At 39.3% G+C, this 72089-nt stretch overlaps 4 protein-coding genes across 5 annotated transcripts; all 4 read right to left on the reverse strand.

Annotated features, from left to right (window-relative positions):
• Positions 1–8080: 8080 nt before the first annotated feature.
• On the reverse strand, positions 8081–16280 carry LOC115692861 (probable histone-arginine methyltransferase 1.4). 2 transcript variants are annotated; one of them, XM_056305259.1, is made up of 15 exons: positions 15863–16280; positions 15371–15433; positions 15047–15149; positions 13833–13976; positions 12688–12791; positions 12473–12571; positions 12315–12384; positions 11852–11948; positions 10919–10973; positions 10032–10115; positions 9619–9696; positions 9126–9229; positions 8839–9011; positions 8597–8748; positions 8081–8480 (listed from the first exon to the last, which is right to left on the reverse strand). In XM_056305259.1, the coding sequence occupies exons 1-15, from the start codon at positions 16142–16144 to the stop codon at positions 8397–8399; spliced, it is 1692 nt and encodes a 563-aa protein (XP_056161234.1). In that variant the 5' UTR covers positions 16145–16280; the 3' UTR covers positions 8081–8396. The 2 variants fall into 2 exon arrangements, with proteins under 2 accessions (XP_056161234.1, XP_056161235.1); XM_056305260.1 differs by having other exon boundaries at positions 8081–8504.
• A 4698-nt stretch (positions 16281–20978) lies between these two features.
• On the reverse strand, positions 20979–22785 carry LOC115692859 (xyloglucan 6-xylosyltransferase 2-like). The gene has a single exon (XM_030619821.2). The coding sequence runs from the start codon at positions 22587–22589 to the stop codon at positions 21195–21197; it is 1395 nt and encodes a 464-aa protein (XP_030475681.1). The 5' UTR covers positions 22590–22785; the 3' UTR covers positions 20979–21194.
• An 8733-nt stretch (positions 22786–31518) lies between these two features.
• On the reverse strand, positions 31519–32106 carry LOC115692853 (translocator protein homolog). The gene has a single exon (XM_030619815.2). The coding sequence runs from the start codon at positions 32104–32106 to the stop codon at positions 31519–31521; it is 588 nt and encodes a 195-aa protein (XP_030475675.2).
• Positions 32107–53933: 21827 nt separating this feature from the next.
• Positions 53934–54659, reverse strand: LOC130135645 (rapid alkalinization factor-like). The gene has a single exon (XM_056305257.1). It carries the CDS (start codon positions 54657–54659, stop codon positions 54282–54284), a length of 378 nt encoding a protein of 125 aa, XP_056161232.1. The 3' UTR covers positions 53934–54281.
• Positions 54660–72089: the final 17430 nt, after the last annotated feature.

Raw genomic sequence — 72089 nt, forward strand, 5'->3', positions numbered from 1 at the left:
ATACAAATTGACGATTATTGGGCACGTTTTCAGCGTTATTCAAATGTGTTTCAAGCATGTCGATCAAGGAAGGAATTTTCCTAACAAGCCGATTGAATTGGCCGATCTGGATTTATAAAGACTCACCGCAGCCGAGTACTTGGTCCGAAAGAATTGTAAGAAATGCTCCACGACATTGTAAACATGAGTGAGGCAGCTTGGAGTTATGTTAATCAAGCAATTTGATGATTATACAGGATCAATTCCTAAGTCATAAAATATAGTTATATATCTGTTTCTTAATTCAAGAAAACTTTCATTAATGGATCCCATCTGTGGAAAGATTTGACTTTTATAGTAACATATAGGGAAAATGGCACAAATAGTCCATGAACTTTACCTCAATGTACAATATGGTTCCTGAACTTTAACCGAATGTATAATATGGCCTATGAACTTTAAATTTGTTCAATGTGATCTCTAAACTTTTTATACATACTCAATTTAGTTCCTGGACTAAATAATGTAGGGACTAGATTGAACATTTTCCAAAAATTCAAGGACCACATTGAACAAATTGAAAGTTCATGGACCACATTGCATATTCAGTTAAAGTTCAGGGATCATATTGAACAAATTATAAGTTTAAGGATCACATTTACATATTGAGGTAAAGTTCATGGACTATTTGTATAATTACCCCTAACATATGAAGATTTCTATTTTCTTCTCTTGAGGAATGTCAGAAGAGTAAAATATGTTCCTGATTAATATTAGTGGTTCGCAGCTTGACGGGACTTGATGCAAATGTCCTTGAGAGCACTATGATATAGCACAATTTTTGTAGCAATAGCATCTCCAAAAGACGAAGTTCACCGGCAAAGGAAATGTGGGATTATGCGAAGCCCCGTTCCTCCTAATTTCACATTTTACTTTCAATTCTAGAACCTTGAATTATTCTCTCTTTCTTATTATAACCAAATATACTGAGGGAGCTCCGAATTTTCGGCTTCACTAATTTCTACAATGCATGCAAAATGACTTGTTTACGCGTATCAAGCGAGACAATTCGAGCCAAACTACAATCTCTCTCTCTCTCTCTCTCTCTCTCTCTCTCTCTCTCTCTCTCTCTCTCTCTCTCTCTCTCTCTCTCTCTCTCTCTCTCTCTCTCTCTCTCTCTCTCTCTCTCTCTCATACATAAGAGGGAAAATTGTCCAAAAAGTTCTAAACCTATTGCACTTTTACCAATTCAGTTATCAACCTTTTAATTTTATCAATTAAGTCTAAACCTTTTCACATTTTGCCAATTGAGTCCATCCAATCAATTTTGCCTGGGAAACGCCGATGTAGACACTGATCGTCCTACTTAGACAATTTTAAACAATATTTTAATAAATTTTTTCGTGTTTCTTTATTTATTTTTTCTTTTTTTCTTTTCTTTGTTTTTTTTTTAACAAATTTGGCCCGCGAGGGTGGTTGAGCCCTCGCTAGCCACTAGGCCTAGATTTGGGCGAGGCCATCGCGGCCACGAGTGAGGTAACCTCGCCTAGATATGGGTAAGGCAGCCTCGCCCGTGGCAACAATGGTTTGGGTGAGGGTTGCGACCCTCACCCAATGGCCAGTGAGGACTCGGCGACCCTTGCCGGCCACAATAAAAAAACAAAGAAAATAAATCATAAATAATAAATATATAATTTTAAAATATTAAAATATTATTCAAAATAGTAATTAACGTCGACCGTACCGCGTAGGACGGTCCACATCCACGTCAATGATTTCTGACCAAAATTGACCGGATAAACTCAATTGGGAAAATATGAAAAGATTTAGAATTCAATTGGTAAAATTAAAAAGTTATGACTGAAGCCCCTTAACCTGATACAATAGCTATAGCAACAAAAGGTTAATGAAGTATAATCAGTTGTTAAATGATTTCACTAAAGGAAAGACACAAGGGAGACCATTGTAATTTATAGATTATATAATATTCTAATAATAGTGAGTCCTTTAGATTAACCTATGAGTTTCACAACAGATCTCTCTCCCTGCCTCACTCTCTCATAAAACCGCATGCATCGAAAACTAAACCGGAAAGAATTTAGTTGAAACTGAGAAGATGAGAGCAAGTGTACCACATTATCGAGCTAAGTGTCCTCGAACCTGCCAGCAACTGGCGAGATCGGCCTTGCTAGTGGCTGGGCCTCACCCATCGACAGCGAGGTCAACCTCCCTGGCCCATGCCTTTGGCCACCGGCGACTGGCTAGAGATTGAAGATGAAGGAAAGAAAGAAAAAAGAGAAAGAAAAAAAAAAGAGGGAAGAAGAAAAGAAAAGAAAAGAATTCGAAAAAAATTGTAAAATACCACATCAGCATTGGCCAGATGGCCAGCGTCCACGTCAGCATTGGCCGGACAACCAGCGTCCACGTCAGTGTCGGCTGGCCAAAATTAGCCGAATAGACTGAATTGTCACAAATGCAAAAGGTTTAGGACTGAATTGGCATAAAAAAACAAAAGAGTTAAGACTGAATTGGCATAATTACAATTGGTTCATGACTGTTTTGATAATTTTTCCCCGAAGATTTCCGATCAATGGTGGGGAGCTCGAACTTAGGTCTAGAAGTTGTCTCTAAGGAAAAGAAAAAAAGAGTAAAGAGACCATCATCTTCATCTGCAACTTCATCGTCATTTAAAAACCCTTCATCCTCACTATCAAAGAACAAGGTTATTCCCAATCTTACCCCACCACCTCCAGCTATCCTTCACTCTAATGATAAACTCCATGAAAGATCGACCGAAGAAAAAAGCTTCATGAAGCTGCTGAAGAGTGGTGGGACTTGTCCAAGTGGGTTTGAACCTGAGCAGTTCAATGGCGATTCCGAGATCTGAGAGTCGACCTCGAAGCCGGATGTGAACTCGACCTCTAATATGGGCTTGAGCTCCGCCTCGACTCGCCGCCCAGATTTGTGCTCAAGCTCCGTCACGATGTGCATCAACCGACCCCGGCGGGGAGTGCTGTCACAACCAACCCCGGCGGGGGTCGACAGCACTCGTTGGCAAAGTCGGAACGGTAGTGGCGCACATCCTACCATCTTGGAATTTCTTCCTTTTTCTATTTCTTTTTTTTAATCCTTATTCGGATTTTATTTGGGTCAAAATGCCCCAACTCCGGTGGCTGGAAAAATCAAATACTTGCCGGCCGGCGAATATTTTCCGAACGACAAATTCAGGCCCACACAAAGATACGCGTTTTCATCTACAATCAGCAAGAGTAGCAAGACCAAGGAGTCTCCGCATCGAATTTTCACTAGACAAATGTTTATTTGAAAGAAACGACCTGGAGTTGTGATGTAGAACAGTTAGCCTGTGATTATCTTGAACAATGTGATCGCCGTAATCACCGGAAATCTCGGCAGTTTTTCTGATTTTGGGGAAAACAACCATTCAAGTAGTTTCCTATATTATCATTTAGGCAGTTTCCTATATTACCATTCAGGCAGTTTCTTTAATTATTCGGTTTCCATTAGTATTAGGAGTCCTATCTCTATATATAAGATGTCCGTCTTGTAATCAAGAACACAGTATTATTGAATAAAAGTTTCGAGTTCTTTGGAGTTGTTCCAAATTTACGCTTTCTCTCTGCGTCATTTGGTATCAGAGCAGGTTTCTCCTGTGACGATGGTGAATAACGTGAATGTCAATCTCCCCGCTGCTGAGGGCCTTGAGAACGAGCCTATTACGCGGGCTGAGTTCAATCAGTTCGTGGATCAAACCGATCGGAGGTTTCAAGAGATCCTTGATGCCATCCAGTGTTTGTCCACAAACCATGCGCCTGGCGTTCTTCCAGCCGAGCGAATTCCTGTCGTTCGTGATCCCAAAGATGCTATGGGGCATGGAGGAATTCCCCGACATAGGCGTCAAGACTATGTCGAGGATACGGAAGACGAAGACGATGAATTCCAGGAGATGCAGATTCGTGGTGGTCGCCGATACAGGGGATTCCAGGAGGAGCATGTTCGTGGGAATCGACGTTAGGAAGGATATCGACGAGATCCTGAGCAGTATCAACTAAAGGTAGATCTCCCTACTTTCAATGGGAATTTGGATATTGAAGATTTCCTTGACTGGCTTTGGAGGTCGAGAAATTCTTCGACGCTATGGATATTGACGAGGATCGCCAAGTGAAACTTGTGGCGTACAAGTTGACGAGTGGCGCTTCAGCTTGGTGGGAACAAACTCAATTGACACGACGTCGACAAGGCAAGGCTCTTATTCGATCTTGGGGTCAGATGAAACAGAAGTTGAAGAAGAGGTTCCTCCCAACGGACTATGAGCAACTGTTATTTCAGCAATTCCAAAATTGCCGACAATCGAATAGATCGGTCCAAGCTTATACGGAAGAGTTCCTTCGACTCTCCGCTCGTAATAACCTGGATGAGTCCGAGGCACAACAAACTGCTAGGTACATTAATGGTTTGCGACTTAATATCCAGGATCGGGTTTCTTTGCATCAACTGTTCTCTGTCGAAGACGCCCAGGATATGGCGCGAAAAATTGAGGTGCAATTGGAGAGAACTAGCCCTAGTACTCGTGGTAGTAATTATTCGGGTCGTGGGTCATTCGGGAAAGGAAGACAGCCTGATATTGCAAGTTCTAGTCAACAAACACCTGATTCGAGTCGAGTTCCAGGGGGTACTAGTGGGACACCTAAGGAAGCAGTCGCAACAAACAGTCGCACTCCCAATCAGAATACCCAGAATCCATATGCCAAGCCCCAACCGATCAGGTGCTACAAGTGTAACGAGTTGGGCCATCGTTCCAGCGATTGTCCTCTTCGTAGAATGGCCAATATCGTTGAACATGACGAAGATGTGTATGAGGAAGATTGGGAAAAGGAAGAAGAAGTGGGAGTGGAAGATGAAGTGGGCGAGCAAGTTAATTGTGTTGTGCGTCGTCTATTGCTTGCTCTGCGGACAGAAGATACCCAGCGGAATTAGCTTTTCCGCGCTCGCTGTACTATCAACAACAAAGTATGCGATATCATTATTGACAGCGGAAGTTGCGAGAACATAGTGTCAAAGGCCTTGGTGGATCACTTGCAACTAAAGACGGAGCCGCATCCCGCGCCCTACACGATCGGGTGGATACGCAAGGGAGCAGAACTTAAGGTAAACCAATTATGCCGTTTGCCTATTTCAATCGGAAAATCATATCAAGATACTATTGTCTGTGATGTTGTGGAGATGGATGCGTGTCATGTTTTACTGGGTCGACCATGGCAATATGATGTTGATGCTACACACCGAGCTAGGGAGAATACGTATTCTTTTGTATGGAAAATGACTAAAATTACTTTGAGACCAAAGAGTAATTCAAAGTATAAGGAGGATGCTAACAAACGGTGACGTTCGAAAATTTTTGAGGTAAGCGATGAGGTAATGGTTTTCCTGCGAAAGGAGCGTTTTCCTGTAGGTACCTATAATTAACTGAAGCACAAGAAGATTGGTCCTTGCCGCATCCTGAAGAAGATCAACGACAATGCCTATGTAGTTGAACTTCCGGGTGATCTCAACATTTCCCCTACATTTAATGTGGCAGACTTATTTGAGTATCATGCTTCTGATACACCCCTCTATCCTGATCATAACTCGAGGGCGAGTTTTTCCGAAGAGGGAGGGAATGATGTAGAACATTTAGCCTGTGATTATCTTGAACAATGTGATCGCCGTAATCACCGGAAATCTCGGCAGTTTTTCTAATTTTGGGGAAAGCAATCATTCAAGCAGTTTCCTATATTATCATTTAGGCAGTTTCCTATATTACCAGTAAGGCAGTTTCCTATATTACCATTCAGGCAGTTTCTTTAATTATTCGGTTTCCATTAGTATTAGGAGTCCTATCTCTATATATAAGATGTCCGTCTTGTAATCAAGAACACAGTATTATTGAATAAAAGTTTCGAGTTCTTTGGAGTTGTTCCAAATTTACGCTTTCTCTCTGCGTCAAGTTGTCGCTTAGGTAAAATCTGCCAAATACATGCTCCGAACTTGGAATAAACTCGAACCATCTCGGACCGAACCGAGTTAGTTATCCATTGGCGCGGTGAATCTACATAGCACGGACACACCCGCAGTGGAATGGATTGAACAGAATTTACATGGAATTAGGGTATAATCACATGGATATATAATCCGAGACAAAGAGAATGTGGAACACATTCAAAGTCTATGTAGACATGAACAACTCAATGAAGGAATACACGGGCAAAGTCTGGCACTTGGGGTGAGTATGGTCCGAGTGGGCGGTTTCCATCTTAGAATCGGGAATTCTTCACTAAGTACCAATTCTGAAAAATTGGAATCGGGAACCGTGAACTGCCCATTGGTTCCACGGACCAACCCGGGAACCGAACCGGCAGTCTAATTCTCGGGTGGATCCATGGAACCAGTCCCACTAGCCAACGACGGCAACAGAAAGATGGAGATGGAGACGGAGATTGAGAGTCGGAGACGGTGAGGTGAGCACCGATCGAGAAGAGTGAGTGAGTGAGAGTAAGCGAGTGAGAGTGAGAGTGAGCGTGAGGCGAAAGCGAAAGGAGGAGTTTCTTGACTCAATATGAGACTGTAAACGTCGAGCGAGTTAAGTTTAGTTTAAGAATTTATGATTTTTCTTTTTTTTAAAAATAAAATAAAATAAATATATTATATTTATTAATATATTACCGGTGCAATTCAGGTGGACGGGCGATTCCACACCTGGAACCGAAAATTGGATCGATACCCACCGATTCCCAAAAATTAGAACCGAAAACCAGACCAGTTCCGGTGCAATTCCGAGCGACTCTCGATTCTTTTGTACACACCTAGTTATGAGTCAATTGATTTAACAAGAGTAAAATTTTTAATGCGTAAAATTCTACGAAAAATTGTTCTTTTCCGCGGCAACTTGCGAGGGCCAATCAGTACAGAGATTGCAATTGCACGTTCTTAGAATAATGCAACCAAGCCAATACGACCAGCAGACAAATGGGATTTGTATTAGGTCTTGCAGAATTACGTGCGCACCATGCCGTACGGAAACCGTAACAGGTTCTATCAACGAGAAAATATTGCATACAACTCTGATGCCACGTCATCTTTACAAGAGTCCATTCATTGAGTGACACATGTCACTGTAGCCCATCCATCATGAATGCCCGTCTCTCTTCTTTTTCTCCGTTCAGACCCTCCTGATTTTCTCTCACCACGTACACTACTCTCTCTCCCTCTCAACTATAATCATGGCTTCCACCGCGAGCTCCTCAACCGCCCACCAGCTCACACCTCTCTTCGGCCCCAACACCACCGACACCATGGCCGCTGCCTCTTGCATTTGCGACCATCTCTCCTTCTTCACCGGCCGCCTTTCCGACACCTCCTATGCCGTCGACACCACATACCTCCTCTTCTCCGCCTACCTCGGCTGCGCCATGATCTACGTCTGCTCTGTCCCTGCCAAGAACACCATGCTTACCAACGTCCTCAATGCCGTCGCCGCCAGCCTCTTCTACCACCTCTTCGGCTCGCCCTCCAACAGCCTCATCGGCCTCAAGAAAGTCCCCTCCCCCACCGTCGACTACAGCAACTTCCTCTGCGACAGCGTAGGAGGTGTCAGAGAGGTGGTCGGCGACGGAGGAGAGCTGGTCGCAAATGTAAGAGGCAGTGGCCATGGGTGTTTCAAAAGAAAATACACCAAAGTTTGAACGGGAAAGCGGAGAGAGAATCAGTCTGAACGGGGAAAGAGGAGAGAGAGACGAGCATTTATAACGAATGGGCTACAGTAACATGTGTCACTCAATGAATGAACTTTTGTAAAAATGACGTGGCATCAGAGTTGTATGCAATATGCAATATTCTCTCTCTCGACAGCTAGCGAGACCAAGAACAAAAGCTGACCTGTAACTTGAGGTAAATATATTCTAAAGAAAGAAAGGCAAAATGGACTTGTCGCCAGAGTGAAGCGACAACCTGCAAAATAGCTCAACAGAATATTCTCGACCAGCACAATGTAAACCCGTGCAACATACTCGGAACTTGCAGCAATAAGTTCAAACCATTTCGAGTCGAGCCGAACTGAACCAAGTTTATTATCAATTGGCTTAAGTTAATCACGATCGAAGTTCCGCACGTTTACATAGCACAACCACACGGGCAGCGAAATGAATTGCACAAAATTTACAAGGAATTGGCACATGAGATGGCTGAGTAGGGAATACAGATGAAATGGAAGGAGAAAGGCCGGCAAAGGCAGCCGTAGGGCTATTTGGTAATAATCCAGAGAATCGACGCTCAATGCCCTGCTAGCAAATTTGAAGTTACTGACGGTGCCCAACTTAACCGCGTGATGTGCAATTCATCATCTAAAAAACCAAGTGCTCCTGTTAACCGAAATGAGCGCCCGAATTTTGTGCCGGTTGCTCCAATAGATCGGTTTCTTCTATGTCCTGTGTTTGGACGTTTAATTCCTATTGAAGCAAAACCACGTCATTCTGTTTAACAAACATTTGGAATGCTCGCTTGAAACACTCGATATAGCATCTAAAGAGTACTTAGTATACAATAAGGACTAAAGAGAGAGAACCTGTGATTGAAGCAGTTGATGTGGTTGCTGATCTTGTGCTACTGTGTAAGATTGGGGCTGAGACATTCTGTAGTAAGGTTCCTTTAAATCAAGTTTGCCGGATGATGTTTGAAGTATTCCACCTTGTTCAGCCCCTGGGCCCCACATCTTAGCTGGAAACAGATTTGAAAATGTACGTTAGCAAACACATGTAACAATCATCATTCATCACTACAAATAGAAGAGATTAATGAGGAACTCACTTGACAACGTCAAATATATGGTGTAACTCTGGGATTTGTGTGCGACCAGGTGTAGTCGACCAGTGATCTCTTGTCCAGCCATGACATAGAGGGGTTGAGAAAGAACACAACGCAGTTGGTACCAATGAGTTGTTGGAGATCCGGGAGCAGTTGTCAACCACCTTGGCACAGTACTGTGTATCGAGACAGTTAACTAGTTATGACAATAAGCAAAATTGAGATGAAATTTAGAATACAAGTCATATGATGCACTAAAAAGCTTGGGGGGAAGAAAGACGGAGATTTACCTCCCATTGAATAGCACATCAAACCAGCAGGCCAACCCATGCACTCTGGTACCAACGTTTGCTGTAAATCTCAACGGAACATCAATCTCATACAAATCTTCCTCCTATAAAACACAACCATTATGAAGCCACAATAAGAAACAAATTCGTTTTTCAATGAAGTTACAAGCCATTGGCTGGGAAATATCTCGATCAAAGAAGCACTACCCTGCCTGAATGCTTTAGGTAGGAGTCAAGGTTGGAATTTGAAATAACATTTCCAGTGTAGTGACGTAATATTACTATTAGCAGCCTTAAACACTTATAAAGTACATGTTATCATCAGGTATGGGAATACAGAAGGCAATAAGAGCAAACTACTGATAAACTATAGATAGACATGATGAATCAATAGAATGTATGGTTTTGCTGTGGCAAGAGTTGTGTTTCAAATTGCATGCGCCAGAAAAGTAACAAAAGCTTGTCTTGATAATCAACTGAAATGGGTCAGCACCTTCGCTTTCGTAAAATCTATCACATGAAATATTGAGGGAGCCACCAACAACCTTGGATCAAAGGCATCTACAACAGGCTGCATGTAGAAGAAATGACCAGATTAAGATAGTTTAGTAGCCAAGAAGACACCCTAAACAAATACTAGTAGACAAGCTAGCAGAGCATAGCAAGCCAAAAACCATAAACAGTGAAAAAACAGAGCGTAGCTAGCAAGCAGGCAGATGGGTGATGACAGATGTAGAACCTCTGTTTCCACTTGCCATGGTCAATTACCAACAGCAATAAGTCACAAATCTCAACTGTAATAATCATTTGGCAGAAAATAGATGACCAGAATTGTGCCACTTAAGATTAGACATAGTTAGACACCACAAAAAAATAAGTGTCAAAAAATATGCAGAGACTATAAACCTGAGAGAAGTAGCCTTGAAACGCAGTTCCATACAAGGGTGTCAAATCGACATCATAATAGCTCTGTTGTTGCCAAAAGAGAGCCTACATTAACATATAAAGGTCAATACAAAAAAGTTAATCAAACAGAAATGGCAAGAAAAATGGATAAGAAAACTGAAAACTAATAGCAACTTCCAAGTAACAAACAAAACGAACATCAGAAAAATAGCACAGTGAAGCATTCCAATATCCATAAACAATCACAAGAGGTAACTGTGAAAGACCAAAAATGAGAATAAAATCAAGATCCTTAGGACTGCAACTCAATAACTTCAGGGAAAATTCATGGTCAACAGAGAATATCACCCAGAGCTAGAAAAGGATCCTTTTGCAGTGAATTCATTGCTTTACGATGGATAACAGTCTCTGACTACTGGCCAACGTAACAGCAATTTCTCTTGGTATGAGAAGTGTAAGTGAAAATGCTAAACTGCTATCTACATTGCAGAGAGAGCAATTCGGGGGGAAAAATATACCATTACAACATTACTACCCCAGTGGCCACCCTTCTCACTTGAGAAGGGGGAGGTGGGGAGTTCGAATCCCCACCTTCGCAGGGGGGGTAGGGGTGGGGCCGCGTAGTTTAAGATGTGGGTTTCGACGCCCACGCCCTGCAAGAGGTGGGGCGCAAGTCTGAGTGTGTATCGTGAGTGAGAGATAGAGTAGGACCGACCAAAAAAAAAAATTAAAAAAATTTAAGCAACACTACTAACAGATTTCTCCTATGTCTTATAACTGGTATCTTCATCTTTAAACAAGTTCAGTTTGTAATTACATCAATCTTATTATAAATATGCAGAGCTGACCACGAAATAAACACTATCATCTATACCATGAGTAAGTACCTTATTTGCAATTTCAACAAATAAATACTCATCACTGAAAGGGGCCATGTGTATCCTACAGGAGCAATAATCAGAAACATCAGAGAGACATAGTTGATACACATATTCAAGCTACATAACAATCACGTACATCTCAAATACATATATGATATATTACCAAAAGAGAGAGGAGAAGTCCTGATTTTAATTGCAGAAATGAGAAAGCACCAATCAGGAAAAAATAGCATTCAACAACTTCTAGTGAAGAGGGGCACAAGCTAAAGAATAAAGAACAAATGCCCAACAACTCCAAATGATGATGTGCTTGATATAGCTAATCAAACTATCGACAATAGTAGGATCATGGAGAAAAACAAATTATAAAACAATATCCACTTTAATCCAAGTCAGCTCCTGAAAGAGCCCTTAGAAGCTCACAACTACAGATAGACGGAAAAACATTGCCCATTTTACCGTCTCTTACGATGTCTATGCACAGGGCGTGTTTGTTCTTGCTGTTCTTTTTTTAAGTAAAAAGTTACTGACTTTCCTGTTAAAACTTCAATTATTACAAATTTAAAACGTTGTAAAAAAACATATATTATTCTATATGTATAAGTTCGTCCATTCTGAAAGGTCGTAGGTGTTCTGTGTCAAACAAAAAATCAAAGTCGCAAGATTTGGAAAAAGGAAAAAAGTAAATATTGCTCCAAACAAACATTAATTTAAAAGAACTACATAAAGCGAGTTTCAGAGATGGAGCAACAAAATCAAAACTCTACTCAACATTGCCCTGAAACATCTTTCCGGATAGTGCTTCTCAACTCGTTAACCACAGCTTTAAATTCGAAGAAAAAGTAACATGAAGGGAGAAATATACCATCCAAATCAGATCAAAAATGGCGAGGTAAAAACATGAAAAACCATAAATAGAAGAGGGAAACGCCCAATCACCTTCCAACAGTAGGAAACATCTTTCCATCTGGAACCAGAAACCGGTCTCTAGCAATTACGTAAGATTCCAGCATTCTTTCGTTTACCAACAAAGTGCCTAGGGCAGAAACAATTGTAAGCACTTTGAGCACTTCACAAATGTCACTGTACTAGTATCCATAAGCTTCAATATACAAAACCAACTCAACATCAAACATAAAAAAGAAAATGGAGGGGGGAAGGAATGGTCAAAATATGTAAGCTATTAATGAAGAAGAGTAACTCAACTATAGAAGCGAGGTTAAACTGATGAATAAGCACGCCATACCATTAAATCTCACTAGAGATGCCTTAAAAAGCAGAGCATACTTTATTACACCATTCACTTAAAGCGGTTTGTCAACATAAATTTTTTTAAAGGCTTACTAGGAAAATGACTCTGGACATCAGCAACTTTAACAGAAACAGAAGTAAAGATAAGTACCCATCGGCTCCGAAATCAGAATGTCAGCTTTCTCCGGCAATTCAACTTCTTCGACTTTGCCTTTAATCACCTGCATTTTTAAGTGAGATACATGCATGGCTCCTGAGAACAATGAGATAAAGACCCTCAGATATCAGACTGAACTAATAAAACCTCACCGTAATTCGTTGGCTGAGCAATGGATTTCCAGCAATAAGCTTGCGAGCATATTCAGCCATTTCAGATGCTTCCACAGCATAAACATGTTTTGCCCCAGCCTACGGGTTTTGAAAATAACACAAGAATAAATAGACTGTGCTAATGCATGTAACAGATGAAAAGGAAGCATCAATCATTGTCTAGAAAAAAAGAAATGCTCAGACAACATTTGTACCTGAGCAGCAAATAATGACAGAATACCACTACCAGCACCGACATCAACAACCACTCGACCTGTGAAATCTGCACGGTTCTCAATGACAGCAGCATAATAGGTTCCTGGACAAGAAATACATCATAATAAGATAACTATGTGTGTGTCTGACAGTATAATTGAAGCTTAAAAAGTGTTCTCAAGACATAAATAAAGAAAGAAAAGCTTTGTATGGTTCTCAAAAACAAAGAATTGACAATAAGTTACTGAAGAGAGGAATATTTAACAGTAAGATGCTTAGGTGCCTGTAGTGCCCTTGAAAATTAATCTTAGAAACTTCTATTTTGAAATTGATAGCAAAACAACTCTGTGTTGTTCGTCTCTTGAAAGATAAGAGTCTGACAAGTTCTCATAGTAGAAAAACCTAAGTCACCTTTTATACAGTTCGAATTGAAAAGTGATATATATAGCTAGAAATTTGGCATCTAATTCTTCCAATATTTCATCGGCCAGCTTCCCAAACAAGTTTAACTTTTCTTTTTCATCTCTAACTCTTACCATGCATTTCGATGAATAGTCAACACAACCACGAGATGATCTATTTGTAGTTATGCTGGTGAGAGAAAGAAGACAGCTCAAATTCAAGCGTGCCTCCAGCCAGTGAATTTTTCCTACCGGCCTGGACGTAAATTGCATATTTCTTCGTCAATATAGAACATACTTTTTCTTATTGACCACATGTCACAAAAGCCTCGATCAAAACTGCCAAAAATTTATTAGGGCAACCTATTCATCTCTGTCCTATCACATGGTAACGGACTGAGAGATATACATGAACAAGCACCAATATAGAAGGGACACACGTCTCCAATTTTTCCTGATACCTTAAACTACCGTTGCTGTGACAATTGGCAAGTGATTTGGTCGTATGCCAATTTATCCAGTATTTATAGAAGGAATAATTTCTTTCACTTTCTGTTGAACAACTTATAAATATCCATCAGAACTGTTGCATTCAAATAGTACATCTTGTTCCTTGTTAAATTGACTATCTTTTTTACTGAAAATCCGCAAGTTTTTACATGTCAGCATTCCCATTTCAAAAAACAAAGGTAAATTTATCATACATAACAGAAAGGCAAAACAGGAAAGCTCAGAAGTAGAACCTGTCCTCACATAATCCTGTAGCATATTTTGCTGATGCAGAAGCTGTCCATAATAATGAAAATACATTTTGGCAGAAGATGCCTCTATCTTGTCATCAAATTTGCTCTTAGAAGTTGACAGAACTCCATTTGGCAAGTGTGTCCCTATATGGAGTAGTAACAAAAAGCTGAATTAGTAAGAATGACAAGCAAAAGCTGCACAACCCACAGTCAAAAAGCTAGAATAACAACAGACAAAGGTATAAGAAGGAAAAAAAACACTAAGAAACCTCGTACAATAACAGAAGTTAACAAAGATATTAGATAGCAGGGCATATAGTGAAACTAAGGTTGCCCCCGGCACCTCGATGACACATGACTAATGCAAACAACTTCCAAGGGTCAGTCCTATGTTTTCTTCGATGAGCATCGGTTCTTTTTCTTCTCTTTTCTTAGGGATGTATAGATATCACAATTTCAATGAACACTTGAACGATGATGAAGGCTGATACTAATCAATTCTAGAAAATAGTTTAGACAAAAGATAAATTGCACGATAATGAAGAAGTCGATGCAAGAGTTGAGAAGGCTTCTTCCTGTTTTAATAAATAAAGCTGCTCAAGACAAGCTTAGCTTAGACGAAAATTTAAGCAAAACTTTCACAACACTTCAGCAAATATGCATCAAAGATTGACGATCCAACTCCTTGTATGCAGGGAAGGCAAGCAAGGGCACGGGTGCAAGGAGACGCAGACCCAGGTCCCATGGCTAATGCTTGGAGAATGGTAGATTTAGTAACTTTAGACTTCCCCTGAACTCAAATGCACACTAAACAGGGCCACTCCTTCATTGCATAATCCAAACTGTAGATGCCAATGAGTAACCTTACTCGACTAACAACGCCCTTCTTTGTCTAAGAAGGTAATGACACTAAAATCTGCAATTCCATGAAGAACAGAGCAAGCCTTGTGTCTAAGTTGGCAGGATCCACAGCCAAGCCGTACTAAACCACGAATTAGTTTATTTCCCTATGGACCTCCCAATACAAGTTTCATAATGCACTTAACCACATCTAATTGCAAATTAGAGCTACAACCATCGAAACAATAAGCTCAGAAGCATTGTTTTTAGGGTAAAATGGAACACAAGCTAGATATGTAAGAAGGAAGGGGAATAAAATAAGTCAATCTCCATGACATATCAAAAGACGCAATTATCACATCAAAAAGCGGCACCTTTAATACTGCCTTCCTTCTTCAATTGCTCAAACGTACAATGGAAGGCCTCGCTCTCCTCTTCCGTTTTAAAATGAATATTAAACCCTTTTGAATATGACTTCTGGAACAAAGTCATAGCATTAGAAGGTGCCAACATCGGCCAGTACCTCACAACAATTAAACCACTTTGTACAAGAGAGTTATATTCAAAATGAACCAGAAGGTAATCTAGGAAGAATAGACATACACAAACATTGAGAAACCTTTCCACCCAAGAGTTCGGCAAAATTTTCGCAGTATAGTAAAGATACAAGCATTTCAGATAGTCCTTGTTACACATACCTCTTTACTTGTTTCAGAGCCTTCGGACATGCAAATTGACTGAACCGGGCCTAGCTTAAATATCTGGGAACACACGACACAGGATAAGCAATGATATAAGCATCTTCGGGCGCAAATTTATCTAGCACTTCAGATTTTACCAATATCTAAATCACCACTGCAAAGTCGCTCCATTTCAAGACCAATGCTAGCTCAGTTGTCATTAGCAACCCTCCTTCTAACGTTTAGGCTGGCCAATGAGAACAGCCCAACACGGAGATTGAAAAGAAAGGAAATTTGCAGGAAATACTTCGACACACAGCTTCAGAGAACCCAAAAAAAGTCGCGATCCGCTCAAAACAGAGTGCAAACGCAATGCGGGTCGCGGCAATTCGCCATTTCTCCTCATTGCGAAATAGCCGCTCAGCAAGCAGACACAGACAAGCCAAGAAACAACGGAACAAAATGAAAACTGGAAAGAAATAGAAAAAAGAAGAACAAAAACAGACAAACCTGAGCGCTGGCGAGCTCAACAACGCCGCCGCCGCCGCCGCCGCCGACGACATCGCTCGGTCCGTTGTCTCGGTAAAACCGAAGCTCGGCGACGCCGGAGTCGCCGCCGCCGCCGCCGAACCGAGCCACGACGGGCGAGGGCGGGGCCGAGGCCCCCGCCGCCGCCGCCGAAGAGGCGGGAGCAGCAGCAGCAGCGGCGGAAGGACGAGAGAGGTCGGAGACGGAAACCAGGGCGAACTCGAGGCCGCCCCCCTGCCTCTCACCCGACGGCGGAGCCTCCATAGCCGAGCTGGCCGCGAGCTCAGGGCCGCGCGGATACCGCAGAGCCGGCGTCGGCGCCGGCGTACGGATCGAGCGAGGCGAGGTCGGTGCAAACAGTGGAGAGAGAAAGAGAGAGAGAGAGTACGTGAAAGGACTTAGGGTTTTATGGTCAAGAGGAGAGAGAGAGAGAAGCTTCCAAGTTTGCGAGCGTTGCTTGTAGCCTCAAGAGAGGGACGACGACAGGTTAAACCGGTTGCATATATAGGCGCGTGGGGGCTTCCAGAGGCGCGTGCCCCCCACGCGCTCTCGTGGCTCGGGCCGCGCCGCGCGTGCGGGCGGTCGGGGAGGCTGCTTGCGGGGGTGCGATTGGAGGAGGGAACACCGCGTTTCGCTTTTTTTCCCTCTTTTCTTTTTTTTTTTTCCGGCATCGGCCTCCCTTTTTTTTTCGGGCGGGTCCGGGGGGGCCCCACCGGGATGACGTGGCGAGATTCGGGTGGGCCGTGGCCCGGGGTTCTGATGCGATGTGGTCCGTCCATCTCGACCGAGATTGGTCCTGAAGGCCCCCCCCCCCCCCCAAATATGGCAATCTTTGACGTTGATTAAGCCCCGCTGTGATTCGACTTAATCGAGAGTTTCTTGGCATTACGGCAGCATACTTCCAAATTTTCTGTGCCCCTAAAAGGGGAAAAAATACAATAACAAAACAAAAAAGGCACTATTTTACTTTCTCGCCGTATTATTTATATCTGAAAAATTAATAAATATATATATGCATCCACCTATACCCATCGATGCTTGCTTTTCTATGAAAATTTTGACTGTTTCGAATTAATAATAAAAATGTAACTATCAATCCAGACGGACCCACGCTCTTTTGATTGTTGTTTTCTTTTTGGCTAATCACGTATTAGCTAGTGCTAACAAATCGCTTTGATGAATAAAGTAGTTTATTGGGCAAGTTTAATAGATAGAGAGCTTCTTTGAGTTAATATTAATGATGCATATCGCAAGGAAAAATCATATATATTCGACAATGTAAATTTTTCTTTTTTCATACGTCGTGAATTTTTCTAACATTGATCATTTTTTTTTGGTCGAACATTGAGCGAGTGCTTTTTTTTCTTACTTTGATCATTGAACAAGTGCTTTTTTTCGCATTAGAATTTTGGATATAAGCTAAAGATAAGATGACTATTAAATGAAACCGAATCGATATTCATTGTAACATAGTTCTTTTATAATCTTGATTCGTATATGTTTTTGGGAAAGCAAAGGTACAAAACCCAAAAATTATATCATTAATCTCCTAATAAATTATAATCTAATCCGATCCCCTAACAATAAAGGAAGCAAATCCATCGGTAGCCTAAAATCTAATATGTAATTATCACCCGCATTGTTTGGTTGGACACCTCAATTTGCTAACCCAATCTACACATGCATTTTCGTCCCTAAAATTACGGAGAATCTTGGCTTATTAGAAATATCTTAGCATGCTTCCAATTCGAGAAATGACTATCACATGAAACCGAATCGATATTCGTTTTAACGCTTTGTTTAGTAGAAAGAGAGAAAATTGGAAGTGAAGGAAGAGAAGGGGGGAATGACAGAAGTCTTTATATGAAAACAGCGAGTAATGATTAGCGAACGTAAGGAAAGCGTGCGCGGCCATATTCGGAAAGGAAGGATTTTGTGAAGGTTGTCTAGACTGAATTTACCGTAATGTCCTCGGCTCTCTGGCTTATTTCCGGCCATAGTTCGAGGGCAGAAATGAGAGATGAAAAAGTAATTTACATATAACTCCTCCTGCGCGGGGGTGGGGAAGATTGAGACGGCGGGCGGGTGGCCCGCCCGAATCATTCGTTTTCTCCTCCGAAATAGCACTCCGGTCCAAAATCGGAGGAGAAAAACACGTTTCGGTCCAAATAAGTAGAGCCTGATGACGCCCGGTTGGCGGGTTGTGGTTGAATCCATCCTTGCGTACGCCCAGTAAGAGTCAGGTCGGGTCGGGTCGGGTCAGGTCCGGTCTGAATTGATGCTGCGTACACACTTTAGACTTACCTGGGTGCCTTGGGGAGGGTCCTATCGTACCCTCTCGGGGAGTTTGCTTGCCCCAGCGAGCTCAAGCAAGGATGACAGCGAGTTCTTCCTGTGGTCATAAGAAAGATAAACCTAATTGAGATAGATAAGAAAAATAAATCGAGATAGATATTATCTAACTTTGGGTTAGGGTTAATACCCCGAAAAATCGAAAAACCTCAAATTGATACATTTGTGATAAATTTACTTCAAACTAATTTTTTGTTCACCAAAAACCCTAAATTGATATATCTGTGACAAATTTACCCTCCATCAATTTCAGTTAAATTTTACCGTCGAATTGCTGAGTTAAATGACACGTGACAGTTGATTGGTATACTAGTTTAGGATTTTGCACCTCTGTTTCTCATAGATTTACCAATTTGTGACTTTTCGTGGTATTAATTCAATTTAATGGATGATAAATTTGTCACAAGTATACCGGTTTGGGGTTTTTGATTGTCAAAAGTTAGTTTGGGGTAAATTTATCACAGGTGTACCAGTTTGGGGTTTTGGTGGTCAAAAACATTAATTTCAAGTAAATTTGTTACATGTGTATCAATTTGGGATTTTTCATGGTAGGTTAGTAATGCCTATTTCGCCATTTTAATGAAAAGAAGAAGAAGCAAGGACAAAAAGGAGGTTTTGTCTCGCTTCTTTTCTCATCAACTCTTTGACCTTCAAATTTATCTAATTAAAGTCTTTGAAATTGTTTCTATTTTGTGATCAATACCTCGAGCATATATACGGTTAAATCCAGTTAATTCGATTGTCGAACCTAGCCAGTGTGACTTTTGCCATCGTGGATGCAACAGATTGCTGGCAAGTAATAACAAAAAAAGAAAAAAAAAAACCTATCTCTCTCGCGCTCTCAAATCTGGCCAATTCCAACTAATTGGACCATCCAACCTAGCCAGTGTACAATGTACATAAACTTTTGCCAATGTGGATGCTACCATGGGATGAATTGGCAGAAAAATTTGAACTCGACCAAGCGGGGCTTGCCGGGCTCAAGGCGTAGCGGTTGCTGACGATGGAAATGATATGAAGCTAGACGATGGAAATGATATGAAGCTTTAGGATCCATCCACTAAAGCAAACAACATTCTGGTAGGTCTAATTCCAGCTAATTCGACCATCCAACCTCGCCGGCGTACTTTTGCGAATGTGGATGCTACCGTGGGACGAATTGGTGGGAAAAGTTCGTACCCGGCCAGGCGGGGCTTGCCCGGGCTCAAGGCGCAGCAGTTGCCGACAAAGGAAACGATACGAGGCTTCAGGACACATCCGCTAAAGCAGAGAACAAACAAGGCATCATCCATGTGCAAGCAAAAGCAAAGAAAGGGACTGATGAATTAGATTCCCCTTGAAGCATGCTTTTGCACTCTCCCTGTTGACCGACACTGCGTTGGATGAACATCAAGCGCAGAGGGTTGTGAATGGGCTTTCATGTTCTCAGGCCATTTCCCTTTTGTGGGATTCAGAAGAGACGGAGAGAAGAGGCCTTGACCATTCATACCTCCATTTTGTGGCAAGAACAGCTTCGGTGTGCCAACATGAGCGCTTCTTGGCGTGACTCAGAAAACTGCATAATCAAATTGGTCCTCTGGCACTTATATCGATCCTCTGAGGACATCACATTCGTGAGCTCAGCATGCACTGACTGCAGCTAGAAGCCTAGATACACAATCGGCAAACTTTCGAGATGTGAACTAGCTGAGGAGACACCGTGGGGATTTAACAATGCTGCGATTGCTGCACTGTCTCGACTTCTCCAGGCTCCACTCGTTGACATTGCATCACTATGCAGATATCTTGATCTGATATCTCTTAGAAGTGAATTTTTCACATTTTTGCACCATATCCGCAAATTCGGCAGGCTTTATCTCGGTCGAAAAATTGGGAATCTTCCGATTCACTGAGAATTCCTTACACATAAGGCAGACATCCGGTTTCTCATATACTAGTTTAGAGGTTTCATTCTTCCAGTAAACAGAGCATACTCTCAGGAATCAATGAAAGGCGAAATAAACTTCCAACTTCGTAGTATCCAATATCAATTCACTGAGAAGAAGAACTATACTTCTTTTTACAATCAAGAGAATCCAAAAGAACTCTGTTAAAGGTACCAAAATAATTGCAACTTCAATGTTCTCATGCATGTTCAAAAAAATGATCTCATGCTTTGTCCAAAAAAAGAAAAGTTCTCATGCAAACAAACAAACTTGCAGTGAGAACTCCAGCGTTGATCAGCACATAACTTTCATTTCTCAATGAACAAATCAAGATTTCAATGGAAGACTTTCATGCTTCGTTAAAAGGGGGTATCGAGAAAAACTTGCAACTTTCCTCTTTCTCTTTTGGATAAGTAAACTTTTCAGTGAAGCGCAACTTGCAACATTCTTGATGCCTCTATCTCACATGAATTAGTCAATTTGGAGCACTTTCTTGCGCGTTATTCCTCTCCATTACAGGTAGCATCAACTTAAACTACTACTGCCTACCATCTCAATACTTCAAAGGGGCATTTCCCAACTTTGGTTGTCAGCTCATTGACAAAAAAAAAAAGTTTATTCAAAGAGCACCTTTATAATCCACAACCTGATGATTGATACCAAAGCCTTTCTTACAATCAACAAGCAGATGATCAAAACCGAGGCCTTTCTTTCTTCAAGTTGAGACCATACAAGTAGAAACCTACATATTGGCTCAAAACCCATCTTGTTCTTCTTGTACAGGGTTATTTCAGTATAGTTCACATTTTGCAGGTGGGGAGTTGGAAACATAAACTATGAAGACTATATTCACTATGGAAGAATCAGTACAAGATCAAGTACAAGGAATACGATCGGGAGAGCTATCACAGGAGATTTATAACAACATACAAGTTGACTTGTATAGAGTATCTTAGAACTCGAGCTGACAAAAAAGAACATCAACTGAATAATAAATGATGAAATCAATTAAATCTAAGCATCACGTCCGGAAGCCATCAAGATGCAGAAGCCTTAACTGCTTTGAATGCAGGGTGAAGCAATCCGAGCTCGTCTTTCACTTCAAGTGGATTGCCGGTCTCATTTCTAATCCTCTTAACTCTCCTGCTAGCAAGCGATTTATGCGTGAAGCCATACATTTGCAAAATCTGGTTATCACCAAAGTTAAACGCGCGATCCATCTGCTTCAAGCACCTCTCGACCGGGTAGTCACCAAACTTACCACACGGCTTGCACCCGACAAAGTGAGTCACGAGGGGCCACCGGTGATCGCCCAGGCCAGGATGATAGTTCTCGATCATCTCCTCATATCTATCCACCAAAATCCCCCAATAACCGTGCAAATAGTAAGCGCTCTCCAAGTACACCTTTTCGCCCCACCTATCTCTCTGGGTCGCGAGCAGATACACCATTGCAGACTGATCGTCGGCTTCGAAAACCGGCCTATCCTTAAGCTCCCTAGTCAGAATCTTCCCTGCCTCTTCCCTAATCTTCCCCTTAGGACCCATTGGTGCCCAAACATCGAGAAGGTCCAGGGACCACTGACAATTCCTAAGCAAGAAGCTACCAGTATTCAACCCAATCCAGTTCTTCTGATCATACACCATCTCATTCCAACCATGCAACACGAAATTAGAGTCCTTATACCTCTCCCACGGCACCTCGAACGCCATATCAGTGAACATAGCATCACTGTCCATCCACCACAAGAACTCGATCTCCGGATGCGACAACAGCAGCTTCCTAATCAAAGGCAATTTGGCCCAGAACCCAGCCATCTCAGCATCTAAGAGCGCCATATTGTAAAAGATCTCAATGCCGTGCACCCTACAATAATCTATCTTATTCTTGATCGCTTTCAGCAAGTAATGATCACCGACCGGGTTCTCGCACGGCTTCGGGGACGAACCTGTGACGAGCAGAACCCTAGGCTTGTTCGGCCGGATGAAATTGGGAAAATCGGGATTGTTCCTCAGCCACTCAGCCCGCTGCTCGTCCCAATCGGATATCCTCGGGCCGAGGCTGTACGGCTTGCTCGGATCCCGCTTCTCCTCCTCGCCTTCGTCGACGAGGATCTTCGATATGTCGAACGTCTCGTAGCTGTTCGAGGACGAGGACGAGGAGGACTGAGTCGACTCGGACTGGGCGGACGCCGACCGGCCCGACTCGGTGGAGACCTCCTCGAGGACGCGGTGGGGCTCCACGCGCTTCCGCGAGTAGAAGTGGTCGCGGAGGTCGTGGAAGTCCTGCTCCGGGGTGCCGAACCTGCCGGCGCCGATGGTGCCGCGCAGGACGACGACGGTCATCAGGAGGCAGAGCACCGTCACCTTGCCGTGCCGCATCGCCCGCCGGATCTGGTACCCCCGGCGAGCCCCCAGCCAATCGTCGAGCATCCTCACGCGCCCGAGATTCCGGGATCGGAGGCGAGGCGCGGCGCGGAAGATCCGGGACCCGAGCGAGGACGCCGGCGGGGAGAGGAGCCTCGGGATCTAGGAACCGGTGGGGAACGGCGGTCGCCGGTAGAGCGATCGGCGGTGGCCTCGAACCAGAAGAGAGAGAAAGCTAGAGAGAGAGAGTGAGGAGCGAGGAGCTGAAGAAGAAGAAGAAGGGAAGCTGGAGATTTACATGGAAGGAGACAAGGGAAGAAGAGGAATACAGAGGAGGGACAGGGAGGTGTACCGACAAAAATTTATGTTTTTTCTTTTTTTTTTTTTGACCTTTTTCCCTTTTTGAGGAAGGGGGAAAAAAGAAGGGCAAGGGAAACGCCGTTGTGGCTTTCCATTTATTATTGGTGGTTTTTCACGCGTTATCATATGATTTTCGCGTCGGATTTATCCGAAAAGTAAAAAAATAATATTTATTTTATTTTTTTTAATTTTTTACTGGGGGTGCATGATTTGATCGCATTGTCTGCGGTCTGAGCTGGCACCAGTTCGATTTTTCGTAACCAAGCAAAGGCTGTCCCCCCCCCCCCCCCGCCCCCTGGGTCCATGGGTCGGATCCGGGTAGATCCGGAATCAGCTGGAAAAGCATGGTTTTGTAGATATTTCAATAATGCATTTTGAGATGTTTGACCCCCAAAAAAAATAAGAAAATAAATTCATTTTCAGATGGGCGGCGGGCGGTATCTCGCCTAAACCAAACCCGTTGCTTTTTTTTTTTATAATTATTTTCCGAAAAGGTCTCAAAAGACATAAAATCCAAAGCCCGGCTCCCTAAAATAACCGGGTATTTACAATTCGTTCATAGCATTTTTTTAGTAAATAAATATCTCGCGATACATGCACGATGGACCGCCTCAAATTCGCGAGAACAACCTTTTGATCTTCAGAAACCGTAGATCTCAAGATAAATAATAAGAGAGATTTTATATCTAATAATTCTAAAGTAAGAGCTAGGCTTGAAATGACGGTGATCCCTAAAATTGTCATAATTTGATTAAACTTTTTTTTTCGCGGATTTCCCATAATCGTGTATACATATTAAATTACGGAAGGGCTACCCGGGAAAGAAGGGAATTCTAATAATAAATACATATTGAGTTTATATTTTTTAACAAGAAAATATTGGGGAAAAGATAAATGTAATCTTTATTAAAATAAAAATGTTCATCTTTCTCGTTTTCACATCTAGATGGGCACTGGTTAGTCAATATAAGTGGTGGAGCACCACCACCGCTGAGTGCTGAAAGGTCCTACGTGCATCTCAAGTAATAACAAGAATAATAAGATTATTATTATTATTATTATTATTATTATTATTATTATATTAAGTAGTCTTGTGCTCAAGACATTGACAATAATTTTCACTCACGTCAGAGGTCCGGACCACGATCATATATCTAACATTATAATAAGAGACTTCACGGGAAGGGTGTGTTTGGTAACCATTCTGTTTCCAGAAACAATTTCTGCTCAAAAATGATTTTTTTTATTCTGTTCCCGGAAATAATTTCAAAGCATTTGAAGGCGTTTGCTAACGGCCCAAAATTTCCATTCCTAGAATAGAAAAAGAACATAAATACGTTTGGTAACTGTACAAAATTTCTTTTTATTAATAATATTTTAAATTTTTTAATATTTCTTTCTATTTGTTTCTTTTTTTATTTTCTTTTTTTCTTCTCTTCTCCTTCTTGGCCATGCCGGCGACTGTCTGCCCTCGCCGGATCCGGCGAAGGCGGCCCTCGCCTAGGCCACGAGGATCCGGCGAGGATCGCGACGCCTTCGCTGGCCATAGGCCAAGAAAGAAAGAAAGAAGAAGACCATTTCTGATTCTTGTTCCCAAAATCAAGAATCAACTTTTTTTTATTCTTGATTATGTTCCAAAGAAGAAGAAGAAAAAGAATTTCTTTTCCATTTATGATTCTTGTTCCCAGAATCAAGAATCAACTTTTTTTTTTATTCTTGATTCTATTCCAAAACTGATTCTGGGAACAAATTTGTGCTCGAGAACAAAAGAATTACCGAACAAATTGCTGTTCTTTTTTTGTTCCGAAGAATAAAAGAATAGAATCGAGTACTCTTTGGCCGATTACCAAACAGCCCCAAAGTGTCTTTGGTTTCAATTTTATTATCTATACAAGAAAACACTCTTATTAAATTAAAAGAATAGCAAATAAAAAAAGCCGTAAAATTGTACACAAATATGATTTAGCCTTCGTTTATTTTGCGGAAAATGATTAATACGAAAATTATTTCCCTAAAAATGATTGCTCATATCGATTACAAAAATGAATGAATGAAAACCATTCTTATCGTCCATGAAAATGTCTATATATAAATTGTAAATATTTTTCCTTGATTAATTTTTTTAAACGATATAAATGATCATTCTTAGAAAAATATTTTTCAAATAATTCATTTTTGCGAAACAAACAAAGGCTAAATGGCACATACGATATATGTGGTTACACTTTCGCTAAGAAAATTACACGATAGATAAGATGGATGAAGTGCATTATGATTATTTCATTTAAAAGTACGTGAAAAAATTCGACATTGTTATGACAAAATCTTAAAATAAAGTTGTCATGAATTTCCATCGGTTGTCAAAGACAAATTAATGAAACATTTTCGGTGAGGCAAATTCAATCATCATAAACATTACGGTTCACTCATTTGGATAATAAAAATATGTCAATTTAGTCCTAAATTTTCAATTTTATCAATACAATAACAAACATTTGCATGAAATTTCAATGTAATTTTTTGCCACCGGAAATTGCTAACGTGTCAATCCACAAGTTATTCACGTGGTATGAAAAAAAAACTCTGAACAAAATAGATATGTTGCAGGGGCAATATGAAAAAAATTTGGAAAAATTGAAGCAAGTAGAGTATCATTTAGAAAAGACGGTGGGGGCTTGCCCACACACTCCCATACCACAAACAATAGAAGCTTCCATAACAAAATATAATTATTTAAGGAATATATTCTGTAAAAGATATCGTATTTAATAATTGATATTCGTTAGTATATCGTGTTATCTAATGATAAATCAGAAAAAATAGTATATTTACTTGCGTGAATATGAAGCGATATTCTCGTATGTATATGAATAATCGACATATAAGTTTATCGAAATCAAAACTTTTACCACGAGCATAATAAGATGTACATTTTATATGTGTATAGCCCGTCGTATCTCGTCTGCCGGACCAGTTAAAAATATTCGCATGATTATTTGCTTGTGAATTTAAGGCAATTGATTATATTTAATTTGAACTAAAGCATTCATACCATTATAGGACGTAATATGCACATGCTCATCCGCGCACATGGTATTGGATATGCAATACCAATACCCTAAATTTCAATAATAGATGAGGCTAGATGCATATGGATTTGATAATTAGAATATTAACCGTAATAATTAGTGTTAAAATAGTCCGCATCGCTTACCAGTGGAGACTATATGTTCTTGATATGCATACAGTCTCCCTTAACCTATAAGCTTGAGCTTTCAGGTTAGACATTCTGACATGATACCATGCCCAATTCTGCCAAGTTTATTTCACACATGTGGCCCTCCCGTTTGTTAAATTTCACATGTCATTCTTCATCCGGCATGCACGTGAGAGCGGATGCTAATGTACTTCACATTGCTTGTCCACATGTGGCCTCTTTCAAAATCTATAGTCTTAAACGTTTAGGTTGGATCTTCTCATATCAAAATTGGATAGCAAAATTATAAGGACTATAGCAATGAGCTTTTGGATGGGACATTCTGACAAGATAACATGGCCACTTCTAGCCACTTTATTTCCCACTTGCGACCATCCGTTTGTCAAATCCCACGTGCCGTTTCTCATCCGGCTTGCACGTGAGAGCGGGTACGAATGTAATTCACATCACTTATCCTCTTGTGGCCTCTTTTAAAACCTATATATTCCTAAACTTTTAAGTTGGACCTTCTCGTATCGAAATTTGGGCAACGAAACGATTTAGTGATGCTTCGGTTCAATAGATTAATTTCTAGTACGACATAGCGCGAGCAAAAGTCACACGACGGGGCTGGCGTGCCATTATTACTAGTAGGATTGATGAATCTGGTCAGTCCAAGCACGTCTCTAATAAATAAAGGGCTAATAATGCACCTGGCAAAATGAATGAGCTCACGTTTTAGTACCTCATTGTCCTAGGTAAGACCCCACGTATAATGTTTGCAAATCATAACTTTTTTCATTAGTAGGCAAAAGCTTGTACTAGTGAGAATTCTTTATTCATGTCGATGATATTGTTGTCGGGACATCGAATTAATGTCTAGGGTGCGTTTGTCTCTCGAAAAATGAATGATTTGAAAAATAATTTTGTAAAAACAATTCATTATATTACTTACAAAAATAAATAAACAAAGAATATTGTCATCGTCCACGAAAATGTTTAATCATAAATTATTGCCGATATTGAAAATATTTTTCATTGTTTAATTATTTCAAGCGATATAAGCAGTTATTTTTAGGAAAATATTTTCCAAATAATTCATTTTCCGCTAGAATAACGGAGCCTCCAGAAATGTACATGTGCCAAAAAAAAAATGACACCCAAATATGTTTCATTCTTCACGCAGAGTATGACTAATCTCATGTTTGGGTAATCTTTATGAGCTTTAAGTGGGGTCTAACGTGATTTATAATGTTAGTGGGGGTATTCCACAAGTTCGAATTTTACTTATGTAAGATGGGTTTTGTCGTAATAACATATTGTATACACTAGCGAAATGATGAAAAGGAATTTAGCAAAGGAAGAAAAAGTAAGATTTTGAGTTATTATAGGAAATTGATCTAAATTCTTTCAAAGTAACGTACACCAATTGTTGTACTAATGCCCAAAATAGGAGAAATTGTTGCAATTGGACTAGTATAGAGGAAAAATCACATGGCGTTTTATTCCCAAAAACAATAGTTGCACGAACATTCATTGGGTAACGTGCCAGGTTGGAAATGCTGTTGTCCACCAATTTCTGCGTCTTCTTCAGTTTCAGTATCAGAGAGCCAAAAAAAAAAAAGGAAAATGACACAAATAGTCCGTTTGACATTTTCATATAATTCGGAGACTAAATTGAATATATACCAAAAGTTCAGGAACCACATTGAATAAATCAAAAGTTCAGGGATCACATTGACTATTATGCTAAAGTTCAAGGACCATATTGAACAAATTAAAAATTCATAGATAAAATTGCACATTGGGCCAAAATTTATGAACTGTTTGTGTCATTTTCCAAAAAAAAAAAAAACAAAACCAGAAAAAAAGAGAAGAAAAGGGAGGAAGAAAATGAGTACTTGATGCTACAGAAATTGATGGAAGAAAAGGCCTTCAAAGTTTGAGGTTGGAAAAACAAATCTAATTAATTTGCTTCTAGGGTTGCAATCTGGTACTCTATTATATGTTCCTAATTGACTTTTGAGGTTGGAAAATTTATGTTCTGGTTTGGGGTGCTTTGGCCATGAAAAACAAGAACAAAAAATTATTTATGACACGATGGAATCGTTCGCGCGAGTTTTTGATAGGGATCATCAATCTGAAGGTGGATACAATCGTGACCTAAAACGTGGAATTACCCAATTGAAAAACCGGTTCCAAATTTTGTGGAATTGAGAATCAGATCGATCCACCTTGGAAGATGCATGGAATCGAACCGTTCACCTTTGCCCCAAAATCAGGTCTATTCTTTCTTCCTTCAATTTGGTATATTCAGTTTTTCCTTCATTTTTTTTTTTTCATTTTGTACAATCACGACAAGTAGTCATAGAATCACAAAATACATATAGAAAGGGATCCGAGAAATTAACCGATCAAAAGAGAGAGCACCATCCATGAGGCAAGCCAGCCAATTGAGCTGGTCGACAAAATTGGTCTAGGGCTCGTTCGGTTACTAAGTTGAACCGGGCCGATGCTCACCTCTATTTTTTGGAGAAAAGAAATAAACAAAATTAAGCTCATATTTTAGATGGTGAACTCCAAGACTTTTCCAGATTTAATTTCTGCTCTTGGTAGATTTAACTTAGGATCGATCAACCCAATAAGTGTACCTCAATGTGTCGGGTCTAGAGACTCATGGGCATCATAGGAGAGATTTAATCTGATTAACTAGCACTATGGAACACTAAATTCAAAAGTGAACGAGCTCGTTCGTCCAAGTCACGTAGAACAAGAACTTTGAAGCACTCAGGGATTTCATGCTAATTGTGTTGGGTAGAGACTCCAAATGGTTGAAAGGAATACAAGAACCGGGTCGAGTCAGGCCCGACTCATCTCAGCACAACCCGACCCTAAATTACAGATTTGACATTATGGTGTAGAAAAGCTATTCATATTTTACTTTTCCTGGCTGCAACATACAAGCGTGACATGCGACATGTACTCCCCGTGTCATGTCTATATTCTAGACATGTCAATCAAGAGTGATCGGTTCCAAGATGGGAGAGTCGGTTCCTACACTCAAACCTCGAATTGGACCGAGCAAAGTCGATTCCTAATTTGTGAAATCGGTGATCAGCCCACTCGGTCCTCAAATAAGACCAGACCAAACTGATCAGTCCGGTTCCAGAGTCGATTCCGAACTAGTGATTTCTTTTTTTTTTTTTTGTGTGTTTTTTTCTAGTTCCTTACAAGTAGGAGTTTCCCAATATTAAAAGAAGAAATAATTTACTAATTAGGTTTGTTTCATAATAAAAAAAAATTAAGAAATCTTGACTGGTTCATCGGTCCGGTCCGATTCCTGATTCACCATTCATAATCGGCCGGTCCGGTCCGATTCCCGAGTGAGATCGGGACTTATGCTCACCCCTATTGTCAACCTCAGCCACGGAGAGGGAGCATGATAATTATATAGGACCTACTCATGTGACGTTAATGGGTCCCCAAAATACATGAGCCGGACAAATGTGCCCCCTAATTTTCTTTTTTCTTTTTTTTTCCCTCCTCAGAACTCATTTTATCTCTAATAAAAGGGTCACAGCATATGAAACAGTCAAACCATCTTAAGAGAAAAATTTCAATTAAGAGTTCGATTAGATATTCTTAGTCCGGCTTGCAAGTGGGAGTGGGTGTCAAAGTATCACGCATTATTTGTCCTTAGGGTTTATATGCTCTTCATATACGCATGGTCTCTTTCTATCTATAGTTTTAAGGTTTTGGATTTGATATTCTAACAAACTCACATTTTGGAAAATATTTTCTTAAAAACAACTGCTTATATTGCTTACAAAAATGAATGAATAAAAAATATTTTCATCGTCCACGAAAATATTTAGACATTAGCTGTTGTCGGCAATGAAAATATCTTTAGTTGGCTAATTATTTCAAACGAAACCAATCATTTCTCGAAATTTTTTTTTTATCAAATCGTTCATTTTCAAGAAACAATCGGACTCGATAGAAATTGGGCAGCACAGGAATTAGTGATGCTTCGGTTCAATAATTGATTTCTTGGACTACATAGCCTGAGCAAAAGCACATGAAGTTGTAGGGGTGCCACTATTACATTGATGAATCTGGTCACTCCGTGCACGTTTATAATAGAGAGAGTGCTATTCATGCACCTGGTGACCTGAATGGGCTCACGTCTTTAATTAGTACCTTATTGTCCCAGGTGAGACCCCGCATATAATGTCTATTAATCAAAACCTTTCGTTCATGTAGATGATGAAGCCATGGGATTGAAATAATGCCGAAATTTAATTTCATAAGAGAGATTTAATTTCATCTAAATGAAGACAATTATAAGTAAATTCATCAACTAGGACTATGGCAATTATAAGTAAATTCCGTAGTTCACGGGCATCATAAGAGAGATTTAATTTCATCAACTAGGACTATGGCAACTAAATTTGAACGCGAATGAATTTGGTGCGCTCCACGAAATTCCGCCGCCGAAGCACCAAAGGAACTCACGCTAAAAGTTGATAATAGCATGTCCTTCCTGCGTCATGTCTACTGTCTAGACATGTCAACCTCAGCCTCATTGGACCTACCCATGTGATTTTAGGTCAAAGCATATAAAAAAAAGTTGAACCATCTCAAGAGAAAGTTCTCAATTTACAGTTCGATTAAGATTCTAAGTTCGATGATTTTGTATCACGATACAACCATCGTCGCCATTGATAAGAATCAAACTTCATTGCTAACTAGCGTCGAAAATTTCGCCGCCTTATTCAGCTTTCTAATTCTCCTATCGGACGCACGGTAATCCACACTAGATGCTGTGCATGAAAAGAAAAATCTTGTGGTTTCCATTGTTTCAATCCTATGATTGCAATATACACCCAATGGTAGAACTTTAAAACTCCAACTCTTTTCTTGTGTCGCCTAAGGTACCATGTAATTGACCAAATAAAAACAAAAAAGAATAAATGAGGGAAGACCTAGGGGTGTGCAAAACGGACCGCCTAAATAGGAAACCACCTGGACCGGACCGGACCGGTCGGTTTGGTCCGGTACCCGGGAGTATCGTCCGGTTCCCGGTTCATAAAATCGTCCGGTTCCCGGTTCATAAAAGTGTAACCGGTGTCCGGACGATCCGATTTCCGATTCCAAAGGAAACCGGACAGGACCGAATCAATTACATATACTTTTTTTAAATTTTTTATTTCTTCAAAAAAGTAGTAAAATGTGAACTAAACTCTAAGTGAAGCACGCTTTTTGATTAGTCTTTTCAATTTGAGGATCATTGCAAACATATCACTTAATTCAACACGAAAAGATGGCATCAAGTAAACCCGGACCGGATCGGAACGATCACCCCTAGGAAGACCTAGAGAAAGGTAACCTAAATTCTATCACATGAAAATCTCTAATTAAAACAAAATGCAACTTAATTTAAGAAATTGCAAGACCAAAGGTCAAAATGGCAAGAAATCCCACCCACACCACGCAAGGCCTCACGATTTCTCCGGCGAGATGGTTAACCTTCCCGAACTCGCGCTTGCACGCCGCGAGAGTCCCCCAATGCACGAGGCAGAAGGCCAGCCCGACCCAATCCGCGCCCATCACAAGGACCAGTGGGTTCCACACCACGCCGAGCGACGTTGCGTCGACGTAGAGGGGCAACGCCGCGCCGGACTGGGCGCGGAACCCGCCCTCGGCCCACACAAGCCAGCCCGCAAGGCCCATGAAGAAGGACGAGCCGAGCGAGGCCGCGTGCACGAGCCAGAGCGGGGGGAGCCACAGTGGCTTGGGCCGCGCGTCGTACCTCTTGCCCGACCCGAACAGGAGGATTATCACCATGGTCAGGGAGAGATTCGCCCCAACGCCGACGACGAGGGCCGTTAGGGCGCGTTTCGCCTTGACCCTTCTCGTCTCTTGGCGGGTTTTCGACGAGGACACCGCCTCTGCTGCCGGCACGGGGCGGTCGTTCTTGATTCCATTCTTGAGAGTTTGCGAATAAGGAGAAGGAGGAGGAGGCATGACTAATTACCAATTGGTAGATAATGGTGGGAGAGTAATTGGAAGATGACGAATTAGGGATAAAGTGTGACTAAGAGGAGAGCCAAATAGGCAAGTATAGTGAACGTAAGGGAGCGAATTTAGGGACTTAACAAGTTAGGAATCGATTTCCTAGCGGCACTTTTAATGTTTCCTTTGCTTTTCCCAACACTGAATGATGGCACTATATCTTATAGCTTTGGTGGTGGACTGTTGAAATTCTCAAATTAGCACTATACTGCTGGGATTTGATTCATTTGAAGTAACGTTATTTGCCTAGATAATTCAAAATATAATAAACTAGGATGAGCCCGCGCGTCGCCATGGAAAGACCGACTTTCTAATGCGATTTTGACCCATTAAAAGATATTATGACTGATTATATATACAAAAAAAGGTAGCCTTGTTATTGTTATTTTAATTAGCTTTATCGGAGAATTTTTGTAAAAACTCATCTTTATTATTGATGGTGCACTTATCTATTTTGCGAAGGTTTCGAAGCGATACAAATATTTCAAAGTATGGTAATATATTCTGATCAATAGAAAAATAATTACGCAAGCTAACTGTAAAAAAGAAAATATTATGTCATAGAATTTGATTGAAAGTGAACTTTTATGTGTATTTTTAGTAAATTAACTCTTTCTTTCTACCAAAAATAGAATCAGTTTTCTCTAGCCAAGGTATGTCGTTGTAGAAATTTACTTTATCCGGGTTGAAAAAGCTAAGTAAATCTTTCTACCTTTCAGGATTGCCTTTGAACCTATAATTCTTACTAAAATGAACATCTTTAAGACTAAGTGGTAGCATATTGACTTTTGATCCACTCAAAATGGCAAGTGGAGGGTATAAACAAATTGCTAGATACTGATTGGTACTATCTTATTTCACGATTTATTTGTATCCTTCTTATTACATTGTGCCTATAAAAAGAAGGGGTTTTAGCTGAACATGGGTAGAGAAAGAATGTAAGATTTTTTTGGTAAAGTTCACGCTGATTTGATTCACGATCCTCCTTGCCTTTTATAACCGAGGATAATGGCATCACAGTCATTACTCATCGCCTTTTAATGCCAATTAGCTTGGCAAACACTAAATAATACAACATGGGAAAGTGATTTCATGACAACTTTAATGGTACAACATGGGAAAGAGATTCCCTGAGAAAGCTTCCAGACCTCACGACACTTTAATAGTACAATACAGGCCGAGATTCTTGACGGGCTCATGATGTTTGTCTTGATTGGAGTCACATTCAAAGTCTCTGGCCTCGACATGTGTCATACGAAGGAGGAAAAATTTACCGAAAAGATTTTAAATATATTGTATGAATTCCGATTCAATTATAAACCTTTCAATTTGACTCGTTTAGTCAAAAACATTTTGACGTTTTGCTAATATAATTCTTCTGATCAATTTTGGTAGGCAATCGCTGATGTGAACGTCAGTCGTCGCACATGACATAGCCAGCGGCATTAACATGAACAATTTTTGTATTGGTTAAACATTTTTCTAATTTGTTTAAAACTTTTTTTCTTTTTCTTTCTTTATTTTTCTCCTTTTTCTTTTAAGACTGGCGAGGGTCATGGCCCTCGCCCATACAGCCACTAGACAAGGGCCACCAACCTCTCCGAACTTAGTAGGAAAAAAAAACATGGAAAAAAAACGAAAGAAAAAGAAACAATAAGACAAAAAGTAAAAAAATATTTAAAGAAATTCGTAAAATTTTTAAAAAATTGTGAAAATTGTCACGTAAATAATTTTGGGCCAAAATTCGCTGGAAGGACTACAACAATAGATTGTCAAAAGGTTTGGGACTCAATTTGCAAAATTAAGATGTTTAAAATCGAATTGGCATGCATACAACAGATTTACGACTTTTTTGGTAATTATTTTTATGGACAAGATTCTTAATATGCCTGTTAAAAATTCCAAGGGTCTTGAGAAAACTCCATTGATTCCAAAATTGAATGTGATTATGTGTATAAAGGAATAAGCTGGATGCATGCCAAAGGGTATGAGATTTAAACCTCCATACTGTCGGCAAAATTTAAGCTGATATTCCCAAGTGAGAGGGTTTACTATCTCCGAAGAATTGTCCAGATAGGACCAATTCAAGAACTTCATTCACGAGATGGGCGAAATTTCCTATAATCACGAGAGCAAGTCTGCAAAACTATTTTTCTTGCCTTTGATGTGTTTAATTTCAAAGCAATATTTCAAAAATCATTCAACCCCTCTAAGAAGTTGAGAGTGTGGAAACTTTGAATTGTAGGATCTGTGGAACAGAGGACATATCCATTTCTACAAAGAAATGACAGCCAAATAGATGTAACTCGAATTTCTTAAGTTCATATTCGACGGCTAGGAATTCTTTGAAGGTGGAATGATAATGGAGTTCTACTAGTGAGAAATGTCCACTTTTGTAACCACAATTGAACCTCTTCCCATCAATATCTCCAAAAAGTGTTGCTGCTCAATACTTATTACTAGCATCTGTAAGAAGAATCTTCTTTCCGTGAGAAGATTCATGGAGGAGGAAGGTGCTGCAGTTTTCTTCGAAAACCCGGATGGCTTTGGCATGAGTTTGTCTCCATGGTGGCGGATCTTTTTTTTTTTTTTTTTAATATATCTGGAGACCATGAGAACAAAATCTCTAAAGATAATTGATAATACTATGGAATTACTGGATTTGCTTTTGAGAAAAACTTTCATCAGGAAGTACCAAGGCAAGGTGTTCAGGTATTCTCCTGACATAATCTTATCTTTGACATACATGCCCCACCAGAAATCAACATTAGTTTGCGCTATGAGCATCTTTTTCTATGAAAGCATAATGCCATATTGAATTACAATATCAACAAACTATATTGAGCTTCCTCATCGGGGCTGAATAGGAGAATGTCATCTATGTAGGTGAGAGCACATGTACAATGGGCTAGAAGATCTTGCACATAACCTTCCGAAACAATGAAGGCGTCGTTATAAATCTAAACAACATACCCATCCACTAGAAATGTTGGTTTGGGATATAAATCCCTGTTTTAGATCTTTCTTCAGGGTGAATGCTCAATTGCCAAAATGATGTTTTGAGATTGAATATAGAAAATATTCTGGCTTTTGAGAGACTTTAGAGCAAGGTGTCCTTGGTTGGAAGTCAATAAAAGGTCTGAATTGGCTTTTGAATCAAATTCCTTGAGGCAAAAGTCTTGGCAATCTTGTTAGGAGATCCCAATCAATGACAATATCTCATTTTGGAGATGGAGAACCAAGTACTCGAATTATGATGTGACAATTGTTGAAGTTAACAATGTAACCTGAAGGACGATGAATAGGTTGATTAAAAAACTTTTATAAATTTTCATGAACTGTTTCAAGTTGAATTTTGATTGACGTGGAGAAAGTTTAATAATAGAAGATGCAAATGCTTCAACCTAGGTATTTTAAGTAAGGCTGATTCCCTAGATATTGCAAAACATAGTAGATTAGGACGAGCCCGCGCGTTGCCACGGGGAAAGGACAACTTTCTAGTACGATTTTAAACCATTAAAAGATTATTATGAAAAAAGTAGCCTTATTATTGTTGTCCTAATTAGCTTTATTTGAGAATTTTTGTAAACACTCATTTTAGTATTTGATATGTTGGATTATGATGGTGCAACATATTACACTATACACTTGTCTATTTAACGAAGGTTTCAAAGAGATACAACTATTTCAAAGTATAATTATACACCCTAATCAATAGTAAATCAATTACCCTAGTTAACTGCAAAGAAGAAACTATTCTCTTTTAAATTTGTTTGAAAGTGAAATTTTATGTCTTTTTAGTAAATTAACTTTTTTATTTCAACCAAAAATAAAATCAGTTTTCCTTGACTAAAGAATGCCTCTGTAGAAATTTGTGTAGACACTAGAAGTATTGTTAGACTCTATACCATATGTTATTGTTAAAAAAGTGTAATAAATCTTTTTATACCATATGTTCTTGTTAGACTCTAGATCAATAACTCGTATTAAAATTCTACTTTTGTCTATTTACACTCTAGACCAATAACTCGCATTAAAATTCTACTTTTGTCTATTTTTCAGGAAAAATATTGTCGTCACAGTTGATAATAGCATCAAATTGCTCTCAATATTGAAGCGTTGTTTAATTTTCATGTCATGTTTAGATGTGATAACAAAACATAAAAATTCACTCATAGTTAGACTTGCTTGCAATCAGAGATAGAAGAATAAAATAAATTAAAGTAAAAATACATCTATGAACTCACATAGAAAAGCACATGCATGGACTGATAAGAAAGATAAATAGAAAATAAAACAAACAAAATTATGAATTTGTTGGAGGGAAAAAGACACAAACAGTCCCTGAACGTTAGCCCAATGTGCAATTTGGTCTCTGAACTTTTAATTTGTTCAATATAGTTCATGAACTTTATTCCAATGTTCAATGTGGTCCCTGAACTTTTAATTTGTTCAATGTCATTCCTGAACTTTTGATACTTGTTCAATTTAGTCCCTGAACTATATGAAAATGTTCAAAGTAGTCCCTGAACTTATTTTTATATAGTTTTGGGACTAAATTGAACATGTACCAAAAGTCCAAGGACCACATTGAACAAATTAAATGTTCAGGTACCACAGTGAATATTAGGCTAAAGTTTAAAGACTACATTAAACAATTAAAAGTTCAGGGACCAAATTGCACATTGGGCTAAAATTCAGAGATTGTTTGTGTCATTATCCCTTTGTTGGATAGTTAAGAGAGGCATCGGTCTTTGCGTTGCTCAATGAAAATTCTCTCGATTTCAAACTTTATACACTTTTGAGGTAAGTCTCCGAACCCTCGCTTTTAATTTCGGATAGAAATGCATGTGAAGACACGGTAATGTTTGTTTAGTATTGTATAATAGAAAATACACCGTTATGCTCCCTGTTTCAATAATTGTAAACCTCATGTTCTTAAGCTGTCATTATGCAGAAATGAAATCTCTAATCTCAAAATTGCGTTGGTGCTGTGGAATCGGAATTTTGTGGGGCGCACCGGAAATTCGCAACTGGACTTTTGATAGTTGCCAATAGTCCAGGATGATTTAGAGCCATGTTAAAGTTCGGGAAAAGAGTCATGAAACAGTCTCGGCATTCAGTGCGGTTTCGATGGTACCAATTCAAGCGTATCGATAATCTAGAAAACGTAAAGCCATTTTTTTCGTAATGGGCAAGCCTTTTCTACCACGAAAATTAAAAGCAAGACGAATTGCTCCTAATTGAAGGCGTGTATATCCTTATTGAATCCATTGACTTTGCCACTACAAGGGCCTTTCCTTATTGGAAAATTCTAAACATTCTAAAAATAGTTTGGAAAATTGGTTCATTATTATTATTTTTGATCGAAATTGGTTTATTATTTCACGTGTCAAATTTTTATTGATTTTTTGATATGATCAACTTGTTTAAAAGGATGACTCACATTCAGACACATAACTTTGTGAATTAATTTTGTGACCGGTCTAAGTAAGTCTAGTATTGTTTTTATTATTTATGTTTATATCATCTATTTGAGATTTTAAAATGAAACTCAAGTATTAATATCTATTGATTTTGTTTTTTGTTGTTGTTGAGATATTTGGTGAATTTGCCTTGACTCATTAAGATGCTATATCCTTCAACTGATTTTGTTTAACTAGCTAGATCTGTCTATCGCCCCCTAAAAGAATTGTCTAGTTCCATCATCTACAGTTACTATTCATTAATGTGTAGGTCTAGAAGTGTTCTTGGCTATTAGTTATGGCCGATACATATAGGTCAAATGCATGCGATTCGTTGAATTATATGGATCTCACCATTAGGTCAATAATGTCTCGCCCTAATGGGATCCACATGATTCGGGATTACATGCATTCAGCCTACTGTTCCAAGTGCATGCCATAATGCCTTGCCCTGAACATGCTTCACCGAAGTATTTTCAATCCGTGCTTTCGGCATGAAAACAATACTAATACATATAATTATTTCAGCGAAATCACTTCTAAGATTAATAAGGTCGTATCATGAATAATCTTATAATAACCATCTAAAAAGCAGAAAAATAATACATTAGTGAAGAGTTCGTATTTTTATGGATTTTTTTTAAAAAAATATTTGGCATTTTGCAACAATCTATTGTTAAATCATGCTTATTGTCTCTATTAGTGACATGACCGATATGCATTGAAGATTTTTTCTTTTAATGTGAACAAAGATATTAAAATACATATGATATTTTTGAAAATTTCGAGGCATCACTTGTTTAAAATCGATAATTTACATAATCGCTGCTGATAAACTATTTCTTAAAGAAATAGCAAATTAATATAGGATTAGCGAGCAAAATTTTCACACTGATACAATTACTACTCAATTTGTAAATTTTGCGTCAAGAAATTAAGAATATATGCACATTCGATAAAAATTAAATTGAGTGTGAATATATATTTTTCACAAATAAAATTAATGCGGACCCATATATGTCCATTATGTGTTGAGGTCAAGTTGTATTCTGATATAGTACATCGTACTCGTATCTTGTCGTGCTAATGACTTTTAAGTGCATGAGTATTTATATTTTTGAAAAATAAATGCACAAAATGAGGAAAAAAATGCATATGAAACTAAAAAATGCTTGAAAGTTGTAGTAGAGAGTGGAAGTCGGTAAAGGCGAAACTAGCACTTCAATGGTACTCTCGCTCATATGCAGTCAAATATTTTGTCAGCTTACCAATTTTAATAGGCTCCGTTCATTTGGCGGAAAATATTCTCCTTTTGGAAAATATTTTCCCGAAAGTCATTTTCCTGAAAAATGTTTTCCTGGAATACAATTTTCTGGTGTTCGGCTAAAATATGAAAAAGTTTCGGAAAATATTTTCTGGTGTTCGGCGACCGCCGATCCGGCGGCGTCCGGCGACTGGCGATTGGCGGTGGTGACCGGCGGCCGCGACCGGTGGCGGCGATCGGCAACCGGCGGCGGTTGGCGGCGGCGGGAGGCGATTGGTAACCGGCGGCGATCGGTGGAGGCGGGCGGCGATCGGGCGGCGAACGGCGGCCGGCGGCGGCGTCCGGCGGCGACCGGCGGCGAGGACCGGCGGCCGACGGCGGTGACCGGCGATCAACTTCCTCTCCCATGGAAATTATTTTCTCTCCCATGGGCAATTTTGTCTTCACTTTGGGGGAAAATGACTTCCTCTTTGTGAAAAGAGGAAATCATTTTCCTCAAAATAATGAAGGATTTTGGAGTGGGGAAGGAAAATGTTTTCCCACGGAAAACATTTTCCGCCCCCGAACACCGGAAAATGCGGAAAATGTTTTCCGGAAAAATATTTTTCCAGAAACGAACACAGCTATTAAGATTTGATCAAGTACCCTTTTTCTTGGTTATGCCCGATGGATATGACCTCGGATCAGAGTTGCTTTATTAAGATTTGATCAAGTACCTGGTTCCGTTTGTTTCGCTGGAAAATAAATTTGAAAAGCATTTTCCTAAAAATGGTCATTTGTATTGCTTGAGATAATTAACCAATGAAATATTTTTTTTATTATAAATAATAATTTTCTTCTGAACATTTCTGTGGGCGATGGAAATATTTTTGGTTGATTCATTTTGGTAAGCGTTATAAATGACCATTTTAGGAAAATATTGTTCAAATCATTTATTTCACGAAATAAACGGAGCCTTGATAACGTGGGATCATGTCGGCTTTAAGTGGGATTCACATGGTTCAAGGGTTAAGACGGGCAAGTGCATGCAGTTGTGGCTCGATGACCAGCCTGTCTTTGTTCGATGGTTCTGTTGCTATAGTTCGACATGTCTCTTTCATTCGACATGAATAAGGTGGTAAGTTTTAAGGTTAGATGTTTTAATATCGTGTAGGTTTTTCAAGGAGCAATGTAAGTTGAAAATACTGGGAGCTAATAGGTTCTTTAGTCCACCTGCTTGTGGCAAAATGGGTTATTTAGTTTCCTCTTTTCTTTTTTAGAAAGTAATATTCGCGGGCCAACAGCCCATGGGCCCAAACAAAGCCCACCCTGGCCCAGTGGGCCTAAAAAGCATTTTTGGGTGGGCCTAAACAAAGCTATTTAATTAAGGAGTCCGGGTCGACAAATTTGTACATAGACTTTTTTTATGGGGGCAGAATCAAGCAACAAGTTAGGCCCGAACTATGAGCCCGTCGACCCGGGGCGATCGCCTCGGTTCTAGGGTATCTCCTAAAGGTCAGAATCATTCCACTTCAATTTCCCTTCCTCTTTCGAAAAGAAGGTGGAAGATCATGTTTTCTCTTACTCCATATTTGCTGCTGGCTCCAATTTTCCTCTCTAAAGAGTCCGAAACTTTCGATGCGATTGGTAAAGTGTGCTTCCCCTATAAAAAAGAAAAAAAGAAAAAGCTGATAGAAAGCGATAAAATATGCTCGAATTGTTCGGGGCCCTCTAGATATATTCTTTGGTTCTTTGTGCTGGTCTAGTGCTTTTTCAAATGCTCAACCTTTTCTGGGGTATCTTTTTGCAATTGCTTGCATGCCTTGATGCATTTTTTGCTAATCAATGAAGTTTCTAATGTGTAGAAATGAGAACGAAAACACACCAAAAAAAAAAAAGAAAATCTGATAAAGCAAACACTAATGTTACCATGTTATTTTTATGACTCGTATTTCTTGACCGTGATGCACTTGATGAAATGGGGCAAAAGAGTAGATGAGTCGGAGCAGGAGGTCGAGAATTTGAGAAGCTGAGAAAGGCATGAAGTGCTCTTCGACTCCTCGTCTCTTGGTGACCCCAAGTGCCGCCTTGCTGGGGTCGCACCACCCTGGCAATGACTGCGAAGGGCTCGACGGCCCTCGTCGGACCCACCATCCCCGCAGCTTTTCATCCTCCTCCTCCTCCTCATCTCTCTCTCTCTCTCAGAACTTTTTTTCAATTCTTAATGTTTATGCAGCAACACAAGAAAAATAAATTCGGCCACTAATTTGTCTAGTCAGTATTGACGTGGTGCTCTGGGTCAGCCCACATAAGCATTGTTTTTAAAGACCAGCTTGAACAAAGAATGCATTAGTTTTAGTATTCAATTGCACATAAAATGATTGAGATACCAGATTGAAAATTCACAATAGTCTAGAACCTGCAAAACATTTATTCCTCTTTCAACTTTAAGTTAAGCTTTTGAAACTTAAAACCAAAATGGGATTTTATTAGCACGCCTAACGCATTAAAAAATGTTAAGAACATATAAACATTATCGTTTGGAGGCGATCAGATTTTCTTTCATGAATTTTAACAGATTGCAAAAACTTTGGAGAGAAATTCAAATGTGACTTAAAGCGAAAACAAAATAACTTCTAATACTATGCAATAGAGAGCAAAATCTTGGTTGGACAGAACCTCCTAATTTTTTGTAAGTGTTGGATCAAAATAGGTTATACATGCGGTACATCATGGCACTCAAAAATAGATAAAAAAAAATGATGGGCACATGGGGAGGAGGGTCTGAACTCGATGTCTGTCGGCTCAGCTCACACGAACCTTAGATTAGATGAGTCTCATGCGAGGTCCACTCCATCTAATAATTCATGTGAACCGGGCTCTCATGTGCTATAGATTACGTGGGTCCCATGCGAGGCCCGCTCCATCCAATAATTCATGTGAACCGGGCTCTCATGCACTCTAATCATCCGGTACTATCTCGAGAGAGGGAAGGAAGCAAGTTACGAGGGGAAAAGCGATTGGCGTCCCATCCAAAATGGTGGTCCTCGTGCACTTGCAAGTGCCTGGCTAACATGGTGGGCATGCTTGTGTGCAGCTCGAAAAATTGACAGGGACGTGTGAACTGCCATGAACCTTCACAGGAAAAGGTGGATGTGCTCAGTGTTTTGCCCTGAAACCGGTCGATTTTGGAGCTAAGGGCGCGAATGGTTATCATTCTGCTCCAGAAATCAAATTCTTGCCAGAAATTGATTTCTAGAGGAGAAATTTGTTTGATAAAACATAATTAATTCTGCTCTAGAAATTGATTTCTGGAACAGAAATCTGTTTTGATTTATTGATTTTTTTCATCTAAAAAAATTTAAATTTCACTCAAAGTGGGTGGCCATAGGTATTCTAAGCCATTCTGTGAAGTTTTAAAAGTTTTTATTTTTTGATTTTTTTGGCACATCAAAAAATTTAAATCTCACTCAAAGTGGGTGGCTAAAAGTATTCTAAGCCATTCTGTGAAGTTTTGAAATTTTTGATTTTTTTGGGCACCTCAAAAAAATTAAATGGTGGCTACATGTATTCTTAACCATTCTGTGAAGTTTTGAAATTTTTGATTTTTTGATTTTTTTTTGCACCTCAAAAAATTTAAATTTCAGTTAAAGTGGGTGGCCACAAGTTATTCTGTGAATTTTTGAAATTTTTTATTTTTTTGGGCACCTCAAAAAATTTAAATTTCACTCAAAGTGGGTGGTTACATGTGTTCTAAGCCATTCTGTGAAGTTTTGAAATTTTTGATTTTTTTTGAAAAAAATTCACCAAATTTCCTATTTTCCCAAAATCTGACTTTTTGTTTATTTTCTGAAATTTTTCAATTTTTATGCATTTTCTGAAAAAAAAAATTAGTGAGATCGAAAAAGAGAGAAAAGAAGGAGAATACATTCTGGAAAAGAGAAGCTATAAAAAGTAGCTTCTCTTTTTCTTGCCCAAAACTCATTCTAGAATAAAAAATGCATTCTGGAATCAAGTATTTTTAACAAATGCATTTTTATTCCAGAATGAAAAAATTGCTCCAAAATGCATTCCGAAAATTTTTTAACAAACGCATTTCTGTTCCAAAATGCATTTTGGAGTAGAATTTCTGCTCCAGAATAGATTCCATGCACGCCCTAACTTTACAGGAACCCTACGTGATTGCATTGCACACGAGCGCTTTCATTCAATGGAAAGGACGAAGATTGAGCGCTTACATTAATTTTATATAATGGAAATCATCTCAGCCATTGTATAGTGAGATCAAGAATTAAACACCTTTGTTCTTTTATCTACACCCCCCAAAAAAAGAGAGAGAATAAAAGTTTAAAACTTTACCAATAACAGACACTAGAAAAGGAAAAAAAAAAAAAAAGGCAAAGACCACAGAATCAATCACCTAATTTCTTGTTAGTGGAAAAGTCGTCGCAATTCTTGCTCGATAAGTTTGTAAATGCATAGATGACTTGATAATAGCAAATTAATATAGGATTAGCAAACAAAATTTTTAAACAAATACAATTACTAGTTGGTTCGGTAATTTTGTTTCAGGAAATTAAGAATATGCACATTAGATAAAAATTAAAATGAGTGCGAATGTAGAATTTCCACAAATAAAATTAATGTAAACCCATATATAGCAATTTTGTGTTGAGGTGAAGTTGTATTCTCAACATCTTAATCGTATCTTGTCGTGCTAATGACTGTAGTGTGAAGTACAAAAGTATTTATAATTTTTAAACGTTAATGCACAAAATGAGGAAAAAAATGCATATGAAACTAAGAAGGGCTTGGAAGTCGGTAAAGAGGAAAGGAGCACTTCAATTCTACTCTCCCTCATGTGTGGTCAAACATTTTGTAACTTACCAATTTTAATCTATTTTTTATGCCAAAAAATTAATCTATTTTTGATTAAGTACCCTTTTTCTTGGGTATTCCCGATCGAAATAATAGATATGATCTCGGATCAAGTTGCTTTATAAAAATGGATCAAGTACCAGACTCAATTTCTTTCGCGAAAAATGAATGATTTGAAAAATATTTTCCTAAAAATGATCACTTCTATTGCTTGAAATAATTAATTAATGAAAAATATTTTTATTATAGACAAAAATTTATGTCTAAATATTTTCTGTGAACGATGAAAATATTTTTCATTTATTAATTTTTATAAGTGTTATAAGCAATTTATTTTTAGGAAAATATTTTTCAAATCATTTATTTTCATAAAATATACGGAGCCTTAATGTATAAAGATGATTGTGGACAGATAATGTGGGGACAGATTTAGGTGGTGTAGTTTATACAAATTGCTTTATTTCCTAGCATGTTTTTTTTATTTCTTGCGCAATAAAATAAGCATGCCTGAGCTCAATTCACCTATTCGTCGGATCATGTCGACTTTAAGTGGGATCCACATGGTCAGAGGGTTAAGATGCACTGTGTGCATGCAATAGTGACTCGTTGATCAACCCATTTTCTATTTGATGGTTCAATTGCTGTAGTCCGACATGTCTCTTACATGCGACATAAATAAGGTGATAAGTTTTAAGGTTGGATGATTTAATTTCATGTGGGTTTTTCAAGGTGCGATGTAAGTTGAAAATACTAGGAACTAACACGTTCTCCAGTCCACCTACTTGTGGCAAAATGGGTTATTTAGTTTGCTCCTTTACTGAACATTAGAAAGTAATATTCGTGGGCCAGAAGCCCATGGGCCCAACAAGCCCACCCTGGCCAAATGGGCCTAAAGAACATTTTTGGTTGGGCATGAGCAAAGCTGTCTAATTAAAAAGCCCGGCTTGACAAATTCGTTAGTAGACTTTTTCACGGGAAAGAATCGAGTGACAAGTTAGGCTTGACCTATGAGCCCCGTCGGCCCGAGACAATCGAGCAACAAGTTAGGCCCAACCTATGAGCCCCATTGCCCAGGGATGATCGCCTCTCTTCTAGGGTATCTCCTAAAGGTTGGAATAATTCCATTTCAATTCACCTTTCTCTTTGCCAATATGCATGCATGTTGAGCGTCAGAGACACAGAAACAACTTGATTTGATGGAAGAAATTTTTGAAGGTGAAACAATCACAACTCGCGCAAAGAAAAGAAGAAGATAGATAGAATTTTCTAACTCAATATATTTCACTTAGATTTCACTCTTATGAAAAAATTACAAAACTCCCCTATTTAAAGAAAAGTTACGTGACCCTTATCTTTCCTAAAATATAACAAGAAAGAACATCTCACAATATCTCATCTTATCTCTTAATATCTCACAATATATCTGAAAAAATAATTATTTCACCTAAAAACACGAAAAATCAAAATATGGAAATACGAACAGACTAAAAAAAAAACAAGTACCAACAAATTTGGTTTAATTTCTAACACTCCCCCTTAAACCAAATTCTCTTCCATCGATCATTCCAAGTAGGCTCTCGAACTTTCGAAAAGCATCAATCTTGAGAGGTTTAGTAAAAATATCTGCTACTTGATCTCCAGTTTTCACATGCAATACTTCAACTTCATTCTCTTTAACATGTTCTCGGATGAAGTGGTATCGAACATCGATATGTTTACTTCGTTCATGAAAAACTGGATTTTTCGCCAAAGCAATAGCAAAAACATTATCAACAAAAATCTCCGTTGCTTTCTTCTGCTCCATAAGAATATCTTTGAGTAGTCTTCTCAACCATATTGCATGACAAACACATGAAGATGCAGCTATATATTTAGCTTCACATGTCGACAGAGTAACACTTGATTGCTTCTTTGATGACCACGTGAAAGCAGTGTCGCACAAGAAAAACACAAATCCCGTGGTGCTTTTTCGATCGTCGATATCTCCACCATAATCACTATCCGAATAAGCTCTAAGTTTGAAAGATTCAGAGTAATAATAGTGTAAGCCATGAGAAATAGTACCTTTGATGTACCGAAGTATTCTCTTTGCAGCTTTAAGATGAGATGATTTCGACTTTTCCGTGTATCGACTCGCAATTCCAACACTATACATAATATCCGGTCTCGTGCATGTCAAGTATCTCAAACTCCCAATCAAGCTTCTATAATATGTCAAATCAACATCAGCACCATCATCAAACTTCGAAAGCTTGGTTTCGCACTCCATTGGTGTATTGACCGACATACAGTTCTTCATGTTGAATTTTTCAAGGATATTTTCTGCATATCCTTTTTGGGAAATAAAAATCCCATCGGCACTTTGCTTCACTTCGATACCAAGGAAATAATTCATGAGACCATTATCGGTCATCTCAAATTCTTTCACCATCGATGCCTTAAAAGCATCAATCATCGTCGAATTATTTCCTGTAAAAACAAGATCATCAACATATAAATAGGCGAGCAGAATATCACATTTTTCTTGCTTCAAATAGAGTGCATGCTCGTATGGACATTGAGAGAATTCATTCGCCTTGAAATATGCATCAATTCTGGAATTCCATGCTCTCGGTGCTTGTTTAAGCCCATATAGAGCTTTCTTCAACCTCAGCACTTTGTCTTCATGACCTTTCACAACAAACCCCTTGGGTTGTTCGACATAAATTTCTTTTTCAAGGATGCCATTCAAGAATGCTGATTTGACATTCATTTGATAAATCCGCCAATTATTTTGAGCAGCAATGGAAATAATCAATCTAATCGTTTCCATGCAGATGATAAAGGCAAAAACTTCATCATAGTCGATTCCGGCTTTTTGCTTGTACCCCTTCGCGACTAATCTAGCTTTGTACCTTGTCACTTCACCTTTCTCATTCCTCTTGGCCTTGTACACCCATTTAACACCAATCGATTTCTTGTCCTTCGAAAGATCAGCAAGCTCCTATGTTTGATTTTTCTCGATGGCTTCAATTTCTTCGTTCATGACTTTTTTTCACTTTTCTTCTTTGGCCGCATCATCATAAGCAAGTGGTTCATAATCTGCGAGAAGACATATAAGATGAAGCTCTTCGGTAGCTTCGTAAATTTCAGACAATCTTCTCGATCTTGGCACTAGCGGTTCATCGACACTATTTGAAGAGGATGGTGTTGATGAACTTGAAGAAGATGTTGGAGAAGAAGGTGAAGGTTGATCCTTCAACTCCGTTTGATCGGAATCACCACGAACATTCGCTTCTTCTTTTAGATTTTCTTCCCACATTCCATCTTTATCGAACTTGACATCTCTACTTACATACACTTTGAAAGCGTTAGGGTCAAATAATCGATAGGCTTTGGATGATGAGTCATACCCGATAAAGATGAGTTTTTTGCTCTTGTCTTCAAGTTTCGTTCTTTTTTGGTCCGAGACATGAGCATAGGCAATCCTCCCAAAAATTCTCAAGTGCGAAACACTTGGTGTTCTCCCAGTCCATGCCTCTTGTGGAGTTACGCCTTCAAGTCCATATGTGGGACATCTATTTTGAAGATTAACGGCACACGAAACAACTTCAGCCCAAAGTTCTTTGGACAAATTTTTGCTCTTCAACATGCTTCGAACCATATCAAGAATGGTTCTATTTTTCCGTTCAGCCACACCGTTTTGTTGAGGAAAATACGGGGCTGTCAAGAAACGCCGAATACCATGATTTTCACAGAATTTGTTGAATATAGCTGAGGTGAATTCTCCGCCACGATCAGTCCTTAAAATCTTGATAAAATAGCCGCTTTCCTTTTCAGCCAGGTTCTTGAATTGTTTGAAAGTATCAAACACTTATGTCTTTTCTTTCAAAAAATACACCCAAGTTTTCCGAGTAAAATCATCAATAAAAGTAACAAAATATCGATGATTACCATATGAGTGAGGATTGATTGGGCCACACAAATCAGAATGAATTAACTCAAGCGATTTCTTCGCTCGATAAGTCGCCTCCTTCGGAAAGCTAGTTCTGGAATGCTTATCGATAACACACCCTTCACATAATTGATCGGGATGATCAATATGTGGTAAGCCATAAACCATCTTCTTGCGAGAAAGCAAATTGAGTCCGCCAAAATTGAGATGGCCGAACCTCAAATGCCACAACCATGAAGGATCATTTACGCACGCCTTTAGACATCGAGACATCTCACTCTTTATATTAAGAATAAACATCTTATTCTTCGACATCTTCACATTTGCAATCAGTTTATTATTTCGATCTCTCAACATAAGATTACGATCTCTTATATGAACAGTATAACCTTTCTCCAGAAGTTGTCCCAAACTCAAGATATTGCTTGACATTTTTGGAACATAATAAACATTGGTAATAAACTGACGTGCACCATTCTTTAAGCGAATCAAAATTGTACCTTTCCCTTCAACAAGAATTTTAGAGTTATCACCGAATGAGACAGTCCCTTTAATTGTCTCATCTAACTCGGCAAACATCTCCTTTCTCCCCGCACATGTGATTGCTTGCGCCGGTATCCAAATACCACGTATCGCTTTGACCTTCTTCATATTCTTTGAATGCCAATAAGAGAACTTGATCAGCATCATTCACCAAGTTTGCCTTTTCATCTGCTCTGCTACTTTCTTTGTTCCAGCAGTTAGAAACATAATGGCCAAGTTTATTGCAATGATAATATCGGATTTTAGATTTATCATACCATTGGCTTGTCGAGTTCTTTCCTCTTCCACGAACACCTCTTTGGTACTGGTATCCTCCATCACTTCGAGCAGGATTTCCTCTGCTTCGTCCACGACCTCTTCCTCGAAAGTGACCTCGGCCACGACCTCGATCACGATCTTGATTTGTCCCGCGATTTTGTACGGGATCTCTTCTTTGCTCCTTCTCATCTCGAATGGTCAATTGCGTTTGGAGAACTTCCTCCATCGGTTCAATCTTTTTCTTTCTAAACCTTTCTTCACGAGCTTGTAATGAACCCATAAGTTCATCGATCATCATGGCATCCAAGTCTTTGGATTCTTCAATTGCAACCGCAATATGATCATACTTCTTGTCTAAGGACCTAAGTATTTTCTCAACAACATGAACATCGGAAACGTTTTCTCCGTTTCTTTTCATCTGATTAACAATTGCCAAAATTCTCGTGAAATAATCAACAATCGATTCAGATTCTTTCATATGAATTACCTCGAATTCGCCTCTCAAGGTTTGAAGGCGAATCTTCTGAACTTTCTGAACTCCTTGATGTGTGTTTTGAAGAATCTCCCATGCCTCTTTAGCGGTAGTAGCGTTTGAAACTTTTTCGAACATGGAATCATCTAACGCTTGATAGATGATTGACAGGGCATATTGATCTTTCGTTCGAACCTTCTCCAAGGCATTCCTCTGGTTCTGGTTCAACGTGGCTTCATCCTCTGGCTCATCATAGCCAGTGTTAACAAGTTCCCACACACCGTAGGCGCCGAGTAGAGCTTTCATTCTAACAGCCTAGTTACCATAATTTTCTTTGGTAAGACGAGGGTATTGAAGAGGAAGCTGATTGTTTGTTGAGGCCATGTTCACGAACCGTAAGCTCTGATACCAATTTGTTGAGCGTCAGAGATGCAGCAACAACTTGATTTGATGGAAGAAATTTTTGAAGGTGAAACAATCACAATTCGCGCAAAGAAAAGAAGAAGATAAATAGAATTTTCTGACTCAATATATTTCACTTAGATTTCACTCTTATGAAAAAATTACAAGATTCCCCTATTTAAAGAAAAGTTACGTGACTCTTATCTTTCCTAAAATATAACAAGAAAGAATATCTCACAATATCTCATCTTATATCTTAATATCTAACCATATCTCTTAATATCTCACCATATATCTGAAAAAACAATTATTTCACCTAAAAACACGAAAAATCAAAATATGGAAATACAAACAGACTAAAAAAAAAAACAAGTACCAACAAATTTGGTTTAATTTCTAACAATGCAGTCCTACTGATAAAGGGATTGGGGGGTGGGGCTAGAGAAAACTAGGTTCAGGGTTCGAATTTGAGAGCACCGCACACACATGTACATAAAAGAGAAGAGCGAGACCAAAAAGAGAATTCGCCTTTCTCTTATAAAAAGAAGCTGGAAGATTATGTTTTCTCTAACTTCGTATTCGCTACTTGCTCCAATTTTCCTCTCTAAAGAGTCTGAAGCTTACGATGCGATTGGTAAAGTGTGCTTCCCCTAAACAAAAGCTAATAAAAAGCAATATAATATGCTCGAACTGTCCGGGGCCCTCTAGATATATTCTTTGGTTCTTTGTGCTAGTCTCGTGCTTTTTCAAATGCTCAACCTTTTTGGGGTATCTTTTTGCATTTGCTTGCGTGCCTTGATGCATATTTTTGCTAATCAAGGTAGTTTATAATGTGTAGAAATGAGAATGAAAACACACCAAAAAAAAAATCTGATAAAGCAAATACTAATGTTACTGTTAGCAGTATTTAAATATTAAACCACGTTTTTATCTAACAGCTTAAACTTTTAGAACAATTGACAGTAATCTCACTCACAGTTACGATGTAATTTTAGGACTCGATCCTTTTTATTATCTTTATTAGTTCTTGATATTTATGCAACAACACAAGAAAAATACATTTTGCAACTAATTTGTCTAGTCAATATTGACGTGGTGCAATAGGTCCGTCCATGTAAACATTTGTTTTTTCAAAGGAAAGATAAACCTGAACAAAGAAAAACATATATCTTAAGGACTCAATTGCACAAGAAAAGGTTGAGATGCTTAATTGAAAATTTACAATAGTTCAGGACCTGCAATACATTAATTCCTCCATTAACTTTAAGTTAAGCTTTTGAAACTTAAACTAAAATGGGATTTTATACTCACGCCTGACGCATGATATTTTCTATATTTTTTAAAGAATATATAAACATTATCGTTTGGAGGCGATCAGATTTTCATTCATGAATTTTAACAAATTGCAAAAACTTTGGAGAGAAATTCAAATGTGGCTTAAAGCGAAAACAAAATTAGTTCTACTACAATGGTAAGAGAGCGCATAATCTTGGTAGGACAGAAGCTCCTAATTTTTCTTAAGTGTTATATCAAAATAGGTTGTACACGCATTGCATCATAGCACTCAAAAATATAAAAAAAACGATGGGCACATGGGGAGGGAGGGTTATTGCCTGTATCCAATGTATGTCGGCTCGGCTCACACGAACCTTAGATTAGATGAGTCTCATGTGAGGTCCACTCCGTCTGATAATTCATGTGAACCGGGCTCTCATGTGCTATAGATTATGTGGGTCCCATACGAGGCCCGCTTCATCCAATAATTCATGTGAACCGGGCTCTCGTGCACTCTAATTATCCGGTACTATTTCGAGAGAGGGAAGGAGGCAGGTTACGAGGGGAAAAGCGATTGGCGTCCCATCCAAAATGGTGGTCCTTGTGCACTTGCAAATGCCTGGCTAACATGGTGTGCATGCTTGTGTGCAGCTCGAAAATTTGACAGGGACGTGTGAACTGCCATGAACCTTCACAGGAAAAGGTCGATGTGCTCAAGTGTTTTGCCCTGAAACCGGTCGATTTTGGAGCTAACTTTAAAGGAACCTACGTGACTGCACTGCACACGAGCGCTTTCATTCAATGGAAAGGACGAAGATTCCTCCAGATGTTGTTTTCAGATTAGCTGGAGCTTTATTGCTCACTGCTCAGCACCATTATGGCCCCTTTCAAAAAAAAAAATCACTTGTATGTTTCGTGGGTCACCTGTAACTTTTTTTTTTTTTTTGCACATTGTCATCTTTTGCATTCGACCTTCTAATGTCGATGATATATGATGGTTTATGAGAGACGAGTGTCGTTAAGATAAGTTGATTAGGGGACAAATCAATTCGAAAGAGGTAACTTTTCGAAGCTGGATTTAAGGAGTCGCACGGAATAGAAATGCACATGTGATTGACAATTGAGATGTACTATTATGTACACTATGCCTCTTTATTGCAAAAAGGTCCTTGCCATGGCGAATCTTGCATGTGCGCCGGTCGCATGGAATAGAAGTGCCCTTGTGATTGACAATTGAGATGTACCATTCCGTACACTATGCCTCTTTATTACAAAAGGGTCTTCACCATGGCAAATCTTGCATGTGCGCACTGGCAATTTGATGGAGAATGATATACCGAATGACAACGCGATGCATTTAAATCTGGCAACGCTTATTGAAAATTTCGAGTAATTTGACGGGCATTCGAGAATCTTTTGAATTAGATAATTGATATAAGAGTAGAGTACGTGTGATTCAATGTAGATAGGTTGTGTGGGAAAATTACCCAAATCAGTCATAAATCTATATTGTGCATATGTCAATTTAGTCCTAAATTTTTCAATTTTATCAATTTAGTTAGGAACCTTTACGCGAAATTCCAATATAGTCTTTCCGATCAATTTTTGCAGGAAATCGCTAACGTGGTGGCTAGCAATGACCAGATTGCCATATCAATAATTTCAAGCGAAAATTGACCAGAAGGACTACATTGAAATTCGCACGAAGGTTCAAGACTAAATTAATAAAATTGAAAAATTTTAAGACTGAATTGACATTCGTACGATAAGTCTCGGGACTTATGGGACACTTTTCCCTGGGTTGCTTCCAGATCGGAGACGGAAGTAATGTCTTTTTTTGAGAGCTTGACTTAAAAAAATGCGAATACATGAATAAAGACGAGAAGCTCTAAGCCCTTAGGCTAGGTATAATAATGAGGAGTTGAACACCATAGGGCACACGTATTGTGATGAGAAGAGGGGAGATAAGTCAAATGAAATTTGGTGGGCGAATTCAGTGCGCCATTTGTTGCACCAATCTGGGGAATCAAATTGGTCTTTCGAGAAATCTAGTTGTTCCAGAATCAAATGTGGCCTTTTCCATATGGATCTCTCTCTTTGATGATGGGGAGCTAATTGTGGCTTTGAATGCTCAAAAAAGAAGCAGCTTCATTCGTACGCTATGGCTTGGCAATCATCCAAGCACGTGTCTAGGGAAAAGACGAGAGAAACCCGCCGTGTAGGTTACGCATAACTCGAGCCGACACCGATCATATTATGCACAATTAATACCTTGAAAATTAAGTTGGTTCGAATAAAGCATACCTAACAAAACCCATTTTATTTCGAACCCCCCCTCCATAAAAAAAAAAAAAACACAAACCCATTTCATAATTTTCGCGAAATAATTCTTCAATCAGGGTCTATTTGTTCGAAGAAAAACTGTTTCTGGGAAATTATTTTCCGACTTTTCAATATTTGAATGATGAAAAACTAATCGATTTACGAGAAACGTTTTCTATAGACCGAAAATAACAAATTTAGATCAGGCAAAAACGACTTTCTCCCCGAAAAGCTAATAATTTTCCTAAAAAACGATTTCCGTGTAAAAAAATATTTTTTCTTCCATCAATGTCTTTTTTTTTTTGGGGGGGTCAGATTCTTTCATCAATGTCAAGAACTTAGAAATCGAGGGACTCAAGAAGCTGTAATCCCTATACCACATCACGCTCTTTCTCATCCACTGCACTTCCTTTATTGCATCGGAGGATCGGATTGTATCCACAGGTGAACTTTCACAACTTTCAATATTAAAATTTAGTTTTTTTTTTCCCAAAAAAAGTTTCAGATCTCAAAATAATTTTCTCTTTTCAGGAACATTCACACAATTTCTCCATACCATGTATTTTTTGGCAGTAATTTCTTTTTCATTACATAATAATTCAAATATTTCGTAATTAAAACATCTTGTTTAATCTTTCAAATGTCAATTTCTTACGAATTACTAGTGAAAGAAAAATCCGCTCTCGGCGAAGCCCGAGAACGTCTAACCAAATTATCCTCCGGCTTTAACGAAGTATAATATTTTCTCTCTCTCCTTGGCTTGGCTTCGGGTTTTCTTCTCTCTTTTTTTTGTCGATAATTGAGCAGCATTTTTTACTGCATTTTAACAATTCATTTACTCTTCCTATTATATCAACAATATATCGAGATGTAAATTTAATTAGTCGACGTCCCCCGAAACAGAGCAATTCTGTGATAATGTATATTTTGTCGTACCTTCTATATAAGGAATCGTAACCCACAAAATTGAAAAAAATTCACGAAAAATATACGAAATTTCCTCTCATTTCCACCAATCAATCGCTACGTCCACAAAAAAAAAATACATAAATTTATTAATGTGCATGCGCTCCGTTTTACACCAGAACCAAAAAAAAAAATATTGTATATATAGAAAAGACCTTGCGCCAAAGATGAAAACCAATAATACCCTCCTAGGCTCCTACGTATAAATACGCCCCCCTTATTTCGAATAATAATTCGCAAAAACCCACATTAAATTTAAATTTCCTACTTAAAAACTTATATAAAAGAGGAAATAATTATATTCAGAATTTTTCGAAAGCGAAAATAAAAAAAGCCAAACCCTCGTTAACCTTTCCACCGTCCTCCGCTTCAGCCCCGGCAGCCGGTGATCCTGCTGCACGCGCGCGAGTAGGGGTTGGCCGGAGCTCCGGGTCGGCAGTTGTAGTACGACGCGCCGCGCCTGGAGCAGGGGACGGCGTTCCGCCTCAGCGCGCCGTAGCTGATGTAGCGGCGCGCCGCCAGGATGCGCCGGTTCGTCTCCGAGTCCATCGCCAGCTCCTCCTCCTCCCCCCACCCCCACTCCCCGCCGCCGCCGCCGCCGCCGACGAGGCACTCGGCGAACGAGCCCCCGCACTCGCCGGCGGAGTACGGCATGACGGCGGCCGCGAAGTCGAGGGGCGAGGAGGCCGACGCGCGGGCGGACAGGGCCAGGCAGGCGGCGACGAGGAGGAGGCGGCCCTTGGTCATGGTGTTTGTGTGGGTTGCAGAAGGAGGAGGAGGAATGGGAGGAGGAAGAGAGGAAAGTGAGAGAGGTAGAGGGGGGACTGTGGAATTTAAATAAAGGTGACAGGTGGTGGACAGGTGTGCCCCTGGGTTGAGGGCTTATTTACAGGTGTGCCACGCTTTGACTTTTATGTGATCCTTTTTTCCTTTTTCCTTTTTCCTTTTTCTTTTCTTTTTCTCTACCATCTCATTTAAAAAGGATTGACGTTCGAATTACGCGATTATTTCATAAATTAATAAAAAATAATAATGGAGATCCCTTGTCTTCGAGGCCCTGTTGAACGTATTTGGCATAGAATAGTTTAATTTTCAAAATATGGATTTTGTATAATATCCAAAAAATATTAGTGCATTAAAAACTATGGAATTTCGCTAATTGATTGTTTAACGAGTGTTCGGTGGACATTTGTGATTTTTCTCTTTCTTGCCAAAGAAAATTCATGGTATCAAATCAATTATAGTAGCCATAACAATGAGATATACAATGCATAACGGAACGAAGTCTCCGGTACAGTTGCGGACGTGTCGAGCTTGGGTGTAGCTTTGCTATAAAGCCTTTTAATTTGTTTATTCATAAGAGCTGCGGCATCCCTTTTCGAAGAAATTATTATGAGCAAACCGTACCAAACAGGTTCTAAATATATAGCAATATATATATTAATTTATTTCAAGTTTTTGCCTTGATTTTTTTTTTACGGTGAGGATTTTGTTTTGTTCTGATCTCTTGTACATGGAAAATAAGTGTTTATACAAAATAAGCATTATTGTGAAAAGACTAGCTAGATCCTAACATCAATTGAAGCACATTGTTTTGATGATTGTGTTTTTTTTCTTTTTGCTATGATAGTTATGCAATTCTTTTTTGTCTCTAAAACTTCAAAAATAAAGACATGCTTTAATTCTTTGTTGAAGATATAAACATTTGTGATGACTTTCTCCTACAACTTTTGCTTTTAACTTTTTATTTATTTATAAATATATTACTTTAGTTGTAAGTAAAGCATAGACTATGAATTTGGCAAAAAAACCAAACCAAAGGATCAAAAAAATTGGGGGAGAGGGCTCTTTTTAGAAATAATTCTGGGCTTTTGATGATATAATACAGAAAGATGCCGGAATCACCTCTTTAAAAGTTGCATATTTGTAGAGGCTATGTTTTTATGTTTTTTTTTTCGCAATTTATTAGTATTTGTAGATGCTATTTTAGTTGCAAAAAGGCTTTTCCTTTCCAAGTTTTTTTTTTAGGTTGAATCCTTTCCAAGTTTACAATAGGACATTTTATATAGAAAAATTTCTCCACTTTTTCGCAGTAACAAAAGGGCCTCGTCATTGTCGGCGGGGAACAATTATCCCGACACAAAGTATCAAGATTCAAATACTTAAAATGGAAATCTATTCGTGCTCCTCCGTTTGTCTTCGCGGAAAATAAACGATTTAAAAAAATATTTTCCTAATAATTATCACCCATATCGCTTGACATAACTAGTCAATAGAGAGTATTTGAATTTCCGACACCGATTTATGCCTAAACATCTTCGTGTACGGTTAAAATATATTCCATTCGTTCATTTCGCGAGCAACCTAACCAATCATTTTTCAGGAAAATGTTTTTCAAACAATTCGTTTAAAGCCTTACTCTGTAAATGCTCGCCGGATTGCACACACGATTCGATCTTAACAACGCGGCGAGAACGAAATTTACGCCTCGGGACCGAAAAAAAGAAGAAGAAAGGATAGTGCAAAAAGGCTGTGAACAGCATGAAGGAGGAGGAGGAGGAGGAGGAGGAGGCCAGGCATTAGACAGCCAATGTGCGAAATGGACCACCACCACCACCACCACCACCACCACCTTGAAAGGGAGATCTGCAATTTACACTGAAGAAACCCCCCCGACACCGACGAGCGAAGCAGACAAGCGCCTTTTGATTCAAGACGCGGGCGGCGTGGGGACCCGGCTCGGTCAGATCGAAAAGAGGCCCCCCAAGTGGCGAAAGCAGGCCACCTGATAGAGACAACCGCGTTTTATTACATGGCCAGCTTCGGATTTTTTCTGTGGAACTTATTAGACAGTGACGGGCTCGTCTGCTTGCGTGACAGATGTCCTAAATCTTGCGTACGAAATAGCATCAAGGTCGTTAATTTTTCCACCGGTTCAAATCAAATCTTAAGCCTTGCTCAGGAAGCGCAATCGGATCATCTCGATGAACTGTGCTCACGCATCGCTCGAAACGTGCGCACGGCGTGACATCCTTAAATTGCGCTTTTCGATTTGATTTGTATTTCTCGATAGCAGTCGAGGACTTAATTGAACCAATTGAGATGTTCGAGATTCAAATTGCTCATGGGCACATCTTATGGATTTGAGCCTCGAGCTGCAACTAGTTTAACGTTGGAGCCATGAACCTCTTGAAAAGTAAAGCTCCCGGGTTTCTAACTTTAAAAAGAAGAAGCTTGGTTGGATCAGTTGAGGATCTAGATATATCATAATCAATAGTAAGACGATATTCATGCAACTGTAAACGAAATGTGTGTGAAATATTTTGGGATAATGACACAAATAGTGCATGAATTTTGGCTCAATGTGTAATGTGGTACTTAAACTTTTAATTTATTCAATGTAATCCCCGAACTTTGGCTTAATGTGCAATGTGGTCCCTAAACTTTTAATTTGTTCAATATAATTCATGAACTTTTCAGTTATGTTCATTCTAGTCCTTGAATTATATAAAAATGTTTAATATCGTCATTCCATTAATTCAAGTTTAGAAACAATATTGAACATTTTCATATATTACAATGATTAAATTGAACGTGTACCAAAATTCTATGGACCACATTAAACAATTTAAAAATTCAGGGACGACTTGCACATTAAGTTAAAGTTCATGAACCACATTGAACAAATTAAAAATTCATTAAATCATACTGCATATTCAGCTAAAGTTCAATGACCATTAGTGTCATTTTCCCAATAACCTTTTTTTTTACTTTTTACAATTTACTTAAGTTAAATATTGTGACGGAAGCACTTTTGACTTGTTTTGTTAATTAGTAATAGCCGCAACTTTCACAACATACCTCTTTTGACACATGGATTCACATATAATCTCTTTGTAAGTTTTTAAAATCTGAAGAATATTTTGAATTCTGACGGAAAATAAAAAAGTTGGTTAGGGATTTTTAGAAGTAATTTTTTGCGTTTATTGAAACATCGTGCATAGGGCTTTTGGCGCTTAAGACTTTAGATTCATTATACATTAGGAAAATTAATAAACCTCTATATCGATGAGTGCCATGTCTATGCTTGTCGTCTCATTATTCTTTTGAAGTTAAACAAGTTCTAAAGCGCGGAAATTATAATTTCATGCTTAGTTTATTTCGCGAAAAAATTTGAAATGTTTGGAATATGTCCTCGAAGAAGTTATTTTGCCAAAAAATGACAATATTTGCCAAGGTGTGACTGAAATCTGAATTTGAACCGGAAATTATTTTTCGCCTTTCGCAAAGGAAAACATGCTTTTATGTTCATAAAAAAGATGTACACTATTCATGTGATATAAGGGCTACACATGCTATATTATCGAATTTTAAACACATGTATAGATTGTCAACAATTTATTTTTTTCCCTTTTATTTATCAGCATTTCCGTTTCCATATAGTTGAAATAAACACCCCGATAGAAAAATTAAAATCATCACGTCATATTTTCAAAAAAATCACCCTGACCAGCACCATTGCTTTCGGACCAGGCCATGAGTCGCTGGTTACTGCTGTTGAATTTTCCATTGATTTCAATTAGTTGATAGCAATTGATAACCAATCTCTCACTACCTTCCATCTCTCACTATCTTCCAATATCTCTCCCTCTCTCCGCTTGCACTGCGCTACGCTTAGTAATAAAGGTTGTCGCCGAGACCTCAAAACCTCAGTCCTAGGTCAATATGAGGTCGACCACCTCAAACAGCCTTGCTTCGAGCAATCACGGCAATATGTGCTTAGAGAGAGAGAGAGAGAGAGAGAGAGAGAGAGAGAGAGAGAGAGAGACGACGAAGTGATTGATGACCTACTTGCAACATGTTTCGGTTAGCCTTGCAACATGTGTTTTAAATTGCTGTTTCGGTTGGGGCCTTTTGCCACTAGATGTTGGGCACCGAGTTTCCAATCCGGGTATCCTACATGGGAATTTACAATGAAGTGATTGATGACCTACTTGCCGTGGAGAACCAGGAATTGCAGATGCATAAAAGCTTAGCGATGTGGACCAATTTCAGTGTTGGATTGGCCTAGATAAGTTCTTCGAGAATATTGAATGGTCACCCTTTTTCCCAGTTCTCTTGTTTTGTAGAGAGGCATTTTCGTCGCTGGCCTTAAAGAGGAAATTGTGAACAATTAGAATCAAGTGCTTTTAAGCTCATAGGCTAAGGCGAAGGTTTGTCTGAAAACACTAAAAAAATCGAGCCTCTCTATTTATTTCAGATTTCACGCGTATAGAAAAAGAGCATAGTTTCTTATAATCAATATATGGACACTTCGGCGAAACCAACATGAACGTTCGGAGTGGTGGATCTCACACGATATTTAGAATGGTATTTCCAACTAATCAAAAATAAAGCTTTTGCTGGCCATTTTCACTTTGCTTGGATTTATTCATCCTGCTAGGACCGAAAGCTGTGCATGTCAGGTCATCGGAAGCATAGGGAAAGACACAAATATGAGTTGCGAGAACTCAACCACTGATACTATGCATTACTTTCCATAGTGAAGTTAAGTGTGTTTGTTTAAGGGAAAATGTTTTTTGGAAATCTATTTTTCGGACTTTTATTCGTTTGGTTCGCCGAAAATGATAAATCAACTGAAAACACTTTCCGATCAAGGAAAATATTCATGTATAAAAATAGGAAAGTGAATTTTCTAATCTAAGAAGGTGAAAACATTTTTCGGAATTTCTCATCTTGAATTTGTTAATATTCTTCTTTTCTTTTCCTTCGTTTTTTTTTCTTTCTTTTTCTTTTTCCTTCCTCTTCCTAGCCTCTGCCACAAGCCCGGACCAGCAAGGCCGAGCTCACCAGCCTATGCCCTGGACCATCAAGCCAAGCTCGAGCCCCTTGTGCCCGTACCCAAGGCTCCGACACCCGAACTCGGGTCCACAAAAGCCATGCTTGGTCCCAGATGCTCAAGCTCTAGTCGAGTTTACAAAAACCGTGCGTGTGTCCTTGATTATTAATGAAATTATTCTCATAAAATATTTGTTTTATTATTTTAAATCTTTTCTTCTCTTTTCTTTTTTTTCTTTTCTTTTCTCTTTTCTTTCTTTTCCTTCATCCTTCTTCCTTTGCCGGCCGCATGCCTCGGAAGCCTGGCGATTGGCCAAGACGTAGGTTAAGCTCGAGGCTCGATCTATCCAGGTGAGTCTGAGCTCGGCCGAGCTTCGTCAAGGCCAGCAAGCTCAAGCTCGCGTGAGGTCGAGGACTAGGCGACCGAGGTGGACGGGGTCGACGCAGAGGGAGACGAGGTCGTCGGAGATGGCTACGATGGTGGTGGTGGTGGTAGAGAGGAGGAAGGAGCAGCGGGTGAGGTGGAGAGGCGGATGGGAGGAAGAAGAAGGAAAAAGAAAAAAAAAAGAAAAAATATTTTAAATATTAAAAAATATATATTTTTTTGATAATTTTTACCATCAGATTTTCCTCACCAAACAGCTGAAAATCTTTTTCAAGTCTTTTTCAGGTTTTACCCAAACACCGAAAAATGACTTCCCAAAAATGGCATATTTTACGCGAAACAAACGCACCTCGCAAAAAACTCAATCATAAAGGAAGATGATTTCCCATAAAGCATTTTCCAGGAATATGGCTAGTTTTCCTTTGTTTGGCGATACACGATCGAATCTTTTTCTAAGGTTTCGATTTCATTGGAAAATGATTTCAATCTCATGACTATATTTCAGGCAATAAAAAATTCGAATTTTTAAATAATTTTTATTTTTATTATTTTAAAAAAAATTCTAATTTTTAAATTTTCTTTTCTTTCCTTTTCTTTTTCCTCTTCTTCCGCCGTGACCGGCTGGTGACAACCACAGGCAAGGTATAGGCTTGCCCGGCAATTGCCACAAGAGAGCTCGACCTTGCTAGCCTCGGCGGAGCTCGGGCATGCCTGGATTGGTCAAGCCTCGAGCTCACTGAGCTGCCGACTGCCTCCAAGGCATGCGGCCGGCGAAGGAATAAGGAGGAAGGAAAAAAAAAGAAAAGAGAAAAGGAAAAAGGAAAAAGAAAGAAGAAAGAAGAAAGAAGAAATAATGAAAATTTGATTTTTAAAAATAAAAAATAATTAAAATTTTGATTTTAAAAAAAATATTTTTATAAGAACAATTCCATTAACTAAGGATCCGAGCCTGAGCGTTGAAGACCCGCACACGGTCTTTGTGGACTAGGGCTTAAGGGCTGGGACTACAACTCGAGCGCCAGGGACCAAGCACGCCATTTATGGACCTGAGTTAGGGTTTTGGAGCATCGGGTGCTAGCACCAGTCACCAAGGGTTTAGGCTCGGCCTTGATCATCCCTAGTGTGGGCGTCGGAGGTCTAGGCTTGAGCACCGTGGTCTCGGGCCTAGCCTTGATGGACCCGGGCCCAGCCGCTAGAGATCTGGTCCTGAATGTCAAGACTTGGGAACCAACGATGGGGTTTATGTGCCCAAGCATAGAGTTTCGAGTCCAAGTGCCAATAGCTAGTTATATTTCAGAAAACATTTTCCGGTTCTTTCAAAGAGAAAATCATTTTCCTGAATTTAATCTTTGATAAGAAAATATTTTTCATTGATTAGGAAAATATTTTCCGTTGACCCGGGAACCAACATTGGGGTTATCGTGCCCAAGCATAGAGTTTCGAGTCTAAGTGCCGATAGCTAGTCTTATTTCGAAAAACGTTTTCTGATTCTTTCAAAGAGGAAATCATTTTCCAGAATTTAATCTTTGATAAGAAAACCTTTTCCGTTAATTAGGAAAATATTTTCCATAGATTCATTTTCCTAAGAAAATCAAATGCAGAAAAATGAAAAAAGTGTTTTCCCAAAAAATATTTTCTTCTAAACAAAGTAACCGATGTAACTATTTAGAAATTATTCAATCACCATTGCTATTGGCTATTTTGTTTGGGATCTAGAACTTGGTAGCTAGCTCTGAGTGTATTGCAAAATTTGGAATGGGTGGAGTACGCCTAGAGGAAGGGAAACACTAAGAAAGTTTTGCTCCTATTGGATGAAAAGCGTGAGGTTAAAGCTTTCAAATAACGAGACTTGGAAAAATTTTGAAAAATGATATCTGTATTTATGAAAAGTCTGTGACCCGATTGTATCAAAAAAGGCGGTTCGACATTTAAAAACAAAATGTCCAGATTGCGATTTTTTGAAATTATTGACCGAACGGACCGCCATGGTAGATTTTTTTAGATTAAATTGCCAAGAATTGAATTGCACATTGTTTTATATCTTTTGTCTAACGATGTTTCCTTGACGTTATCGAATTGCAACTGTATTATTGTATGGCCTTGGAATATATGCGACTGATACTTCCCTCTTCCTTGTCGAGGATCTCCTCCGCTAGCGAGAAGCCTCTGGATGGTTCGTCAAGTGAACATTCTTCACAAGGAGATACATGTCAGGACCTCAGTGCTGCAGCTAGTAAATGAGCTATTCGTCAAAATGGAAGACAATGGGTGTGCTCCAAATGTCGTCACATTCAACACATCAATGCATACTTTTTGCCAAAATCATGAGGCGTTGAAGGTGATCGAGCTGCTTAAGAAAATGGCAGGAAAAAATATGGTACCAGATGCAACCACAGCATCTATAGTATTTGACTTGCTTTCAAAGGATAAAAACCATCACGAGTATCTAACTTTACTTCCGGAATTTCCTTCATGAAAGTCTGTGGGAGAAGGCACAGTGCGGTCATTGGGATGCTATTTGCAGAAGGACTGCGGCGGACAAGGCCGGCATCATCCTGCGGTTGCGAGTTTTGGAGGATGGTCAAGTCAAATTGTCTGTTGGACTCAGCTAGCTTTGGCATTGTGGTTTTTTCATAGGTGATTTAGTGATTACAATTGATACGGGTTTTCGATAGATTGAATGCATGTGAAGAAGCATGTGGCACATCCCTTGGCATGCCCCGTCCATATATAATTGCTTCATGTTTGGCCACTTGACAAGTCTTATGCCTTTTGCCTTTATACAAGAGCAGACAGGATCGATTGTGCCGTCCAGTTACATAGCTGTTGGAATGCCTGTGCAGGAGACTCAATCTCTAAGTAGTCTAGGAGCTCTGCAATGCCGGGGACGGGGGCGTCATGTGATGCATTTGGGGGACAGAAAGGGCGTACCGAAATATTTTCGGAGTTCCTAGCGGGAAGCTGTTGTTTCCAGAAGGTAAGAGAATAGTCGCAAGGTTCTGCGGGATCGAAAGATTACTCTATAACAGCTCCTCGCTCATACAGACTAACGAAGAGTGTTATCATGAGAAACAAACTCAAAGCGTCAGAATTATAAGGCAACTTTAGTCAAGAACATTGCCTTTTTCCTTGACATAACATTCATCTGAGCTGGAGGGCAAAACCGGTTCTACCAATCTACTCCCGGGAACAAAAAAATAGAATAACAGGGAAACAAAATGGTTATCATTCGCGCTCTTAGATTGCAGCCATGATAGGACGGCTTAGTTTTGCAAATCGTCTTTTAAACCCCTTTTTTTTTATTTATCTTTTCCATTAGGGTCCACTTTAACGTTCCTATTATCATCCTTCGAGTTCGATGCAAGAGCAAATTAAGAAAAAATTTCAATTTCCCTTTTTTTTTAATCAAATTGTGCAATCTTTGTTGAGTAAAGTCATGGAGGAGTTTGACCGTCGTTTAGCAAGTCAAAACAAACAGGTGAGTGGTCATTATTTTGGGAAAATTATCGAAAAGAGTCTCAAAATTTATTATATTGATGTTAATTCAATTCTAAATTTTTTAATTTTGCTAATTAAATCCTAAACTTTTTGACGATTTGCCAATATAATCCTTCCGACCAATTTTAGTCGAAAGTTGCTTACGTTGACGCCAACCATACTAAGTAGGACGGTCGGTGCTGATGTGAACAATTTATTTAAACTTTTTAAAATTTCTGAAATTTTTATAAGTTATTTGATTTTGTTTCTTTTTGTTAAAACAAAAAGAAACAAAATCAAATAACTTATAAAAATTTTCTTGCTTTTCCTTTTCTTTCACTAGGTCCGGCGAGGGTCGCCGACTGACCCTCGCCGACCATTGGGCGAGGGTCGTGAAGCCCTCACTAGTCATGGACCTTGACCCTCACCAGACTTAATATAAAAATAGGAGAAGAAAAAAAGAAAAAGAAAAGAGAAAAAAAGTCACAAAGAACCCAAACTATACCCACTGTGACGTATTTATTCTAAACCTTCTTTGTGGCATGGAAACCCCAAACTATGCCCACTGTGACACATTTACTCCAAAAAAATTTCTTGCAACATAAAAAACCTCAAACTTGTACCAATATGACTCATTTACCCTCCATTAAGATTCCGTCAGAAGATTTTTTTAGTTAAAACAAGGTCGTTTTTATTTCATTTAAGTCACGTGAGCGTTATGTCAACAACATTTGTTTTACGACGTCAATATAGGCAAATTTTAAACGGTCCTCATTGACGGAACTTTGACGGAGAGTAAATGAGTCACACGGGTAAAATTTTGGGATTTCTGGTGTCACAGAAAAAGTTTGTGGTAAATATGTCACAGTTGACATAATTTGAGATTTTTGGAAAAGAAAATAAAAAATATAGAAATTGCCAACGTCAGCATCGACTGTGCCATGTAAGATGACTGGTGTCCACGTCAGCAATTTCCTGCTAAAATTGATCGAAAGAACTATATTGGCAAATCATCAAAAGGTTTAGGACTCAATTGGCGAACTGAAATGTTTATTACTGAATTGGCACTCATATAATAAATTTAGAACTTTTTTTTTATATAATTTTGTCCATTAGTTCTCTGCAATGTACTACATCTACAAGCACAGATAATTGCTTCTTGATAGAGTTCTTTTCCATTTTTTTAATGTGTTCCATCTAACTGGTAGAGTTACATAATGATAAACAGTACATATAAGAACGATTTTGCCTGCAAAAATGTCAATATAAGCAAGATAGATATCACTAAACTTTTTAATGTGAAAAAGAGCCCGATGAAAAAGCCAATTGATGTTGTTTTCTTTAGGGATAATGATACAAACAGTCCCTAAACTTTGGCCCAATATGCAATTTGGTCCATAAACTTTTAATTTGTTCAATGTAGTCCTAAATTTAGACTAATGTTCAATGTGGTCCCTCAATTTTTAATTTGTTCAATTTGATCCCTTAACTTTTGGTACATATTCAATTTAGTCCCTGAATTATATGAAATGTTCAATATAGTCCCTATTCAATTTAGTTGCTAAACTATATGAAAATGTTCAGCATTTTCATATAGTTCAGGGATTAAATTGAACAGGTACTAAAAATTCAGAGACTACATTAAACAAATTAAAAGTTCAGGGACTTGTGACATCCTCAAGTTTCGACCCTATTCTGGATGTAATGAAATAATTACATTCATCAATGCACTGTTAGTTAAATTTCGCTCTGAATTGATCACTTATCAGAGATTAACTATTAGGGAGAGGCAATTAAGAAATTAAGTACGCACAACCTGAGAACTCAACCATGGAATGATAATTCGACCATAAAGATTGATGAGGGATAATTTTGAGCCATTATAGACGATCAAGGAACGGTTATAGAATATTTTACCAATAGTATACAATCGGATTGCGGGTGATTCCGCCTGACCATTATATGGATTGCAAACGACCCTAAACCAATCTCTATTGATCGTGTACTTCGGAACTAGCAATTGACCCTTCGCAATTATATGACAACCGAGATCATCCATGGCTCGAGAAAACTTAAACGTGGATTGATATCAAGTCAACCATGGGTCGAATAGGCGTAACTCCTAAAAGCCGTTCGTTAGTTTGAGATATACTAAAGTTGCGATTGATCGATTTTGACCATGAATTAGAATCCGAAATTGGGGATCGAACTTTCAAGGATTTCAAGACTAACCTATTAGACGTCGCCTCATTAATTCTCCGGTTTATCGGTTTGCTCGAAATGCTCAGAAATGGAGTTAACGAGCCGAGAATTGGAGCCCATGAAGAAGTGGGCCGAGCGAAGGCCTATTGGGCCTCACGCCCAATGTGCTTCGGCCCAATTGGGCCCAAGCAAGCCCAATGAGACTCACTAAGCCCACTTAGCCAATTTTCAAACCTATTAGCAATTCTAGCTCAATCTTTATCCTTTTGAGCCCGAACTCGATTTATATGAGCCCGTACAAAATACTGATCCATATACGCGTATAGTATTTTATACTATACTTTGTGAAATTACCAAAATGCCCTTCTAGCATTTATTGATAAGTGATAAAGGGGAGATAATGCCTTAATGAGTGAAGACTTTGGGGGCAATTGCATGATGAGTGAAGATCTTGGGGAGTGGATAATATCTCCCAAACTCTCTCTCTCTCTCTCTCTCTCTCCCTCATCCGCCGGTCTCTCTCTCCCTCTCGGCCTCACCACTTCTGGCCATCACCGACACCGTCTGCCATCGGCCACCAAGCTACCAGCCGCATGCCATGATCGCCCAAAGCCATGTGCTGTCTGTCTGGGCCGTTTTCGCCGCCTGTCCACCTTCACCGAAGCCAAACCAGCCCTCACCAGTGCTGTTTTGCTGCTGTCCAGCCGTCCGTCGTCACCCCGTGTCGTTTCCAGACCGAGCCACGTGTAGCCCTCGCCGCCACCGTCGCGCCCGTGTCGTCGGAATCGTTAACGGGTGAGTTATCGCCTTAATCCCTTGATTAGTACGTTAAACTTGATTAAGATGAGTTTAGATTAAGTTAATTATGCTTAGTGCTAATTAACAAGGGATTAGTTGATAAGCTATCGCGATAAATGATAAGCGGTAGTGATAAGTTATCGCGATAGGTGATAAGTGGACTCGATAAGTTATCGAGAAAATGCGATAAGCTATCGAGGTTTTAGTGATAAGCTATCGCCAATTATGCGATTGGCTATCGAGGAAATGATAATAAGCTATCGTAAAAATGGTGATAAGCTATCATCGGAGGGACGATAAGCTATCGGTTTTGAGTGATAAGCTATCACAATTAGGTGATAAGCTATCACTAATTGGTAGATAAGTTATCGCAATTAGGGCGATAAGTGCATTTTATATGATTGTTTTCTCCTTAATTTAAATGTTGAATTATGTCCGTTTCATGCTGTTTATTGTCCGTCTTGCCTTGAATAATAATTGCTATGTGTGAAACCTTGTTATTTAATTTTTAAAAGGGTTTTCGTGAGCATATAAATAGTAAATCCCGAGGTGTCGGGTTTATATGTCAAGTTTTATAAGTTAAATAGGGCAAGGATGTTTGAAAAGGGAAGCATGCAAAGTTTGACGGTTTAATTATGTATATATGATCACGTGTGAATTAATTACGTGTGATCACGTGTAAATACCCGGTTAAGCCGGAAGACCCCCGTACAAGGACGGGCGTGCCCTGAGTGGCCGTAATGAAATACCCAGTTAAGCCGGAAGACCCCCGTGCAAGGACGAGCGTGCCCTGAGTGGCCGTAATGATCGAGACATGTGAGTTTGTGAAAGTTGCTATGTGTTCGGATTATCTATATACCGATTGTACTGTTGTGGTATGTACTGAGTTATATCGTGCGGGGCGTGTATACTAAGGCAAGGTAAGAACGCTCGCGGTGATTCTATGGCTTGTTCGTTTATGCAGGATTGTATTGTCTGCTTGTGCATATGGTCATGGCAAAGCCGGGGTTGCTTTGCTATTGATTTGCCATCGTTATATCGCTGCATGTTTTAGGTGCATCCGTGATGAGTTGACTTCCTAATCGAGGCTTAGATCGTTAACTTGCTGAGTATATCTCATTGTTGTTTGTTAACTGCTTTCAAACCCCCGACTATGAACCGCTCGCCCACTCATTTTGGGGTACCCATGGACATGGGCATAATTATAACTGAGTATCCGGCAAGGCAGGATAGGACGTACTAGAAGCACGCGACCACTGTTTGGGTGGATAAAGGTTTGGTGATGTGGAAGCCACATGAGTTCATTACATGGTCCCTTAGGGACGGAGATGGGTTGTTCAGACCCATTAGGGGTTTTGATGGACCACCGAATGGAGGTGTAGGGGAAGAAGTGTGGGACCCCATGGACTTAGACCCGCCGGACGGAACAGTGACGGATCCGAAGTCCGATCCGGACGAAGAGTAATCTGATCCAGAGACGCCTCCTGGGTATCACCGGGTTTGATGATGGGTTTGGATATCCCATCTTTTTTATCGCTCCCTTTTGATAGTGAAGCTGTGTGGTCTTTTAGAAAGTGGCCTTGTGATAGGTTTGTATATTGTATCTTCCTAAGGTTAACGATGTGTTTATAAAATGGCTTCCTTGGTTTTCTTCTCAAAGTGCTTTCCTTACTATCCCGTTTTATTAATTGTTGTTGGGATTTTCAAGTTCGTTTCCGCATGCTTTTCATCGTAAGCTAGAACGATTGGATCGGCGACACGTCCTGGGACGTTGCCATTACATGACCATAGATGAGATGTTAGCACGCTCGAGGTTTGGGGCGTGATAGGACCACATTGAACATTAGGCTAAAGTTTAGGGACTATATTGAATAAATTAAAAGTTCAAGGCCCAAATTACATATTGAGCTAAAGTTCATGGACTGTTTGAGTCATTTTCCTTTTTTTTATTCACTCATTGTTGGAGACGCCGTTTATAGCAAGTTGTTTTCTGGTTACCTAATTTGTTTGCTCTGTTCACGTTGGTAAATTAATGTGGAACCACTACTTTTTAAACTTCCAGCTAGTTCTAACTTCTAAGCGTGCTGCAAAAACTGGAGTTGATGGAGTAAATCTAAAGGAAGGAAACCACTGAGAAAGTTTAGCTCCAATTGGATGAAATGATGTGAGGTTTATAGCTTTCAAATCATATATTGGAAAGATTTTGGAAAACAATGATTATATATATATTTTTATTCAAATTGGCCAAACTTTGATCGGACATAACCTCTCTGTACAACGTCTCATTAACTCGATTTTTTGTATCAATGGAATGCCCCTGACCCGATTGTTCTAAAATTGCAATTTGATTCTTAAAAAAAGTTGGATTGCGAATTTCTATAAATCGGATTGAACGGACAACCATGATAGATTCTTTTAGAATTAAATTGCCAAGAATTAAATTGTACATCGTTTTATATCCATTTTATAACGTTGCTGTCTTGATGTTATCAAATATTATTCTTTGTGGCCGACAATTGGAATTTAAACACAATCAACATAAAAGCATATGTTGATAAAAAGCAATTGATAAAAGCAATTAGTTGCGCGAAAGTTGTTGGAATTTAAACTGTTTTGATTGATGAGATGTTCATTATACACATGTCACAATATCATTAGGGGTTAATATTACTATACCAAAAATCCAGAAATGGCACGCCCGAAAAAACCCTTAACCGTTTGGATCGTGTCACGTATATCCTAAATTAATTTTCGTATCACAAAAAATTTCAAATCAAAACATTCATGCTCCATTTACCCCAAACGATTCATGTCACAAAAAATTTACCATGACTTCCGGTTCGAGGCTTATTGGCTAGATGACCCAGAATGTAGAGACATTGTGGAGGAGGCATGGCATGACCAGGCAAACGATAATGTAGATTTTGTGAGTGAGTCCAGAAAAGTGGTTGAAGCCTTGACTAGGTGGAGTAGAAGGAGATTCTCAAATGCACATAAACAAATACAATGCTTGATGAGGAGATTAACGAACCTGATAAACAGTATGGATGGGGGAAGGGAAAAAGTGGCCATTCAACAAATCAAGGAGCAAATTGAGAGACTATGGAGGCAAGAAGAGATGTATTGGAGTATGAGGTCCCGAATTAGCTAGTTAAAGTGGGGAGATAGAAATACCAATTACTTCCACGCCACCACGATTCAAGGAAGACAAAGAAACAGAATCTCTATGCTGAAAATGGGGGAGAATAGATGGAGCAGGGATCCTTCAGAGCTCAAGTCACATATCCAATCATTTTATCAGGATTTATATGAGTCAACAGGACACAGAAATTTCCAACCAGTAATTGATCAATGCCCATATACTCCAAAAGAGGGGATGAACGAGGCCTTAATGAGAAAAGTGTCGTTTGAAGAGGTGAAAAAAGCTGTGTTCCAAATGGGTGCAACCAAGGCCCCCGATCCGGATGGATTGAATGGCCAATTCTATCAGCATAACCGGGAGAGTATACAGCATGATGTCTACCGTTTGGTGGATAATTTCTTCACCTCAGGTGTGCTCGACCCCACCCTAAATCATACTTCTATAACCCTTATTCCTAAGGTGGCGAACCCCGAGTGCATTAATCAATATAGGTCAATCAGCTTATGTAATTTCAGTTACAAAATCATTTCTAAAGTCATGGCCAACCGTCTAAAACCTTGGCCTTCTGAACTTATTTCCACTGAACAAAGTGCATTCGTGAGTGGAAGGCAGATTCAAGACAACATATTAGTAGTTCAGGAAGTACTCCACCAATTGCGTACTAGGAAAAGGGAAAGAAAGTTCCAAGCAATACTCAAGCTGGACATGCAGAAAGCTTATGATAGAGTTGAGTGGGATTTCCTGTGTGCTAGTATGCTGAAAATGGGCTTCAGTAACAGATGGGTTCAGTTAATCAGGGAATGCATATCTACGGTCTCTTTTAGCGTCCGAGTTAATGGGGAATCCCTACAGGACTTCCAGCCGTCCCGGGGCATAAGGCAAGGGGATCCACTATCGCCGTACTTGTTTATTATTCTGGCCAATGCCTTATCGTCTCTAATGAACAAAGCAATTGAGGAGGGTACCATCAGAGGTATAAAGCTGAATAGATGGTGTCCCACATTATCACATCTATTATTTGCGGACGACGCAATTTTTTTCTTGAATGGAACAGTCTGCGAATGTCAGAATTTGGCAAGTATTTTGAACCAATATTGCTATGCTTCGGGCTAGGCTATCAAATTAAACAAGTCAGGTATCTTCTTTAGCAATGGATGCCCTAAGTTACTGAAGAGGAATATGGCGGAGCAGCTACGAGTTCCTATTATTGACAAAACCGGTAAGTATTTAGGCATTCCATCAGATTGGGGGCAGTCAAAGAAACAAATGTTTGCCTAGATATTAGCAAGAGTCAATATGAAGCTAGAGGGGTGGAAGGAAAAGCTGATTACCAAAGCAGGGAAGGAGATCCTAATTAAAACTGTCATTCAAGCTTTGCCACAGTACGCAATGTGCATTTTTAAGATTCCTATCTCGATTTGTCGAGCAATTGAGCAGAAGATTTCCTCCTTCTGGTGGAAGCAAAGTGCAGACAAAGCATGTATCCATTGGAGAAAATGGGAACTTCTGAAAATTAGGAAAGACGCGGGTGGCTTAGGCTTTAAGGACCTAATTGTTTTTAATAAGGCAATGCTGGGAAAATAGGCCTGGCAACTAATACAAGCACCGAATGCCCTTTGGAGTCAAGTACTGAAGGGAGTCTATTTTCCCCGTGGTGAGTTTTGGCAAGCAAACAAGGGCCATCGCCCATCCTGGGGGGTGGCGAGTCTATTAATGGGCGAGAGATGTAATTGAAGCGAGATGCTAGATGGAAAGTAGGTGACGGCAAAAAGATAAAAATTAAAGAGGACGGTGGCTCCCTTCGGCAAAATTATTGGCCCCTTGAACCAGGAGGCACCAAAATTAGTAGCAGAACTGATTAACCAGGAAACTCATGAATGGAAATCACACTTGATAAAGGAAATTTACGAGGAAGATGTGGTGCAAGAAATACTGACAATCCCATTAAGCACAAACCCTTCGGAGGATACTTTGGTGTGGACAGGGAACACAAAAGGAGTCTACTCGGTTAAAAGTGGCTACAATAGGTTATGCTCCCAAATTTCACAACAACAGAGGAATCAAGCATCACCATCATATCAGCCTCCCAGGAACTTATGGACTAAAATATGGCAAATCCTAGTCTACCCCAAGGTTCGTCATTTCTTATGGAGCATATGCACAAATGCTCTACCGACAAAAGAAAATCTGTATAGAAGAAAGATGGCACCTGATCCCCTCTGCCCGATCTGCCGCCGAGTCTCGGAGATCCCCGAACACCTGCTCCTCCTTTGCGATTGGACAAGAAATGTTTGGTTAGGCTCTCGGTTAAATCTAGACACCTCAGCTACCAAAA

The sequence above is a fragment of the Syzygium oleosum genome, unplaced genomic scaffold, assembly GCF_021117445.2.
Source record: "Syzygium oleosum isolate NSW1041296 unplaced genomic scaffold, Sole_v2.1 Sole_v2.36, whole genome shotgun sequence".
In the NCBI taxonomy this organism is placed as follows: Eukaryota; Viridiplantae; Streptophyta; class Magnoliopsida; order Myrtales; family Myrtaceae; genus Syzygium; species Syzygium oleosum.

What these genes read in the sequence shown, in the direction of transcription:
- LOC115692859 (XM_030619821.2), bottom strand. Translation starts at nt 22,589, where the DNA reads ATGCTCGACGATTGGCTGGGGGCTCGCCGGGGGTACCAGATCCGGCGG.
- LOC115692861 (XM_056305259.1), bottom strand. Translation starts at nt 16,144, where the DNA reads ATGGAGGCTCCGCCGTCGGGTGAGAGGCAGGGGGGCGGCCTCGAGTTC. An exon ending in TTGAGCTCGCCAGCGCTCAG is followed by an intron (nt 15,434 to 15,862) that starts GTTTGTCTGTTT and finishes GTGTGTTCCCAG; the next exon opens with ATATTTAAGCTAGGCCCGGT. An exon ending in ACAGGATTATGTGAGGACAG is followed by an intron (nt 12,792 to 13,832) that starts GTTCTACTTCTG and finishes TTTCTTGTCCAG; the next exon opens with GAACCTATTATGCTGCTGTC.
- LOC115692853 (XM_030619815.2), bottom strand. Translation starts at nt 32,106, where the DNA reads ATGCCTCCTCCTCCTTCTCCTTATTCGCAAACTCTCAAGAATGGAATC.
- LOC130135645 (XM_056305257.1), bottom strand. Translation starts at nt 54,659, where the DNA reads ATGACCAAGGGCCGCCTCCTCCTCGTCGCCGCCTGCCTGGCCCTGTCC.